Genomic DNA, 72,089 nt, shown 5'->3' on the forward strand with positions numbered 1-72,089 from the left:
TATTCTGTGTTCACGTCCATCCTCTTCCGGTTTCCTCCCGGCCTCTGTTCCAGGATCCTACTCTCGGTCAATATTTCCCTTTGGTTCGTCCGGCCTGTGCTTTGTCTGCCGCGTTCAGTCTGCTGGGCCCAGCGTCAGTGACTCAGCTGGCGCTGCGGTTTCCATAATTTCTCAGTAACACCCTGGCTCCGGTTACCGACGGGGAGAGAGAGAGTGCCGCCATCTATAATTCAACAGATCCCGCCCGGAGCCGGCCACCTCCGTCGTTCCCACGTCCTGCCCCCCCAGCCCCCACCCGGACAAGCACAGGATGCTGCGCCGGCGAAGCTGATGGAAAACAGTGCAGCCATGGAGCAGAAGGCTGGGGCCCCGAGCGTCGAGGCCCCGGGCCCCGTGCAATCACCCGCGGGCCCCGCAACTGCCCCTCACCAGCCCCGTGTCTGCCCCCGCCTCGTCTTCCACCCAGCTGGCCCATGGCAGCCCCACCTGCAAAATCAAGGGCTTCACCAACGGGCGGGGAGAAGAGGTGGGCTCTGTATGACCCACCGTTTATTGCCACTGTCCATTGCCCCATGGGACAACCCCTCTACTGCCTGTCCGCAACGCAGCACCTACCTCTCGCCGCACACCCACCTCCTACCTCGGTGGACACTCGCACCAGCACAGCCTTCTGACCCCACTGCTGCCACGTCCCAATCCCTTCCCCTCTCAGCCACAACACAGCCCCATCTCACACCTGACTTCATCTCACACCTGCCACCAAACTCTTCTTCACCGACCTCTCTGTCCTGTCGCTACTTATGCTGCCATGCCCTCCAACCCTCATACCTTCCTCGTTTATCAGCCCAGGTCATACCTTCTCTCTTACAGCTCGCGCTTACATCATTACCCACGCTGCCTCACCCACCTACCTGCCATGCATACAGCCATGATCCACCACCTTGCCTTGCGCCCCTGTTTGCTTCGCTACCCTCTGCTCCTGTCTGCCCACCCTTCTCTCCCACACCACCATTTCTCCAGACACCTCGCCTTACACATCTGCTTCATGCAAGTTGTTTCCTTCCTAATCTTTCTCAATACCGGCCCTTCATGTAATGTCTTCATCTTTGGTACTTGGTTCTACCATAATATGCTTATTATATATGGGTATTTACGGCAGCCGCCACTCCTCCCTTTCCAAGTTCGCCTTTGCTCTCCTATAACATTCTCCAATATCTCCTCTTCGTCATCTGTCCAGTTCTGCTGCCTCTTAGCTTCACTCGCTTTCTCCGGTTTCCTTATGCTGTCCACACATGTGTCCTCGTTTCTCCTCTTCCTTGCCCTCATTTCTCCTCTTCCTTTTCCCTCCTCTTTCCATCTTCCTTTTCCCTTCTCTTTCCATCTTCCTTTTTCCATTGCCTTTTCTTCACGCCTCTAGAGGCTCATATGTGCGATCCGGACATGTGGTCCAGGAGGTGGCAGGTCACGTTCACTGCAACCAGTGGCAAGACGTGACCTTTGGGCACAGCGCTCATGCACCGCAGTCTATGACCTGCCACCCAGGTGAGGGTTAAAGCTCGGCAAGTAGGATAGACCTGTTAGGTAGTTTTACCGGGTGACCTCTTTGTTTGTAAAGAATGAGCTATAGATGTTTAGGAGATGTAGTATACAGGATGTTAAGCGATTATGATTGCATTTATATAGCGCCTACTACCCTGATGAGGCGTTGATTTGCGTTGCTGTTGTGCCTGCATATGGGGTTGTACAAAAGGGGGTGATGATGGACGGAGCATCTGAACCAATCAAACACTCACACCCAGTCAAAAGATCTGGGTTTAATCTTAATCCATCACCGTTCTTTAGCCCACTCTGCCACCTCAGTTCAGACATGGCAATATGCAAAATCAGTCTGACCCTGTGCCTCATGGGAACAGTCCAGCCCGAACTGCCAAGCCATACCTCTGTTCCCTGCTTCTGGTCGTTTTTTTTCTTGCCTCTGTTCCCTGGGGCGTTACTGGGCAGAGATGGGCATGTGGCTGCCCTCGATTGAGGGATGTCTGTGTGTGTGTTGGGCTCTGTGTGTGTGTGTTGGGCTCTGTGTGTGTGTGTTGGGCTGTGTGTGTGTGTGTTGGGCTCTGTGTGTGTGTGTGTGTGTGTTGGGATCGGTGTGTGTGTGTGTTGGGTTTCTGTGTGTGTGTGTTGGGCTCTGTGTGTGTGTGTTGGGCTCTGTGTGTGTGTGTGTGTTGGGCTCTGTGTGTGTGTGTGTGTGTGTTGGGCTCTGTGTGTATGTAGGTTGCTCTGTGTGGGTGGCTCTGTGTGGGTGGCTGGGTGGCTCTGTGTGGGTGGCTGGGTGGATCTGTGTGGGTGGCTCTGTGTGGGTGTGTGGGTGGCTTTGTGTGGGTGGCTTGGTGTGTGGGTGCAAATGTAATAGGTCTCGCATTTGCGAGAAATTAAGCTATTGGCATTGTAAATGACAATGCAATTTATTTATATGTTTTAAAAACAATAACATAAATAAAAATAATGTCATGAGCAATGCCAATAGCTCTAACTTTAACAATGCCGAGACCATTGCATTGTAAATGCTTGTTTTCCTACCCCACACAACTCTGCTTTGCAGGCACACACACTTGAAAGGAAAGTTACACAATTAAGATAACAGCTGACCAAAAAAAACGGACTTGCAGAAAGTGCAGAAGGTGTTTATACTGTCTGCACTGGTTGAAAATGTCGCTGCAGAAATGGGCGGCTTGTTCAAACGATCTTCCCGATGACATTCAGTTTTATTCTAAAATGTAATTTACCCCTATGCTTAATTAGCATTTCCTCCTGTAGCCCCTGATTATTTATTTTTAGTGACTGCGCAGAGTATTTGGGTTTGGAATACCTTACTAGCAAGCCCTGCTTTAAAATTCTAAAATAAATATATTTAATTTGACCCCATGCCCTTTTTTCTCAGCCCCCTTATGAAGCAATCAGTGCATTGCTAACCCTGCTTTGTGTGTAGTGTGTTTTGTTTATTGCTGCTCTGAGTGAACTACAGAGGAAGCGCTGTTTGCTTTTCTTTTCCCTTGATGGTTAATTCAATAAACCACATTTGCAGCTTCTCTTAAATGTGTATTTGCATCTAGGGTGGCTACTGCTGGGAGTTTAAATTGAAGAGAAACCTGCGTGTCACTGTTCAAGCAGAAATGAATGGACCTTCGAAGAGGTTTTTCTTTGTAGTTCTTAAAATGCCCCATGGATGATAAGGCCGTACAAGTCAATGAGTTTCAATAAAAATGCATCTGTTTCACCATGCTTTTGAAACGTCTATACTAAAGTACTGGAAAGGCGGGCAGGGATGTTAAGCATCGTGGTCGTGCAGGCTTGGGGGAAGAGGGGGCAGGGGCTGTAACCCACCTTTGTCCAAACTGCGAATGCAAACACAGAAAGCAAGGGGGCTAGCTGCGTCCTTGCTAATACCAGTGAGGTGCGGGGTGAGGAAACTTGGCGACTCCCCCTCCAGATGCGCCGACCTGAAACACACAGTAAGTGAAGTGGAGACAGCAGGCTGTAAGGGTGCGCAGGTCTCCCAGCCAGTGATAGAGGGGCCGGGCAGAGTGAGTACACAGCAGCAGCTCCTCTCCTGAAAGCAGTGCGCAGTCACCAACATCACCACCGTATTTTTTTAGTAAAACACACCCCACTTGTGAGCGCAGAGATTGGTACACCTAACAGGAAAATGTACAGAGGTGGTTACATTGTTCAAGAGGGCATTGTCAGGGATAGGCCCACCCACGAACCATCTCGTACACCAGGCGGCAGTACTAAGAACTAGAAAAAAATGAAAGGTGTGTGCGTTAATGTGACTGAAATCCCAGCAGCCATAGGCTGACATCCCGTAATGTGTGTGATACTTCGCAAACAGGGAGTCAAGCAAACAAATGCACTGAGGGCGTGCCGAAAGCATCCTGATTTATAAATGTGATACAAATGTGTAAACATCTAGTTTAGACACTTGGTGAAAGCATATACAATGAAACATTGTAAATGTGCACAAACTGAACACTTCCATTTGTAAGTTGTAAAAGAGTGACTACACCTCAATGAACGGTGGGACAGGAACACGTTGAAAACAAGCATTGGCCGCGCTGCCCTAAAAGCAACGGGCCGCGAAAGCGAAAGTAAAGAGGAAGAGAGTTGTCTGCGCGCGCGCGTGCGTGCCCTAAACTGAAATAAAAACAACACGCGAGTGGTGACGCGATCTGTGGTGGGGGAGGGATGAGCCTTGACAGAAACCCACATGGCGGCTGCTCGCGTGCACACACCCGTGCACGCAAGCTTGAGGTCTGGAAAAGCCTCTGGAAGCACTTTCAAAAACCACTCACTAAATTTCCTTGCAGAGCAGCGCAAGGCGCTGGCTCAGCAAGACCTAAAAATAGCCCACTGTGCTCCAAGGTAAGAAAGGAGGAGATTATGGAGCACATAAAAGGGACATACAGGTTTAATTGTCTTTCATGAATACTCTGTGCACACTGTGCATCCCTGAAATTGATCACTTCAAGCAGTGGCATTACACATAATAATGTTGCCATGTGTAGAATGTGTAGAGGGGCCCCTGAGTCTCCCACAGATATCCATTGGCTTTTGTCTCAATGAGGGTTCCTGGAAGGGCTGCGGACCTCCCTGTGCCACAGGGGCTGCAGGGCCCTTCGTTATGCCTTTTGCTTGAAGCACACCATGCTGCGGAGACGGCTCTGACTACTCCTCCATGAATCTGTACTCCTGATGCACTCCCTGGTGGTGAGACATCACAAACAAAAAGATGTGACTCAAGTTGTGTTCCAAGGAAACTGGCACTATTGCCAGGAAATATAAATAATAATGCTGCATGCATGATAGGGCTACTTCAATACCTAGCTCTTCACTGGTTGAAGAGACAACTGTTTAATGCCAAATAAGGGTACTAATGCTGGTTGGCAACCCTCTAAGTCAATTTGTAAAGTTTGTGGAAGCAAAAAAGACAGTGGTTGTGGCTGAAGAACGATGACCCAAATCCCTCTTGTAAAGATTCTTTGTTGTGTGCTATGTTGCAGGAGATGTTGTTTTGTGTGGAATGTGTAATGGTGAATGAGATCTTTCCAAGGAGCTAAAGCTGTTTGCAGGCCAAATAACGGGGAAACCAGCTATATAGATTGTCAGAGACTTACATTCTTACAGTGTTGCTCCAGAGCTGACCCCCCCCCCCAGCTCGCTGTGCACATTATCATTATTAGTAGTAATAGTAGTAGCAGGAGTAATAGTATTAGTAGTACTGTAGTAGTATTAGTAGTACTGTAGTAGTAGTAGTATATTTATTAAGCACACATTCACTGAAGTGTTTTGATGTGATGAACAGCCCAGAAGAAGAGAAATCGTAGGCCAAAAATATATTCTCCTCGAACTCATCAATAAAAATCCAAAACTCAATAAAAGTAGTAAAAGAGGACCACACAACCCTAGCTCTGTCATAGAGAAATACACTTAAGGCTGTGCAAAGATATACACATGTGCTGCTGCCTTCTTACATCTGTTAAGATGCTAAATTGCTTGCATGTTTAAAGCAAGTTCATTCCAGATTCTGGACTCCACTTCTTAAAACGACCAGCCCACTGCTCATTCTGTGTTACTCAGGGGTACATTCATCAGTAGAGCACTAATTGATTGAAGGGTCCTCACAGTTAAGTAAGAAGTTATCAATTCTGATAGAAAGAGAGGCCGGGTTTATGATAGGTTCTGTGGACAAGACAGGCTGTCTTTAGTATAATACCTTTTCCTTTGGACAGCGACTGGAGTATTTCTCTGGCTAGTGAGATATGCTCAAATTTCTTCAACCCCCTATAGTATTTACTGCCAAATTTTGGAGGTGCTATGGATTTTCTAAGGCAGTGCTCGGCAGGCCCATGAAAATGGAATTAATGGAGCCAACACGATAAAGAACATGCACCTACCTGTTGGTCTTCACCAGTGTTGAAAAGAAGAATCCGTACTGAATGTGGTCTCAGGTATTTACTTACTGTCTCCTCTCTCCGCCGTTTCATAGCTCTCTGTCGCACGCATGACAGAATGGAATCCCAGCAACCACAACATTCTAAGGCAGGCGTACTGCCTAACTGAAAGGATGCACCAACTGGGGAAGAAGGCAGGGGTAGCAGAGATGGGTCATACCATTAATATATACACAAATACGTAGATAATTAAGGGTTGACATTATACTACAATAGTTGTAATAATAAAAGGTGAGATTATAACACTAACACTTGCCTGCCTTAACTTCGCCACAGGAAGGAATCGTACATCCAAATCTTATTTTTGTGGTTCATATTTCAATCTTTTATTTTCTAATTTAGTTTTCTGTCCTCAACCATCCTCCTTTTGATGGCTGCTTCGGCAAGTAAGTTATCTGCTTAAGTTAATATTCATTAAAAGAAAAAGTTAATTACCCTTGGTAACATTGTTTCTGATGGATATAACGCTACAGGTTACTTATGCCCTCTAATCCGCTCTAATTTTTTTTATATTTATTATGTGCTAGATAGACTTTTGTCCTTAAGTTTCGAGGCCGTGGAAATCGGGCATAACTGACATCACAAGTGCACAAGGCACCTTATATAGCTGTGTTCCACTGGAGCTACTCGATGTCATGGTCGACCCTGTTCTTTCTCACCTGTAAAAGTCAAGGTGAGTGGTTTTAAAAAAATGTACAGACCGAGTCATCTGCCTTGTTTCAAGTAAGAAATCTGTGAAAACCATCATGCCAATCAGAAAGAATGTTACTGAAAGAAAGTGACCTGCAGATATGGGGATTACCAAAATAGTATGTCAAAAATATTGTGATACACAAATATTGTATCAAAAATATTGACAGCTCAAAAATATTGATGGGCCGAATACAGTAGTTTTTTTGGGTATATAATATATGTTTTTAAATATTGTTGTATATAATAAAGTTTTATTAGTATAATTCGATGAAGTATATTTAAATTATTTTCACAATCATGACTTATTGAATAAGGTATTAGTAGTATAATAATATTTGAATTTACTTTTTTAATGTCAGTAGCAAATTTGAAAGAAAGTTTTGTGTTTTTGTAAATGTAATTTGATTTTTTTAAACTTAGTTTTGTAGGAGATTCGGGTTAAAAGTTATTCAAAATGTAAATTATGATTTTAAATGTATGGTTAATTTTTTATGAAATTGAATTTTAATTGGCAATTAACTATGTAAAATAATTAACTAATTACTCGCTATTTTAATTATTTGTTGTTTTATAATTAATTGTTAATTAGTTGATACATGTATTTAGTTAATGCAAATGTATTTTATATTTATTAATTGACTTGATTTTAATAGTTTTATTTACTACATAATATTATTTGATATTGTTTCATTTTTGTAATATTTGTGATTAATTTTAATAATTTATGTTTGGTTTTTTTTTTGGCAGCAGGGAGGGATGAGAATTCATTTTAAATATTTATTTTTTATTCTAATATGTTTTAATGTATTTGTGATATAAAAAATGTGCTTTAGAATTTAATTTAATTTGATTCATATCTAATGAATATATATATTTTTATTTCAAATATACTTACTTTGTTTTTATTTTGGTCTATATTTAAATGTTCCTTTAAATTTGGCAGTTGAAATAATTAATCTTACGCCTCCAAAGTCTGAATATATATTTTTTATTTCAAATATGCTTACTTTGTTTTTATTTTGGTCTATATTTAAATGTTCCTTTAAATTTGGGAGTTGAAATAATTAATCTTACGCCTCCAAAGTCTGAATATATATTTTTTATTTCAAATATGCTTACTTTGTTTTTATTTTGGTCTATATTTAAATGTTCCTTTAAATTTGGGAGTTGAAATAATTAATCTTACGCCTCCAAAGTTCACCACTTTCCCTATCATTTGCTTGCATGGGACAGGGAGTAGTAAATTTGACTCCTCCAGAGCTTAATACTTTCCCTACGTTGTTTTATCTTGATTTGGAATATTAAATCTGACCCGTCCAAAGTCCAACACTTTCTCTACTGTTGCTAACGTTTGAGTGGGAATAGTAAATCTAATTTATTTTAGTTTGGTATTTTTATTATTATTAAATAATAAGTTTAATATCATATTTTTAGTTGTTTACATATAATTTTTTATGATATATGTATATATTATTTAAAATAAATTACATATGATAGATAGATGGACAGATGGCTAGATGGATCTATAAATAGATAGATAGATGGATAGGTAGATAGATATTGGGAGAGCTGTAAACTGCCTTGGCCCATTTAATATAGCCGCACCTCGTCTTTGGATGAGTTGAAGGGAGCGGTACATCCATGCCCTGGAGTAAGTTGGATGGTGTAGGAAATTAGCAATGGCTCCTAATTAGCGATGCAGGGGAGAAAGTAGTAACTCCACACCCATGGGGGCGTAAGGGGAGAAAAGTACCCCACCACACTTGGTTACATTTAGAAAAAATAGTAAGAACTCACCCACCATACAACAAGGCTGGTGGATATGTGCAATTCCCTCCCTGCACTTAAAACAATATGTGGGGCAGTTGCAGACCATTCAGCAGGAATGTGCCCCAGTGCAAGTACAATTTTGTCCTCTTTTTTTCAGCAAGGTGGCAGGCTCTAGTTCTCATTAGTACCCAGTTTTCTGAGGGTGAAGGATGGTCGCAACCGCTCACAGCAAGTCAGAGAGGTGAGTAGACCAAAATTACCTCACGCCCTTGGTCAAGGTGGGGGCTTAAAGGTGCTATTACACACCCACTTGCCATTGAGAGTGGCACAATGTGATAGTCGTAATTCCATGCCCCCACATTTTTTAATGTTAAACTAATGATTGAGAATATTACAGGAAATATTTAAAACAAAACATTAACACTTAGGCATGACAGGGAGTAAGGAAAGTTTCCCCTCACACTTGGACATTTGTGGGAAGAGTGTAAACAACTACTCCACCCGATGGCACAGAAGTATTTCTTCCATACTTGAGCAATGCAATCAGAGGGTAGTAATAACCTTCCAGCCTTTGGGTAGGGAAAAAAGGACTTGCAATTAACCCCTCTCACACTTCAGACCATGACGGCTCCTCACCTGTGGACAAGTTGGGGAGCATTGTAGCTTACCCTCAGCACTCTGTGATGAGGGGGAAGAGGACTAAAAAGCACCATAAGCCCATTAGCAAAGCAGAGCATTATTCCCTTCAATGTTGTATTCCCTGCTCTTCATCAAGATATGATAAAAGAAATGCTCTTCTGCACTTGGGCAACGAGGGCGAGGCAACTAACAAACACCACACTTTCACACCCACTGCTACAAGCCTATTTACCCTCCAGCAGATGCCCTTCATACATCTTCAACTTCAAATCAAACTCCAGCACACACCTACCATGAGATGTCAACACATCATTATCAGACAGAAATAACCAGCTATCAGATGCTGACACACCAACCATAAGGTGTTCACACACCCATCATCAAATGCCCACACACATGCATCATCAGATGCCCACTCACACTATTGGAAATCCACACATAGACACCATCAGATAACTACCTTTGACTAAGCACTCCTTCTCCCCTTGCTGGTGAAATATCCATGTTTTATACTCTGGAGTCTCAGCGAACCCGCTGAGAGAGTCCACTGCACCAAGGGAGCCACTCACAGCTGAGGTATGGTATGGCACTCCTTGCCAAAGCACTCCCTCTCCCCTTTTTGGGAGTATGTAGTCCTTGGACCCCTCTGAGAGAGCCACTGCATAAAGGGAGCCTCTCGAAACAGAGATAGGTAAGTGATACCACTTCCCCTGGGATCACAGCTTACTGGACTTTGGACGTTGCTTTGACTCGTCTACCGGTTTGTGTCCCCGTCACCCTTCCCCGCCTCTTTCCATGCAGTGTCTCTCACTCTCCCCTCCTCTTTCCCGCCTTCATTATCTGTCTACTTCCCCTGCTCCTACCCCCTCCCCTGAATCACTCCCCTTGCCTGCCTTTCCCCTTACGTATTTGTGCTTTTTGTTTATCTCGATGTTACAAGTAACTATGTTGCCATGCTTTAATAACTGTGTAATCTTTGTATTGATGTAACCTGTAACTATGATCGGATACTCATGTAAAGCGCTCTGATTCCTCCGGGTCTAGCCAGCGCAATATAAAACCTTTAAAATAAAAAGAAATAAATAAACAATGATACATATGCCATCATACACCCAAACATGTGAACAAACACACATGCCATCATATCCCTCTATAAAATCAGACACCCTTAAACACCGTGATACACCGCACCTTTACTCTCTCATGCATTTATCATCAAATGCCCACATGCCCAATATCTTACACCCATATACATACTAGGGGCTGTATTACATACAGGGCCCTGGGCAGACAACAGGCATGTTTGCCTGTTTTCTGAGCCCAGACGCCCTGTAGTATTACTGAAGGTGCTACATACGCTTGTGCAGCCCCTTCTGTAGTCCAGATAGTGTTGGTGTACCTCTAGAACTGGCAGTACCTAAACGCAGCAATCCCTCAATAGCATGGGGCGTGTCCCCAAGCTAATGAGGGAGATACTTTGGACTTGGATGCAGAGGAAAAGAGACCGTCAAGAGGTACTCTCACTCTGTGAAACATAAGGGTGGCTCCCAATCAATGCATCTCTGAGGGAGAGGGGAATAGAGGTTTCATGGATGGTCTCAACATCCCAATGCAGACAGGTGCAGTAACTCACTGCCCCCTCCTGCAAGGTGATCTCTGTCCTATTTGAAAGTGCAGGCTGTGTCCCCTGCACTGTGAATGGTGTACTGGCTGCTTCAATCAGCCAATCCTATTTCACTAATGCTCTGGCCTGGGGACAGAACAAGTTGCTGGCTGCCCTAGGTGCAATGCATTATCACTAATAGGGTGCACTGTCCCTGTATGTGCCAGGTCCACCCACTTAAATTTGTGCTGTGTCACAAACAGGGACAGTGTGCTTTTACTGTTGCATGGATTTTATAGACAGAAAGAATTGCAAGGGGCAAACAAATATATATTTTAATCAAATTATTGACCAAGCACAAATGGACCAACATGTGTTTCACAATGAAAATTGTTTCCTCAGGTCCTATTTAACGTTTCCAGTAGTCCAGTAAATCACTCAGCTTGGGATTTCAAAGATTTCCCTTATAGCAGTGATGTACTCAATTTTTAAATTAAAAGCAGTTCTAGTATAACAAGAAGAGTAACCGACATAGTGCTGTTCCACATCAGGCTGTTGCAATGATCGTGGAACAACACTATGCCAGTTAATGTTCCTGTTGTACTAGAACTGTCTTTAATTTGATACTTTTGTATATTTCGTGCTATTAGGGGAAACATCTTTGAAAATACAAATTGAGTGATTTACTAGACTCTGAAACTGTTGAATAGGACCTGAGTACGCAATTTTTATTGGGAATTATGAATTGTCCAATTTGTGCTTGGACAATGAATGTATTAAGAATATATTTTATTTTTTACCCCTCGCAATTCTTTCGGTGTATAACATTTTGATACTGTGTTCCTGTGGCAGCAGGCAGGCACATCCTGAGGGACATTTGTTGATGGTCTACTGGAATCTACTGCAGTATGACCCCTGATGTCCATATATGTATCATTTGGTACACCATTCCCACCAAATGCTCACACAATTACCATCAGAAGAACATGCATAATAGCATGTGCACAAACACCATCAAACACACCTATCTTTAAAGATCCACAGACCCATACAATCAGTCATCTAAATACATCAAGTGCTATGTTCTGGTGACCTGTTTGAAATTGCTGCCAATCTGCCTGTCCACACAGCGATTTTAACTGTTTTAATTAGCGGCGTGTTTTTAATGAAATACTGTTGCACTTTCACTTTACCTTGTACTGTATTCCTCCCTGCCTGTGCTCCGTTCCACCACGGGTTTTCCCGCTTGTATGGAGGGCACGTCGGCAGACATTGGGTCCCCGCTCCCATTGGCTGCTGTCAGTCAGGTGGGACGCGAGACACGTGACCCAACTCACATAACCAGGATGACTTTATTCGCACACAGCGAATGCGCACAGCGAATATGCGCCAACGTTAAGCCCGTCTGCGCCCGTCCGCGCTGAGGACGGGCTGCAGGACGGGCTGCACAGGGAAGAAACCACGACATCGCTGGGCATCCAGATAATGTGGTCCTATGCTCATAGGGATATGGTCACACTCAAACCCTCCTTCCTACCCTGCCACCATAGTCTCAACCCGGAAGCTTTCCTTCGTTCACCTACATGTCGTTGCAACTCTAGCCATACTGAGCCCTCTTTCCCTTACTCCCACAAACGACGCACTCTGGCTAAAATACCTCCCACGCTTACCACTCATACGGAAAGAGGCTTTCTCATCAATGCCAGGTCATTGATTAAAAATAATATCGCGTTCCACGACTTTGTGACAGCCAGGAACCCTACATGGGTTTTCATCACTGAAACCTGGGCATCTGAATCTTCTGGTCTGAACCTCCTGCACGCTATTCCTGAGGGCTATGCGTTAAACAGATTGGACAGAGTAGGACGCAGGGGCGGAGGGCTGGCGATTCTTTATAAAGTCTCATCTGTCTGCCGCATTAAAACTCTCTCCTCTCCATCAGATCTTTTTCAGGCTATTCACTATTCGATATCCTCCTCTCCCTCAGCATCATTTTCCGGTCTCCTTATCTACAGAACCCCCGGCCCCAGATCCAGTTTTAGCCACAAACGTTTTAAAATTTTAGAACCATACTTTGGCAAACCCCACCTTACGGTTATGGGGGACGTAAATTTTCATTTAGATGATCTCTGCTCGAAGGATACCCTTTCCTTGGTGGACCCATGACCGCATGTGGCCTTCACCAGCTGGTAAACAGCTCCACCCACCTGGCTGGCCATATTTTAGATGTGGTGTTCTCAAATGACCCCAGACTCTCTACGGGCCCACCCATCCCCCTGGCGTGGTCAGATCATCTGGCGGTTCCTCTGGAATTTAAGCCCTTCCCCTCCCCCTCCCTGTGCCATGGGTTCACGAACAAAGAACTTAAACGGAACTATAGGGGTATCACGAACGACTCTCTCACCCCCCTCATAGCACAGACCATTACCTCATCCACAAAGGATGCCAGTGATGCTGCGCTGGAGCTTGCAGATTCTGTCTCCAGAGCAGTAGATCTTCTGGCCCCTGCCTCATATTGCTATTCAGCTAGGCAGAAACCATCAGCCCCCTGGTTTACTGAGCCTCTCAGGCTCTTAAGGCAGAGCTGTAGGAGGCAGGAGAGACTATGGCGGAAAACCTGGGACCCTAAAGATCGAGAAAGACATAAGCTTCTGCTTGTAGACTACAAGGCTAGGGTCATTAAAGAAAAACAGGACTATTTTTCTAAGCTCACAACGTCCCTTACTTCCTCTAGGGACCTATTTAAGATTGTGACTCTCTGTGCTCTCTACAAACTCCCGATCCCATCATAGTTTCCCAAGAGCTGTGCGACAGGATCGCGCAGTTCTTTCACACTAAAATTGCGGACATCCATCTCTCGCTCGAAGCACAGAGAGTCTTAATGAGTCCCCCTCCCTTCCCGACTCAACCTACCTTAGAATGCTGGGGCAAAGCTCCCTCTAAGAGCCTGACCTACTTCCCTTCCATTACCCTTGAGCAATTAGACTCTCTCCTAAATAGAACCAAGTCAGGCTCGCCACTGGATCCCTGCCCTCTGAAGATCCTGAAAGAATGTAGGGAAACCCTGTTGCCCCCTATTTTGGAGGTAATGAATCGTGCCATGACTCAGGGCATTTTTCCAACTGCCTGGAAAAAGGCCATAGTCAAGCCACTACTTAAAAAACCGACTCTGGATCCCGAAACCCTCAAAAACTTTCGACCAATATCGCTGCTGCCTGCCCCAGCTAAAATGCTTGAATCCCACCTTTATCAGCATTTGACTTCCTTTCTTGAGGCCTCTGGGTTTTTGGATCATTCTCAGCATGGTTTCCGAAAGTTCCACAGCACCGAGTCGGCTCTCACGGTAGTGGTAGACAACATTCGATCAAAGGTTGACCGAGGCCAGACCATGCTGCTGGTCTTACTCGACCTGACCGCAGCCTTTGACACCCTGTCTCCCTTGACTTTAACAGCCCGGCTAAAGGAGATAGGGGTGGAGGGACCAGCACTGAGCCTCCTGACCTCTTTTCTCAGCCACAGAGAGCAGAGGGTCAAGCTAGGAGAGTTCCTCTCCCCTGCCAAGCCTGTGCAATGTGGGGTCCCGCAGGGGTCGGCCTTGAGTCCGACCCTCTTTAACATCTATGTGGCCCCACTTGCCAGGTTAGTAAGATCGCACGGGATGGAGGTGGTGTCTTACGCCGATGACACCCAGATCATGGTGTACCTCTCCCACTCGGTGAGTACCTCCGCGTTCTACTTCAGGAACTGCATGCAGGCCGTCTCCGAATGGATGATCTTAAACTCACTGAAGCTGAACGGAGAGAAAACCGAGGTCCTGATCTTTGGCAAAGATCAAGACATATGGTCTAATGATTGGTGGCCCTCCTCTCTGGGAGCCTGTCCTGTGCCTGTAAAATCAGCCCGCAATCTGGGCGTGATTATCGATACGTCACTGGCCATGACACAGCAGGTCAACAGAACCGTGTCCACCTATTGGGGAGTCATTAAGATTCTTAGGAAAATCGCCCATTATCTCTCCCCCCAAGCCCGCAAACAGACCGTGGTTGCCTTAGTCACATCACGGCTGGATTACTGCAACGCACTGTATGCAGAGATAAATAGGAGCCTTATTCTACGCCTCCAGACTATCCAGAACGCGGCTGCCAGATTTGTCCTGGACGTCCCTAACACCTCCTCAGCCACTTTCGCCAGGAAGAGTCTGCACTGGCTGCCGATCCATTTTAGGATCACTTTTAAAGTTCTATGCCTGGTTTTCAGTGCTCTATCTGGCGGAGGCTCAGAGGCTATTGGCTCCCTCCTGATCCCCTACACTCCTAGCAGAAGCCTTTGTTCTGCCTCTAAGAACCTCCTATCGGTCCCTCGAACAAACAGAGTCAGATGGGGTGGAAGGGCCTTCTCCTCGATGGCCCCCAAACTGTGGAATGCCCTCCCCTCTGAGTTAAAAGCTCAACCCTCTATTGCCCTTTTTAAGAAAGCCTTAAAAACGCGGTTTTTCACCGAGGCCTATCAGTAAGCATGCCCTCTGACCCTGGACAATGTCTGGTTAGGCACCTTGACGCCCGTAGGGCAAAGTTGCGCGGTATAAGTTGAGTTTCATTTAATTTCAATTCATTTCATCCACAGATGGTCACATGCTCACAATCATATGCCTTTGCACACCATCTAACATCAACACACCAGGACCCACTCAAGCATAACATCTGATGTGCACACGTACTTCATGCACCTGAATCAGACATCCTAACAGCACCACACACCAACTAAGGCTCCCACACAGCTTGAGAAGGCCCAGAAACCAATTATCATACACCCACACTCACACCAGTTCCCCACTGATCCATTATCACATGCTAGCACACCTTCCATTAGGCACCTACACACACCATGAGATGCCCAAACACAAATGGCCACCCATGCATATTAGATCACTCGCACATTCAACATCAAATGTCAACACACCCATGGACTGATTACGATGTCATGCGGAAACTTTTCGCCTGACTTCTTGTCGGAATCAGTTCCGACTGACTCACGATCGGTTGTTCCGCATGACCGATTATGATGCTTGTGAACACGGTTCGGAAGGACTCCCATTGACTTCAGTGGTTGCCGGTATTCCGACTGATAATACAGGCTCCTATGGGGAAAAGGGGTGGTTGCGGAAAACCTTGCACCCTGTCTCGGGCACCCCATGGTGCCTGCCACACTGTGCATGGTTTTACAGGGAGGTCCCACAGGTACCCCTACGCCCCCAACCAGAGGCCTCAGGAGGAAGTAGGGCTGCTAGGGGCCCCCAAAGACAGTTTCTGACAGACTTTCCGTGTCGGACAAACCGAGTTGGAAAGACTGTCAGTATCCCACATTGTAATCGGTCGGTCGGTAATGCTGTCCCTAGAGCTGTACGAATTGGCTCCGACTGACTCGTCTTCTCCCAATGCCAGTCGGAACCGATTCGTATTGATCGAACGGTTTTCTTTCCAACCACAAACATCGTAATCGGTCAGCCAAAATTGTGTGCGACCGATTCGGGAGGATAGGTTCCGACACAGTCTAGGGGATTCTGACTGCCGCTAGGACGCTTTCTGCATGACAGCATAATCGGCCCCCCAGTCAAAGGCATCCAAACGTCAAACCACTTCCCTGGTATCTGCTCAAATGGACACAGACCCTGCTTCAGAGCAGCAATTGCTAGCAGGGCTGTTCAGAGAGGCAGCAGAGCACAGTAAAAGGCACCATGAAGCCAGGCTTCATGTCAAAGATGGTACCCATACATTGGAGTGAATCAGTGAACAGCAGGAAACGCCCAAAGGCGATAGCCACGCCCACTCCGAGGCCACGCCCACCCCAGAGACTACAAATGTGCCGGCCTTACCAGCGCAGCGGACGAGCGCAGCGGGAGCGCCTAAGGCAAGCCCGTCTGCGCCCGTCCGCGCCCGACCGGGCCCAGGGCCAGACGCTATGCCCGTCCCTGTCGGCACAAAGGTAAGCTACTCACGTAGAGAGCTCCTTAGCCTAAGGCCTAGTAAAAATAACACATGTCATGGCATGCAGGACCCTAATGTTTCCTATTCTAGCTGTAACAACTGCAAACCGGGCAAGTTACTTCTACCAAAACCCCCGGTTCCACCCCCTGTCCTCAAAATTGCGACACTCAACTGCAGATCGCTCCCCAAGCATGCCCTACTTATTAATCATCTCATTGTCGATCTCAACCTGGACATACTTTTCCTGACAGAAACGTGGATCACTGAGCACTCAAACTCGGACATAGTACTGGCTCTGCCCCCGGGCTTCCTTATCCTGTCTCAACCACGCCCCTCAGGTAGAGGAGGTGGATTAGCTATCCTCCACAGGGACCACCTCGTCTGTCGAATCAATGAGATTGCTAATCGGGAATCAGAGAGCTGCCTCTTCACGATCCAGCTAACTCCGACCAGCTCCCTGTCAGGCCTTTTGGTCTACCAGCCTCCCGGTCACTCTGCCCCCTTTGCAGCGACTCTTTTGGACACTGTTTCTTCCTTGGCCCATCTAACATCGAACTTCCTAATAACAGGAGACCTAAATATCCATTTCAACGATCCCCTGGATATAGGAGCAGCTGACCTAATACGTGATCTGGCGGCTCATGGCCTCCTTCTTGTCAATACCGGCCCAACACATATAAAAGGGCACCTACTCGACCCGGTGTTTTCTAACATCCCCTTCCTCCAATACATTAATTCTCTACCGCTGCCTTGGACGGACCACTTTCTGGTCACATTCCACCTCCCTGGGGCATACAAGAAACCTCACAAACCCCCTATCTTAACCAGAGATAGATCGTGGGCCAGACTCTCATCGGAGGAGTGGGCCAAAGCACTGGACTCCTCCACCCCGAGCCTCGTGGAGGACCCGTCCGAGGCTGACACCCAATTCAGACATTGGATATCCTCTTCCCTTGACAGTATTATTCCTCTAAAAAATCGTGAGATCAAAAATAGGATAAAGGGCCATGCCCTATGGTACACCTCGGAACTCCGAGATCTCCGCAAAGAGTGTAAAAAGGCTGAGAGACAGTGGAGGAAAGACTGGCTCCATAGTAATAAGGATACCTACAATAGCTCGGTAAAACGATACAAATCAGCTATAAAACTAGCTAAGGCCACATTCTATGATAATAGAATAAAAAATGCGACCAATTCTGCTAAAGAATCCTACCTGATAGTCAAGGAACTACTTAACATCCCTACAACATCGGCTGTTCTTTCCCCTCCCCCGGATAGAAGTAAGGACCTAGCTACTTACTTTGATTCCAAAATCTCGCGGATTCTGGATTCCCTCCCCTCAATCAACCCGCCCAATCAGGCTGATACAGCCACTTGCACTAACAGCCCACGGTTGACCTCCTTCAGAGCAGTCTCCCTCACTGAGGTCACCACCACGATGGCCAAAATGAAAAGCGGTTCCACCCTTGACCCGGCCCCTGTTAGACTCTTAAAAACTGTGTCGCCTAGCATAAACCCCACCATCATGGAGCTAATTAACACCTCTTTTCACCAAGGCTCAGTCCCTCCAATCTGGAAGAGCGCTGTCGTCAAGGCCCTGTTGAAAAAACCCCAATTGGACCCGGACGACATGGCCAATTACAGACCCATCTCGCTCCTTCCCTGTATCAGCAAGATGGCTGAGAAATTGGCTAACGTGCAACTTTCCCAATTCCTTGAGACTAACAAAATTCTGCGTCAGTCGCAAACAGGCTTCCGGCCGGGCCAGGGCACGGACACTGCCCTCCTCTCCGTCATCGAGGAGGCCAGATGTATCCTGGATTCAGGAGGATCAGTGGCAGTGATCCTCCTGGATCTCAGTGCCGCCTTCGATACGGTGGATCACCGTGTCCTCCTCCATCGCCTGGCCAGGGCAGGAATTGGGGGAACTGCATATGCATGGATCGACTCCTTCCTATCCGGTCGTTCATTTCAGGTGTGGGACGGCAATTCTCGTTCAGACCCCTTCCCTCTCACATGTGGAGTGCCCCAGGGGTCTTCGCTTAGTCCCACCCTGTTCAATGTTTACATGGCCCCCTTGGAAGATGTTGTGTCCCCTTACGGGATAAAAATAGTAAACTATGCTGACGACACGCAACTTGTCGTTTCTCTTTCGCACCTTGACAAGCACCCAGATAATCTACTGAACTGTTTGCAGGATATCCACACCTGGATGTGCGAATCCTCCTTGAAGCTGAACGGTGCAAACACCGAAATCATGCTCCTAGGCAACAAATGGTCTTCCATCCCTCCATCAGTGTGGCCGGACGCCTTCGGGAACATCCCCACGCCTAAGAAAGAAATCAAAACACTAGGATTCTGGCTGGAGCAGGACCTCTCCATGAGGACCCAGGCAGCCAAGACCGCTGGAACATGCTTTGGCCTCATGCGGTCAATCCGTAAGATCCTCCCGCTCCTTCCTCCCCTATCCAGGAAACTATTGGTTCAAGGGCTTATATTAGCCCGGCTTGACTATGGGAACGCCGCGTACCTCGGAGCCCCTGACTTCACCCTGGCCAAGCTCCAACGTGCACAAAACGCTGCGGCGAGGCTCATTTTGAACCTCCCGCCCAGAGCCTCGACCAAACCGGCCCTCAAAGCTCTGCACTGGCTTCCTGTGCGCCAGCGTGTAGAGTTCAAGGCCCTGTGCACCACGCATAAACTCATTAACGGGGCTGGCCCTGCCGCTCTTAAAGACATGGTCATCCCCTACAAAGCCCCCAGAAACCTTCGCTCTGACAGCGAACATCTGGCCATTGTTCCTAAATTCAAGAAGTCGCGCACCGGTGGCCGCCGCTTCTCGGTCAATGCCTCCTTAAAATGGAACGCTCTTCCTCGCAATTTGCGTCTGGAACCCTGTCTCCCCCTCTTCCGTAAAAAACTTAAAACCTTCCTTTTTCCCATATAGTTCCCCCGGTCTCCCTCTCCAGGATCTCACAACTCGATAGCGCGGGGATGCCTTCGGGTCACCAGGCGCTCTATAAAACATAAAATAAATAAATAAATAAGGAGCCAGGGAAGAAATACAGTAGTTGGATCTAGCCACTGAAGGGCAGCTCCAGAAAGGTTGCTCAGTGGGGTTCATGACAACGAAAGGTCGGATTTCAGAAGACTTCACCAGTGCAAACTGGTAGAGTATATAAAGTTCAGTTAACCTTGCACTAGCATAGAAAAAAACAATTTAAAAGAAAGTATCAATGTTTAAGCCAATCAGACACCTAAACCCTTTGCACCTTGATGCAAGCTGTTAGGACTTAAGCTCTTTCAAGCCGCTGCCATTAAGTTAGGGCCAAACTTGATATTGTGCTATCTCTCGACACTGTCCATTACTATTGGATGCTCGGCCTGTTCTCTGCCACGAGTTTCTGGTGCATGCATTGTACAATATATTGCACCACACTGAAACTGTAGGATAATAGATAATATTAAAGATAAAACGTCTAAATGGTCTTCATTGCATCTTTTGTGGTGGGGTAGATTAGAATCTATTAAAATGAATATTGCTCCTAAAATATTTTACACCCTTGCTATTGTCCCAACCCAATTTCCACTAAAGTTTTATAAAGATATTGATAAACTTCTTTCCAAATTTCTTTGGAATAACAAAGCTCATCATATTACTTATAAAAAATTAAAAATGTCTATCTAAAGGTAATGCTGGTTTTGGTATCCCAGATTTTCTGCTTTATAACAAAGCGTTTATTTTAAAACAAAGTGCCATATGGTTTAATCAATCTTTTTTACATAATCCACCTACATGGCTTCACATTGAAAAATCCATTGTGAAACCCTTTCCATTACCCACTCTGTTAACAATGTCTAACAAATCTTCATTTTTTCATAAATCTATTATCCTTAAATCTACTAAAATAATTTTCAATGAATTAGATTAAATTTTCCAATATCCCATGTGTAGTACGGATGAATTATCTTTATGGTATAGTAATGTTATTAAATTAAATAGGAATGTTAGTTTTTGGTCTTCATGGATGAAAGCTGGAATTTTTTATCTTAAGGATGTTTTTTCTAGCAACACTTTTATTCCATTTACGACTTTACAAACTAAGGGGTCAATTAGGATGGCGGACGGATCGCCACCGCCATGCAGGCGGTGGCGATCCGTCCGCCATCCTTGCCCGTCCGCCACCTATTTCTTCCCCGCCATATTACAATGGCGGGGGGGGACCGTGGCGGACGGGAAGACTGTCCGCCGCTTTTCCGCCGCGGTCACTTTGCGACCGCGGCGCAAAAGCTCTAATATGGTGGCGGTGTCTACAGACACCGCCAGCCATATTAGGATGTGCTGGGGGCTATGCCTCTCCGTGGCGGCAATGCCGCCATGAAAAGGCATACGGTCCTTGCATTGGGGCCAGTTGCGGGCCCCCAGTGTGAAGGGGGTGGTGGGGGGTGCACATGGGGGGTACCTATGGTACCCTCCTGCAGTTGCATGCACAATGCGGCAGGCAGCGCGCGGTGCCTGCCGCTTTGTGCATGCAAATGCACAGCATGCATTTTTAACTTTGCGGCGGGTGCTGCTTAAAGCAGCACCCGCCGCAATGTTAAATATACGGGATGTGACCGCCAGGGTGGCGGTCACATCCTAATTCCAACGGAGGGAACGCCGCTGCCCCTGCGGACGGTCCCTCCACCTCGGGGGTGGCAGACGGACGCAGGTCCGTCCGCCATCATAATCGACCCCCTAGTTTGGTTTAGCTAATTCTGACTTTATAAAATATGAATATTTATGTAACTCGATTTTTGACTCCTTTATGCACATTATTACATCTGTTGCTCAAGCTGATTTATCCATTTATTTATTTTATTTATTTTTATTTTTATTTTATATTCTTATATAGCGCCTGAATAGACCCCCGAAGGGGTATCTCCGCGCTTTTGCCAGTAAGAATATAACTCCAGATAGTCGTGTTCAGAAGGTGGTAGTACATATTACAAAGGAAGCGTTAATTACTAGTGAATAGGTGTGTTTTTAAGGTCTTCCGAAAGGCCAGATGGCTAGTGAGTGATCTCAACTCAAGAGGTAAACTATAGCAACACATTGTCATGGTGTTTCTCTTTTATATTAAAAACTGTCCAATATTCTAGGACGTAACATAAATATGATTGCTTCATTCTGGAATAATGAGCTATCGCTTTCCTTGTCTGATGATACATGGGGAAATATATGGCTTAGTAATATGTCTGGATGGTTACCTGCTTCGAATTTCCAAACTAATTCTTATATTTTACTTAATTGCTTAAGGACTCCATTTCGTTTATTTCAAGCTAAACTTCTTCCATCTGACATTTGTTGGCATTGTAATTTACACTTTGGCTCGTTATTACATATGCTCTTTACCTGTCCGTTAATATCCAAATTTTAGACAGAAGTTTGGGCTATCATTAAAAAGATCTTAAATATTCATGAAGACGTATCATATAAAATGTTAATCTGTAAATCTATTATATTATCACAAGATTTAAGTGTTCTTGAAGGTAAACTATTTAATTTTTTAATATCAGCTGCGCTAAAATCAATTACATTCTGTTGGAAAGATGTTTCAAAGTTATCAGTTCATGCTTGGTGGTCATAGGTTGTTTTTACAAGAAGAGGTACTCAGTTATCTATGTCTGGGGTTTGTCATAACCATATTGCTTTTCAGTCATTCTGGATTTCTGTTGATATTTACTTATCAAATTATTAGTATATGTATTGCTTATTCCTCTATTATTGTTCTTTAACGTTTCAATTGTTATGGTTTAGTAACTCTAAACATTAACGCTAATTTGATATTTCATGTTGCCCCTTCCCTCCTCTCCCTTTTTAGTTTTGCTATGATTACGTTTATCATTCTATCTATTGAAATGAATGAGCAAATATTATATGTTATATAATGTAACAGATAGTTTCGAATTATTATTCTTTTTTTGCTTGTTGTTTATTATGAAATACTTTCAATAAAATATTCTTGAACATAGTAGGATAGTTAGTAGCACTTTACAATAAACACCAATTAAAATAAATTAACAAATTATTAGCTTACATTAAAAAAAAAAATCAGAAATAAAAATAAGGAGTTAAGGTTGATTGTTACTTTGGCAGTGGCTATAGGACAAAAACTAACAAGAAAATAAAAATGTGATGGGTGAAATGCTTAAATTAATCCCAGCCACTCTCAACTGTTGGCATGCTAATAAATTTGCTTCTATTTGATGTATCTGTACTAAATAAACACTTATGGACCTAATTGACAAATTTAAACGTACACTTTTGCAGAAGTTTGCTATTTTTTTTAATTCACAAAGCAATTTTACCAATAGTATGGTTACGACTGTGAAGCCTCTGTACTCGTGGCAGGAACTCCACACAAGAAAGATAGGTAGTTGTAAAGATACTACTCATAAAACTCCTTTGTGAATTGCAAAAAATCGTAAACTTCCACAAAAGTGTACTTTTATCTTAGTGAATCAGGCCCTTAATTACCTGTTGGTTGCTCTTTCAAATTTCTGTGCATACTAGTAAAGTCAGGGCCGTTAATGGGGTTTCCCAAAATGTGATTTCTCCATTTTAGAGAAGTGAATGTTCAGGCCAGCTGCAGATAAAACAGCTGGCAGAATGAAACCAAAACTTCTGGCAGAATGACACCAACATTTGTAGGCTTGCCTAGACCAGCATAAATAAGTTATGATAACACTTCTATCTTGAAAAAAGAAACATCCTCAAATCTTCAAGGCATCCACCTCAGATCCAATAAATCGGTTTTAGTTGCATTGAGGGTCCATCGAGTCTTCTTTTAAATGCAAAATAATGTCCAGTTCAAAATGGCTCACTGTTCCTTCAGGAAGGACCTTTTGTTCCTCCACAAGAGGGAAGTTGTAGTGGGGTAAGCAGGATACATTTTTACTTCGAACAGGTTCACTAGAATTCTTCAAGGCAGATGGCAGCATCCTCTGCCTCAGCACCTTATGCACCCTTCATCCTCAGAACCAGGGCCGGATTTTTCACTGGTGGCCAATCTTGTTTTACGCCCTCCCAAGGACCTCCTTCTCCTTGAATTCCCTCACTACCACCCTCCAACATTGCCCCTCATCTCACAAAAGCTGCTCTCTCACATTCATTTCATTTCTTTTATGGCGTTACTCCTAGGGTGTCCGAGTACTTTACATCACATACACATTATACAGAGACAATTAATCCTACGCATGTATATCAGTCAATAGGAAATAAACAAAACAATGAGGATTACCGGGTGTAGGAATCACATGTAATCCATACTAATAGGCAGTATAATTTAACAGCATTTGGTCTGGAGAAGAACAAACTCAGGATTTAAAACGTACCACAGTGGTTGGGATTGGTTTTACTAATAAGAATGTATTTAAAACCAAATGAAACCCCTTTTTAGCAACATTAGGGTAATCAAAAACTAGGAGGAAAAATTCTACCATATGCCATGCAGTTTGCTTGCGGCTTTTTAATGACAGTTCAAAGGTTACTGTTCAGCAAGCAACAAAAGGATCCCTGTGACAAAAGCAGTATCCCACTGAGCTACCCACATAAAATACTCTTCTGTGATCTGCATGGTACATATTCTTTGAAACAGGCATTTTAACCCTCCAGGCTACTTTATGATGAATGAGAACTGCCACCAGACAAAACTTGTATCTCTCTCCAGCAGGAACATTAATCATCAGAGTTATCTTTACATTGTTATTGTTGCTTGAAAACTGCTGGGCACGCAAGAAACTCTACAGCAGGTGTTTTTAAACCCAAAAGTTATTTCTAAACACAGCGACTCCTGAGCTCAGCACCAAGTGTGGCTGCACCGGTCGCACCACCCTGTTCAGAACAGTAATTTCACAGGGACAAACAGGTTCCCTTGGTAGAACTTTGAACCTACATTTTACATCTAGGATTGACTACGGGAATGTGGTTTATTTGGGCTCTAATAAAGCTACTATTGGTAAATTACAGGTGATTCAGAATTCTACAGTTAGATTACTTTGCAGAATCCCTAGAACTACTTCCACTTTTCAATACCTTCGCGACCTCCATTGGCTTAAAGTTGAAAACTGGATTAAATTTAAAGCACTCTGTTTTATGCATAAAATTAATGCCGGCAAGGCCCCGAAATACCTTCAGTTACTTGTTCACCCGTACTGTCCATCTCGTTCCCTCCGTTCATCTTTGGCAAAGAAGTTAGTCATTCCTAAAATTAAGCTTTCTCGTATGGGCGGAAAATCATTCTCCTATTTAGGACCTCATTTATGGAACTCTCTGCCCTTTTCATTACGTAATGAGATTGACTACATCCGCTTTCGTAAAGCCTTAAAAACTTGGTTGTTTAACATCTAGACACTATTGATATCTTATCTTACTGGCACATATCCTCTATTCGCGCCGGGAAACCCTTTGTGGGTAGCTGCTGCGCGTTACAAATGCAATAATAATAATAATAATAAAAAACCCAGTGTCATGTGGCTCAACGGAGGCTATAAGAACCAGTTCTGGTGCAAAATTGTGAAATAGAAGTTCAAGGCAAAACTGTGAAATAGAAGTTCAAGGCATTGGTATATGTGTCATTTTTATCTACGAAGACAGATAGTAAATCAGTGCAGCAGCAGGCAGTGGGGTTTCTTCACTCATCTGTTGTAAGCCGAATCACTCAGAGTGGGCAAAACGCTTTAGAACAAGTTCACTACCAATGTCAAAGCCTACCAAATCCTGATACTATTACGAGGCATTAATACCAAAGATGGTACAGAGGCCTTTTCAAACGCAGATTGGTAGCACCCTGGGCTTTTCTTCATCCAAATGTTTAATTCATTTTACATAGTAGAAATATTTCCATTGCAGTTTGCTAGGAAAACACATCTTCTTTTAAATATCTTTTTTATTATTTCGTTCAAAATAAAAAACAGTCATGATCATTGTAGTGACACAACTTACACAGCTAGTTCAAGACCCGAGTCAGGCCCCACCTCACTGTTGATTGAATACAGTCAGTGCCATATATCTGTCTCTGCTCACTAGGTATGCGATTCATAACAACCTCCTCCCTCACAGAATTATTACATGTGCCTTTACGGTCTTCTTATATTGGAATCATCCTGGACCCCTGTCACTGCCCGATCCCCAGCTTCCCCATATTTTGACAAATTTCTGCGGGCAACCCTAACCTTTGTATACCTCCCTCTCCATGAGCCTGCAGCTTTCCAGGCCTGTCTCCCAATCCTGAAGTCGGGGGGCAATCCCAATTCCCCATTTCTGGGCTATATCCCATTTTGTCATCATGTGACCAATATTCACCAAGATTTTCATATATCATGACTCCTCTGAGGAATCCCATCTTCCAGGTAACGCAAGCTTGGGTTACAGTGGTATTCGCTCCCCAATCGCGTCCTCCAACAATCTTGTGACTGCCTCCTAAAGAAGGTGCAACTTCGGGCAAAGCCACGGTGTGTAAATGAGTGAACCCTCCAATCTGCATCTCCAAAGGCTGTTTAGGTTTCGCCAGGCGTTTACTGCGCAAGCAGTATCACGCAGGCGAAAACTTTTGTAAACAGTATGGAGCTTTCTCCCGCCTCTGTCTTCCATTGGCTAGCTCCATAAATGGAGGCTAGCCATTGGAAGACAGATCTGCCTGTGATTGCCGGAGCAGATTCGTGGGCGTTCCCGCGATTTTTACTCATCCCACCCCTTTCCCTACGTCATGCGGCGGTGGGCGGTGTTTTTTTTTTCTTTTTCAAGGCATGTTTTTGTCATTTGGTTGCCTGTGGTCTCCGTGAGCTGCTCGGCTCCGCTGGCCTCCCCCCCTTCTCTCTGCAACACCCGGAGAAGCTGAACCGGCCCCCAACAACAACAGTTTCTTTGTAAACATTGGTCCGCATCGAGACATATTTAGTGTAGTGGCTGAGTTCGGAATATCAGCGTTCCTCGGTGACTCGAAATGTTATCGGTTTGAGCTGAATCGGCCCCCAACAACAACAGTTTCTTTGTAAACATTGGTTAGCATCGAGACATATTTAGTGTAGTGGCTGAGTTCGGAATATCAGTGTTCCTCGGTGACTCGAAATGTTATCGGTTTTCAGGGACTGCTTTACCCCTCCCGCCTTCTGGAACGTAAAAAGCGTGCGCCGTCTAATGACGTCATTACAAGCGAGCCGCAGTTCACCCATGTGACCCAGGCTGTCATGGACTCTACCTGGTTTGTTGATTCCGGTGGCTGGAGGCAGCCTGTTAAAGAAGGATAGCGCGGCAGTTGCTGGTTGTGCCGCGTGCCCCTTGTTTGCGAGTGGAGATGTTCCGTAGGTCCAGGCTCAGTGTCAAACCCAACGTTAAACCTCCTGCAGGATGTAGAGGTGGCCCCGCGCCTCCCATCCCTGTTGCTCCTCAACTACCACTCGTCCAGAGCACCACCCCTGATCTACCACCGGCACGTGAGAATGAGAGTCCGCCCTGTGACAGCCTGCAACATCCCATCGAAGAGGCCAACAACAGCCCCAGTACCCAAAGGTGAGTAGAGCTGCTGAAGACGAGTAAAGAGGCGAGCCTGAATTTCAGGCGTAGTGGGCATACTACAATAGGACTTTGTATACACACCCAGAGCATTGTAATATTGCACTTTCCCATTCCCCGAACCAGGTACACTGCAGCATCTTTGCACAGACAGGGCTTAGAGAACAACAAGGAACACAATTGCAACCACACTGCAAACAGACTGGATCCACTTACAATAAATCTGTAAAAAATGCAGGGCCCCTGTGAACACGATAAGTGCCTAGTACAGGGAAAATAACAATTGGGAAAATAAAGCCTAAGCGAGGCGATTGAAACGTAGTGCTAGAAAGGCAAAAGTCAAGTTACACACATGCACAAGTACTGTCAGATTTTTATGTAATTTATTATATAGAAAAATATATTTTATGCTTTTCGTTATCTTTTGTTAAAAAATGCATAAAGTTACCATAAAGTGACAATTGTTCATGTAGGATTATAGATACTTTACAAATCAAGATTAATATTGCTGATACTTCAATGAGGCCGGATACAACTTTACAATGTGGTAACGAGGGGCGGTCAGCGTCACTCCACTGACCTTCATTAGCTCGGTGGGTTACTGGAGGGGCGCGCTGTGCGGGGTAAGGGGGTGCATGACAAGCTGCCGCCTGCTGTCTGACATATGGTTAAGAGCCGCGCATGTGCGTACTGCTCCAGAGTGTGTGCGTGTGTGACTGCTCCAGTGTGTGCATGCATGTGACTGCTCCAGAGTGTGTGTGTGTGACTGCTCCTGGGTGTGTGTGTGTGTGACTGTTCCAGGGTGTGTGTGTATGTGACTGCTCCAGAGTGTGTGTGTGTGTATGTGACTGCTCCAGAGTGTGTGTGTGTGTGTATGTGACAGCTCCAGAGTGTGTGTGTGTGTGTATGTGACTGCTCCAGTGTGTGTGTGTATGTGACTGCTCCAGTGTGTGTGTGTGTGTGACTGCTCCAGTGTGTGTGTGTGTGTGACCGCTCCAGTGGGTGTGTGTATGTGACTGCTCTGGTTGTGTGTGTGTGTGGGGCTCTGGGTGTGTGTGTGTGGATCTGGTTGTGGCTGGCACTGGGTGTGTGTGGCTGGCTCTGGGTGTGTGGGGCTGGCTCTGGGTGTGTGTGTGTGGCTCTGGGTGTGTGTGTGTGTGTGGTAGTAATTGCTGTCTGCTGAGCTCGTTCGTAGGGTACAATAGTTATCACATTTGCGAGAGATTAAGCTATTGGCAATGTAAATGACAATGACATTTATTTATCTGTTTTCAAAACCAACACATAAATACAAATTTTGTCATTTACAATGCCAATAGCTCTAACTTCTCCAAAGGTGAAACCGTTGCATTGTAAATGCTTGTTTTTAGTTTGTGAGAAAAATGTTGCCCTTTAGTGTCCCACCATTCATTGTTGTACTATTTTTTTAATATAACCCTTGTATCAGACATGCTTGAAAGTCTTACTTTTACCTATAGCTGACTTATAAATTAACAGAATTAGAAAATGAACACTCACAATCCCAGATCCAGATTTAAAATGAATCTGGTTGTATGAAATAAATATGTCTCCTTGACCATTTTAGGCTTTCCAGTGTAAGATCTGATTGACTGATGCAAGTTAATTTTTTGAATTGTTTGATTTTGAAAAGTATGGGGCTGATGTGTATCTTTTAATATTTGTAGATACCCCTGAAGAAGGTCTTAATTCAGACCGAAATGCATTGGGTGAAAAATATGTAGGAGGAATGGAGACAGATTACGTGCCTGTGATTAGGCTCGGATGGGCAATTCCAGTGTCATTTAAAATGCGAGAAACAGATGTTCTTCATTTCACTTCCTTGACGTGACGGATAAAGCTGTCTAAATTAACTGAATAAAATTTGGATGAACCTTGACAACATTAACGAGTACGTGTAAATATATCACAAATGTGCATATAGGCTGTGCAACTCATCTGTGACACAAAGCTCTGCGTGTCACAATTCTGCGATGTCTTGAATAAATACGCTTTTGGAGCGGAGCGTTAATGAGTGCATGCACGCCAAACGTGAACAAAAAGCGGATGAATAGCAATCAGAGGACAAAAAAGAGGTGTGCTTCAGAACCTTTCTAATGGATTATAGAATATATACCAGAAACACAGGGTAACACACATAGTTTAGCCAACAGTAATTCCCCAGCACCTCGGGCTACAAGGGCATGTAGAAAGATACCAACTAAGCGGGGCACAATTAATATAGGATTAATATAGGTAAGGGACTCAAAACCACCTCTATGCCCAGTACAGTAGAACTAGCAGGTAACAATGGCAAAGGGATCTTAAATGATATTCAACTTGATCAAATATTACGTACACTGGTTACCAAAATTGAAAGCATATTTCAACCACTCAACGAAAAAATTGATAACTTGAGCAGAGAGGTTACCAGACTGGGTGGTGAAATATCTATTCAAAATGGACTAATAAAAGCATGCCAGGAATCTAAGGGGGTTGGCTTGTGGTTCTGAAAATCTGGACCCTGTTGTTATCCCGATATCGAGGTCCAATACCCGTGTCACAAAATATCAACGTACCATGACGAATTTGGTGTCAGCGAACCGATCATGATTAGGGCATCATTCCCATACATTTGCGTCATAATCGAGGGTCGCCAACACCCCCAAATCATAGTTTCCGTCCCGACCCCTTAGACTCCATTTTGTGAACGGCATCCATCTTACGTCTTGCCCTCATGATAAGTCAATTAAAGGTCGAGCTTGATCCAAAAAGGACACGTCCTCCTTCCCTGACTTCCCCCTGACCTGTCCCAACTGACTCCATTGCCTTTAGCCAAACCTGTTTGGGCAGCCCCTCGCCCAGTGGCCAAATGCGATAGCATCAATGCATAACATTCCACAAACCATTCACTACATACAGACCATGCTTTCTGCAAACATGCCCCTGTCCACGGTTCTTGTTTATGGCCAGTTTTATGACTAGGAGGTGCCCTCCTTTATTGAGGTTTCATCGATATCTGATGGGAGTTCCGGGCCTAACTGGGTAATCTATCAACGAACTGGACATCTAAAATGTGGGCTTGCTTACATGACTTTGCTCTTTGTATTATTGTAGAAATATGTGTATAGCCATATCATAAACTCAGGAATTCTTGCTCGAAGCTATTATTTTTGTATATAAGGAGAAGGCTGGTTCTGTAAAAACGAACAGTCTCCTGAGAACACATGACCCGTGTTTGTCGTGCTTCTAGGACACCTGTTACTTGGTAGCTATCAATAAAACTCGATCTCTGACTCGACTAGAAGACTCCGTGTTTCTGTGGTCCGGAACAGGGAGAACTCAGAGGTCTTCGGGTGTTATCACCTGGCACCAAACGGGTTCCTAAAAACCCGTTACCTCAGTTGGCGCCCAACTCGGGGCGGTATCAAGCGGCGACGGTCCAAGCCAGATGTTCGTGAGGAGCTTCGTGTGAAAATTCCGGAGGACGGCCAGCCACTTCAGCGACCCCTGTATGTCGACGTGGTTCCGAAGGTCTTTGCTGCGAGGTTCCCCGCGTCCCGACGGCTACGAAGGACTGCTGCCCTGACTATCGCCTTGTTTTGGACCCAGTCATCCTTGGTAGAGCGAAACGATAGACGAGTCTTCTAGCGACGTCACCGATCTTCTAATACTTCAGTTAAGTATAAGTGGAGCGTCTCCCAGTCCTTAGTTTGTCCTTAGTTTTTGGTATCCTTGAGATACGCCTTGATTTGGTACTTGCAAGCCCCAAAGCCGAAGGACTTGTGTATTCACGAGAAATATCGTAACAGATAATCCTTTGAAGTTTGAAGCTAGACTAGTGAGCAAAGATGCCTGGTTTTAGCAGACTTGGAAACTTGTTTTGTCTTGGTTATAGTAAGGACTCCCGATTAGAGGATTCCTGTCCGGTTCCTCCGATTGGAACTCCAACATATGAGCTCTACGTAAAGCACGGCGTAGGCCCTATCACATATAATGAAGTGTGGATAAAATACACCCGCAAGGATGGTGTTTTAAAATGGCCCCAATGTGGTAGTTTTGACTCAGAAATATTAGACAACTTAGAGGTCAAATTATTTAAGAGAAAAGCCCGGCCGGCGATGTTTGACTCTTTTCGCTTATGGCGCAAAGAAGCCAAACAGAAAGAAATAAAGTTAGCAAAAAGGAATAAAAGAGGTATGTCAATGGTGCAAGCTGCCGTTGCATACAGGGATAACGAGGAAGAGCAAGAAAGCAAACAAATACTTAGGAGCAAGAAACTAGCAGTAGATAAATGCTACCCGATGTTACCAGATAAGGGACAAGGTCAAGAGGAAAGATCCGAGAAAGATCCATTAATGTCCCACTTATTAAGCTCACCTCCACCGTATGCGTTAAACGCTACTACAACGCCAAAGCGTTTTTCTATACCTCGCCCCGGCGCACGAAACACAGCTTTTGCACACACGCCAGCTACTGTTCAGCTGGTTCCTACTTCTCCGGCGCAGCCTTCTCAAGGTTCGCCATCTATGCTACCTACTCCATCTACTTCCACGACTTTGCCTACAGCTCCAGCTATTGTCTATGATACCGCGTCTGCTACTACTTCAATCTCCTCTACTATTGCCTCTACTTCTTCTTTGCCTCAGCCTGTTTTTTCCAATGCACTTGCTCCTCCGCAAGCTTCTCCTTCTATTAGACAAAGAGTGACAGGTACCGTCACTGGTCTGCTTTCACCTTTCTTCGGGTCGCCTAAGACGACCCCTAAAACAGAAGATAGACAGTTACGTAGTCAACTGCCTGATTACGAGGAAAGAAAAGTGCTAAATGAACTAGCCCGTAAATGGATTACGGATACTGTTAGATATGATGTTCAGTCTGTTATGGAAGTTTTCCGTCAATGGAATGCACCCACTCAGAGATACGTATTCGAAGAAATGTGTGTATATCTGGGTGAAGATTTGGAGACAAATGATCCCACATACACAATGAACGAACTATGGCGTACACGCTTTAAGTTCCACGAAGGCATGATTACAGGCAGGGATGTTGAGAAAGCGATAGAGTTATTGCTCTCTTATAGGAGTAAGGGAAACGTCTCTAGATCATTGTACGAAGACGACGTATCAGATAGGAAAAGAGAGAGACAGTACCCCATGAGAGAGGTTCCTCCGGTTTGGAGGGAAGGCGATGCAAATGTAGTACCGCCAATTCTGCCTCATTTCCAGCGTGTATGGGTACATGTCCCCTGGAAACGATCCGAAGTTTTAGCGCTCAAGCAGACATTGCCTGATCCTCGTAAAAACCCGACTGGGTATTATAAGGAGTTATCACAAACTGCAAACTCATGTATAATGAATTTAGCGGATATAGACATGCTGTTTGGGAACGTTGTTCCACATCCTCTATGGAGCAAAATACGTCATACGAACCATGTCCAAGAACTAGGTGACTCATGGGCGAACATTGCCGCTATAGATGCTAGACAAATTGGTGGTTCTAAACCTGAGCCGTTAATAGCTGAACTTCCCGGTAGAATTATTGCATACATGAAAACAATAATGCCTGAAGTACGTGTGAACTGGGACAAGCTATCTGCATGCAAGCAGAAGAAAGACGAAAATGTGTCTGACTTTTTCACAAAATTCGAGGAGACTTTCACTGATCATAGTGGTCAAGATATGACTACCGAGGGTGGCCAAAGATTGTTTGTAGACAAGTTCGTACATAATTTAATGCCTGAACTATGTAATAAATTGAAAGACTCAGAGAGTGCTTGGGCTGTCTCTACGTCAGCTCAAATTTTAGCTACAGCCCAGTACTATGAAAATAGGCGCAAAGACGAGCTAGATAAAGTAGACAGAAAGACAAAAGATTTAAAAACTAAAGTTCTTCTCCAGCAAGCTTATCCGCCTCGTACGGCTAGTCAGCCCAGTTATCAACCGCAACATCAGTATTCGAGAAACGCGCAAGGAAACGAGTTTTCCCACCAGCGTATTGCTTATGGCCCGAATCAATGTGCATATTGCAAGGAAGAGGGTCACTTTAAAAGTAATTGTCCGGCTCTTGCGCGACGTTTGAGCGGAGCTTCGGGTGTAAGGGGAAGAGGTGTTCAACATGCCCCTAGAGGTAGGGGCCGTGGAAATTCCACGCAGAATACAGCTTCTTTTCCGCCTCAGAATTCAATGAACAGCTTTGACCAACAGAATAATGCGTCGACCAGGTCAGCTCAGTACTATGCTGACGACTATTACACCGAACATGAATATGAGGGTAACGATTGCTAGGACAGCCATGGACAAAGAGAGGGAGTTGTTTCAGTTCCAGTAGATCAAAATGGACCTTATGTCGAGGTGATCGCCTCAGGAGTGTCAGAGCCATTTCTGCTGGATACTTGTGCTACAAAAAGTTCTATCATGCACTCGAAACTTCCTGGCGCACCTTTGTCTGGCGAAATGAATGTCTCAGTAGGTTTCTCTGGCGCCTCTGTTAGAAACCCGATCTCCAGTCCTGTATCTCTTTCTATTGGCCCATGCAAATTAGAGGCACCCCTCATTCTTACAACAGGTTGTGGTGACAATTTGTTAGGATTGGATTTGCTAAAAAGGTTATATGCGACTTTGTACTGTTCACCATTAGGAGTACAACTCACTTTAGGGAAGAAAGTCATTTCTCCAATGTATGTGTCAAAAGAAAATATTGCAACTGAATTATCAAGTCTTCCTGATGTACTCTGGGCTAAGGGTTCTAATGATGTAGGGCGTTTGGAGATAGCACCGTATGTCATAACATTGAAAGCCAACATTAGGTTACCACGTATTCCCCAATACAAAATATCTAGCGAATGTGAAAAGGCGTTATTGACGATTGTTTATGACCTGATTGATAAAGACGTCATCGAAGAAACAACAGGAAATGTTTGTAACAGTCCAGTTTTGCCCGTCTTAAAACGTACTGATCCTTCACAACCGCCTGTGTATAGGTTCGTGATCGACCTCAGAGAAGTGAACAAGATAGTTATCCCACAGTTTCCAGTTGTCCCCGACATTACTGCTTTATTGACGATGGTTCCAGCTTCAGCAAATTGGTTCTCGGTGATTGACCTGAAGAACGCTTTCTTCAGTATCCCGATTGCTGAGGAGAGTAGAGATATTTTCGGATTTAATTTAGGAGGACGAAGTTTCCGCTTCAAGTGCGCTCCTCAAGGCTACTGCGAAAGCCCATCAATATTCAGTCAGGCCCTGAAAACACAACTAGACACGATTGTTCTACCAAATGGTTCAACTCTGATTCAGTATGTAGACGATCTACTGATCGCCGCAGACACTGAAGAGATTTGCAAGAAAGCTACGTTATCATTATTGCATCACTTATGTGACATGAAGCACAAAGTGTCTCTTTCCAAACTACAATTTTGCCGACAAGAAGTAACCTACTTAGGTCACATCTTGTCGAAGGAGGGAAGGAGACTGACACCAGAAAGAATACAGGCAATCGCAGAACTAAGTGCCCCAAGGACACAGAGAGAGGTTCTAGCTTTCTTGGGCATTACATCGTACTGTAGACAATGGATACCGAATTTCTCACTACTAGCTAAACCCTTGCTGGCACTACTCTGTAAAGACACGCCAAATCCTATGCCTTGGTCTGAAGATTGCCAGACGAGTTTTCACAAGTTGCGTGATGCATTGTGTTCGGCTCCTGTGTTGGGAAACCCCAACTACAGTAAGCCTTTTACATTATATGTCCACGAGAAGGAAGGTTGTGCATTATCAGTTTTAACACAACATTTTGGGGACAGACAGCGCCCATGCGCGTATTTTTCGGCAACTCTAGACCCTGTGGCTAAAGCCCTACCAAGTTGTCTGAGGGCTACCGCCGCAGCAGCTGTCTGCATCCGACAGTCCGCTGGATTAGTCATGAATAATACTCTGATCGTTATGGTTCCGCATGCAGTGGACATTTTACTAAACAGGACGAAGACACAACACCTTACTAGCGCTCGACTATCCAGTTACGAACTTACATTGCTAGCAAGTCACATCCACATAAAGAGGTGCGATACACTGAATCCCGCAACGTTATTACCCATTCCGACAGGAACAGACGAAATTGATAAACATGACTGCTGCTTTAGGACAGAAGAAGAGACAAAAGGGAGAGTAGACCTACAGGACACTCCCCTTCCTGAATGCAATGATACTTTATGGGTCGATGGTTCATGTTTCAAGCTGCCGAATGGTGATACGACTGCAGCATATGCCGTAACGACATTACACACCATTATAGAAACTGCGCGCATTTCCCATAATTCTGCACAAGCTGCAGAGCTAATTGCGCTTACCAGAGCATGTGTGTTAGCGAAAGGAAAACGAGTGAATGTGTACACTGACAGCCAATACGCCTTTGGTGTGGCTCACAGTTTTGGGAGATTGTGGCGTGAACGTGGGTTTCTTACGTCACATGGTGCAAAGATACAACATGGTCAGCTAGTTAATGAGCTCCTCCAGTCACTAACCTTGCCACTACAAGTTGCCATTATAAAATGTAGTGCACACAAAAAGATTCAGGATGATGTTGGCCGCGGGAATGCATTTACAGACGAGGTTGCGAAAGAGACTGCAAGGAACACAATGAGTCGGATGTATGTTGTAGGTCCCGCTAGATGGATTACTGATGTAGGAATGTGTGAGGACACCATTGAAAGCGTGAAATCTATACAAGCCGAGGCAACTGAGAAAGAGGTGAATGAATGGAGAGAAAGTAAGGGTAGATTAGATACGAATGGTTGTTGGGTCGAATTGTCAGAACACCAGCGATGGTTATTGCCTAACGCCTATGTACTTGCAGTAGTAACAATGGCTCACGGATTTGCACACATCAGTTCGAGAGGAATCTGTAAAGTATTGGCCCCAGTATGGCAAAATAGCAACATCCCGAAATATGCAGAGAATGTGGTCAGAAACTGTATGGTGTGTTTGAAGTACAATCCCGGTAGGGGAACCCCAACTCCAGCTGGTCATTTTGCTCCTCCAACGTATCCGTTCGAGGTTTTGCAGCTCGATTTCATTCACATGGAGAGATGCAACAATCTGAAGTATGTGCTCGTGGTTGTTTGTGCTTTCTCCAGGTGGGTGGAAGCGTACCCCCATAAAGACAATACTGCCTTGTCAACCGCCAAAGCCCTTGTCAAAGAGTTCTTCCCGAGGTTTGGCATGCCTAGAATTGTCTGGAGTGATAATGGAAGTGAATTCGTAGGACGCGTGATGAAGAGAGTGTGTGAATGTTTAGGCATACAGCAAAAATTCCACTCTGCGAATCACCGCCAATCAGCTGGATTGGTAGAGTGCTACAACGGCACTTTAAAGCTCAAATTAGCCAAGATCCAAGCCAGTACAGGTCTCCAATGGCCCGACGCCTTGCCCCTAGCACTCTTGTCAACTAGGATGACGGCCCATTCCAGATTAGGACTTAGCCCGCATGAGATAGTGTTCGGCCGCCCAGCCAACGTCTGGGGCGTGCCAAGACCAAAGAAACTTAGCGAAATAGAGCACCCCGTACTGCTTGACTATTTGTGCGAATTGACAACTAAATTGCGTGTTTTACACCAACAGGTTCACAGTTCCTCTCCACCAGCCTCTGACGATCCAGGTCACTCCATCACACCCGGCGCGTGGGTCTTGGTGCGGAACTTCCAGCGCACCAACAACGGACAGCCGAGGTGGACCGGACCTTACCTGGTACTTCTTTCCACGAGGTCAGCGGTTCGGGTGGACGGCAAAAAGAACTGGGTGCACGGGACCCATTGTAAACGGGTCCCTCTGCCCCTTCCATACGACCGGTGGGTCAACGAAGGAATTGCCGACTCCGAGACAGAATCCATACCTCGCTTCATCCCTTTCAGCGATGCACGTTTAAAAGAAACTGGTACCGAAAAGGAGAGTGATCGTATTTTACAAGGACTTGTGCCACTGTCTATGCAGTTGGACACTACCGAACCTGAGACATTGTTTGAAGACCACACCATACCTGGCAAACGACGATACAACCTTAGGTCTAGACAAAGAGACTAATAAAACTAATGTGAATTTCTTTCCCCCCTAAGAACTATTTTTGATTTTTCAGCTCTCTCGTCCCAGGAAACTTGCTCATTTTTGATTTTCGAACCGCCATCCGGTTCTGCTGCTAGGGTCGCGGTTGAAGTCTGGGGAGTGCAACTGGGAAGTTTTAGGTCCACGGTTCTGGTTGGTCCACGGGAGTTACCCCGGACTGAGCAGAGCGCGCTCCCTGGCAGAATCAATCTACCGCCGCGGGCAGCAACTAGAGGATGGAGTTTCCAAGGGTAGAGAGACCTATCAGACTCACGAACTTTGAAAAACGGTTATGCACGATACTGTCCAAAAGAAGATTCCTGATAATATGTGTTTTAATGTTATGTAGCATAATTGTGTTTTTTACTGGTTATACTCTATTCGTGTTTAAAGTTACCTTTCCGAATGACACCCAGCCACAGCCTCCTCCTACTATCTCTCCACACTACTTTCACCCTCTACCTGAACACGAATCTGCCAGAAGACTCGAATTTGTAAATAACTAATTTATTCAACTCCTACACCAGCACCAGTCCATCATGAACACATCGAACTGTTGGATATGTGGACTCATGCCACACACGACGGATAAGGGTATCCCATACTTCATCCTGCCTTTCAGTTATTATGGTTCTCTGTGGGCTTTCCAGACTATGTTCCTATTTGCCCTAGAACCGTACCCGACACGTTCTACTGAAAGTGATTCCAGTAATAAAGGTCTAATTGCAGGGATAAGAAATATGAGTAGAGAGTTCGACACCTATCTTACGATTCCCAAAGATGAACTCACTCCGTACACTCGTTGGAACGTAACCAAATATAGGGTTTACCTGAGTAAGAGCCAGACAGCAAAGAAATCCCGCCCAGTTTGGATAGTACCCAACCGAGGTCACTTATGTTTACAGGGTATCGGCAGGGATCCCAAAGCTCAATTAGGAAAGAGTATTTGCACAGAAACATATGTGTTCGCTTCCCGAACTTCCCCTATATTATTAGCAGCCAAAGGCACGTACTTCGTCTGCCATGACCAAGCTTACACGTGGTTGCCCCCTGACTTCTCAGGTACCTGCTTTATCGCATTTCTGCTGCCTCCCACTTACACGGCCCGAGCAGATTACCATCGGACAAGGACAGCTAGAGGTGTCGTGAGTAAAGACGACACCGCGGGTCAGGAATTCGCTGACTTCGCAAAGGGTTTTCTGCCATTTTGGGGGCCTATGGTAAACAGCAGGAATATTCGCCAGTTATCGAGGATAGTTGAATCCGCCGTGACTACAACGGCCGGAGCCCTTGGAAATTTGACGTCCGAACTTCAGTCGGATCGACTTATGACCCTTCAAAACCGAGTTGCCCTAGATATCATACTCGCCGATCGTGGTGGTGTGTGTAGAGTCATCCAATCCAGTTGTTGCATTTTCATCCCTGATAACGCACCGACAGTGTACCAAGCCATCTCTAAACTACACGAAAGATCTGATTCCCTCCACGTGGAAAAAGGAGATTGGTCCTTTATAGGGTGGTTCTGGGAACTGATCACTGCATGGAGATGGAAAACACTGATCTTCATTGGGATGATCTTAGCGCTTCTGTTTATGTTCTGCCTGTGTATACAGTGCGCTCCTGCACTATGTGGCCTCTGTGCTACGTCATGTGTACGGAAGCCTGTGTCACGAGACGAACTGAGCAACAGAATGATGTTACAGCAGCATCTCCACGAATTCCTTCATACGGATTTGGACTCCGATTAATATGAATTATTGCCTTACATAAGGGCAAAAGGAGGGTCTGTGGTTCTGAAAATCTGGACCCTGTTGTTATCCCGATATCGAGGTCCAATACCCGTGTCACAAAATATCAACGTACCATGATTTGGTGTCAGCGAACCGATCATGATTAGGGCATCATTCCCATACATTTGCGTCATAATCGAGGGTCGCCAACACCCCCAAATCATAGTTTCCGTCCCGACCCCTTAGACTCCATTTTGTGAACGGCATCCATCTTACGTCTTGCCCTCATGATAAGTCAATTAAAGGTCGAGCTTGATCCAAAAAGGACACGTCCTCCTTCCCTGACTTCCCCCTGACCTGTCCCAACTGACTCCATTGCCTTTAGCCAAACCTGTTTGGGCAGCCCCTCGCCCAGTGGCCAAATGCGATAGCATCAATGCATAACATTCCACAAACCATTCACTACATACAGACCATGCTTTCTGCAAACATGCCCCTGTCCACGTTCCTTGTTTATGGCCAGTTTTATGACTAGGAGGTGCCCTCCTTTATTGAGGTTTCATCGATATCTGATGGGAGTTCCGGGCCTAACTGGGTAATCTATCAACGAACTGGACATCTAAAATGTGGGCTTGCTTACATGACTTTGCTCTTTGTATTATTGTAGAAATATGTGTATAGCCATATCATAAACTCAGGAATTCTTGCTCGAAGCTATTATTTTTGTATATAAGGAGAAGGCTGGTTCTGTAAAAACGAACAGTCTCCTGAGAACACATGACCCGTGTTTGTCGTGCTTCTAGGACACCTGTTACTTGGTAGCTATCAATAAAACTCGATCTCTGACTCGACTAGAAGACTCTGTGTTTCTGTGGTCCGGAACAGGGAGAACTCAGAGGTCTTCGGGTGTTATCCCCTGGCAACAAACGGGTTCCTAAAAACCCGTTACCTGAGGCTTTAACATAGCAAGTAATGAAAATACGGAAATACCTTCGCCAGTGGCTGTAGGACAAAGGCAGGGGGGTAATGTAACCCTAGCGGCTCAAAGTAAGCAACCAGTCAGTAGCAATAAGAAATCTAGGAGTACAGAATCTGGGAGGGAAACGATCAACCTCGAACCAAAACGTAGTCGCACCATCAACTTACCGCCTGACTGTGCGCCTTATGTGGTAGTCTTAACTAATGTACCCCTGCTTAACCAAACCCAGGTTGAATCCCATGATTCTCTTAAAAATAAATCAGTATACTGGTTGAATCGCCATTGTGGGTTCCCTATGAACTATTCAGACCAGATCCTCACAATGAGAAGGGTTAACTGGATAGGAAACTCAAATAAAAATATCAGGGGTGATTGTATTATCATCAATCTTAAAAAACCCCACCTCACTACTACCTCTATAATGAGAGCGACATCATTACCTTATACCCAGCAAAGTATCAACTTACGCCCACTTGGTTACTTCTATAGCCACTTAACAGCCGATATAACAAACAGAGATACATTCATAAATAGTAGGCCCCAGAAAATTTTCCCTGTTCCTGGAGTACCTGTTTCAAACCAGTTTGATGTATTGAGTGGCCTGGATACCAATGATTGACAGGATATTGGCCGCCGTGTAACTCAAGTGGCGGTCTCTCCCAGGCCTGAAACTAGTGCCATAGGGGGGGATATCATTTGACCAAGGATTTATAGAGGCAGATAACCCAAGTGTCGAGAGACACTGATGAAAGTGGGGGGATATTTCAAGACGTCATCTTATTCAAGATCAGGCTGTTATTGGTAATACCAAAGGGATATCAATTGTCAGCTGGAACATAGCTGAGTTGGCTTCTAAAGGGGGAACGTTGGGGTGGTTGGATTTTATTAGATCACATGATATCTTGTGTTTCCAAGAAACCTGATGTACAATAAAAACTAGCTATGATGGGTTTGCCTCTTATAACTTAGAAGCGCAGAGTTCGTCGCATGGTAGAGCAAAGGGTGGCTTGCTGATTTTAGTCTTTTTAAATTTAACACTGACTGTGGTTAGACATCTGATGTTGGGACTTATTCACAGATTCTTTGGTTACATTAGAAAGAAGGCCATGATGCCCTTTTAATTAACTATTATAATAACATATTCGATAACACGCGGCATAAAGTTATTGATGAACTAGAAAATGTTATTGAGAAGCTTCTAGCAGAGGAGAACGTTATTTTTGATTTTATATGGGTGGGTGATTTTAATATCCCTATCTGTTCTATGTCAACATCCCGGGTGTGTGGGGTTCAAAGTAACTCGGGTGACGATGCCCCTCACTTCCCGCACAGTATATATGGTGAGTCGATAAATAAAATCATGTCAACTTATGACCTAGAGCTTATGCAGTCTGCCAAAGATGACTGTGGCCAAATGATTCCCACCTATACTGGTAGGAATACCAAATCCTCTATAGATCATGTCATGGTCTCTTCAAATATTGTGCCACTCTGTATGACACGAGGATTGAAGAGTCTACATTAAGTGACCATATTTGTATCATATTAAGTACTGTCATCTGAGAATGTAGGGCTATGCGGATCTCAAGAACTATAGATAACATCGAGCCACATAGACCGAGTGGTATTAGACTGAGATGGAAAGGGGAGAAATCTGAGACAGTTATGAGAACAATTATATCAGAATCCATGGAGGAAATAAATGACATCCTGACCATAGAAAGCGACTCAGAATCTATTTTAGGGAATTCTATTAGTATTAATAAATCCATAGATACGATTTTCACTGGGTCTGGTAAAGGGAAAACCACCCCTAAAAAGGGATGATTTGATCATGCCTGCACAACCTTACTATCCCAATTAAAGCAGGTATTAGTCTCAAGACCCAGGGATCAGAAGAAGGTTATACAACTGAGACATGAATATAAATTAGCCCTCATTAAAAGGAAAGGGGAGCTGCAACAAGAAGCATGGGACAATTTAGCACAGGCAGCTGAGACTTCTAACTGCTGCCTGTTTTGGGCAACAGTTAATTCTCCCTTCCTTAGGGACGATAAGACCCCACAACTTACATCCCATGTCACCAGTGAGGCTTGGGTAACTCACTTTTCGGCTATCTTTAGAGCAACTGGCTCATATAATGCAAACTCTAGGCCATGGCCTATTGTCCCACTTAATTTCACATTAGCCGAGGTAGAACAGGGAATCAGGGCCAGTAAGGGGGGAAAAGCTCAGGGGCCCAATGGGGTCCCTATTGATGTTTATAAGGCTCTCCCGCTGTTATGGGGTCCCGTACTTACTATTGTATTTAATGCTGCAGTAAATAATATGATCCCATCATCATGGAGGGAATCCATTATTATTTCGATCCATAAAAAGGGGGACAAGTCAGACGCAAAGAATTATCGCCTTATCAGCCTACTTGACTCTTCGGTGAAAATCATGAGCAGAGTATTGTTGGTCAGGTTGGAAGAATGGGCTGAAGACAAGGGGATCCTGGCTAGTTCCCAGTTCGGCTTTAGGAAAGGGCGTGGTACACTAGACCAATGTTTAAATCTGGATCTGTTAATCGGCAAATATACCCAGGCCAAACATGGCTTCCTCTATCTCTGCTTCGCAGATTTATGCAGTGCTTTCGATCTGGTGGACCATCCCACCCTATGGACAACATTATTAGAACTTGGGGCACAAGAGGAAATAATTTTCTTTTTAGCTCGAACTATATGAAAAATTACAAACTTGTGTCCGCTATGGGGTGAGCGGGGAGTGTACTCCTAATTTTAATGTAAAGTGTGGAATAAGACAAGGTTGCGTCCACGCCCCCCTGCTTTTTACTCTTTTTATTAACGCAGTGGATGCAATTTTAAAAACAGTCAGAGCGGATGCGCCCCAGGTTAAAGGGTTAGATGTCCCGGTACTGCTTTATGCAGATGATGCCGTGTTATTGTCCAGGACTCCTATCGGCCTCCAGCGTCTGATGGATCAGTTTTCTGTTTTTATTAAGGATAAGAAATTATTGATTAATAAGAACAAAACCCATACGATGATCTGTTGGGTAAGGTCGGAAAAAAAACATGTATTTTTTATAGATGGAGTGAAAGTGTAACAAGTGAAAAAATGCTGTTATTTAGGTGTCACCTTTTCGAGGGATAGAAGCTGGTCACAGGAATTTATAAATGTACGGGCGAGGATGGCCAAAAGCGCTTATGGTGTATTCAGATTTGCCTCAAAAATCGGTGATAGACGAATTGGTGATTTGATGCAGATATATCGGGCAAGGTGTGTCTCGATTGCATTATATGGGGCAGGGGTCTGGGGATACCTCAAAGCAGGCTGTTTACAAACGGAGGAAAATACTTTCCTCAAAAAGCTCCTCTGCCTACCTACCTCTGTCCCAACCGATTTATTCCACAGAGAAGTTGGGGCAGATCATATATCAGATCTAATATCTTTGCGGCCCTTAATGATCTGGCGTTCCATCTGGCTAAAGGAGGAGACAGCTCTTAACCAACTTGTAATTAATGACTGTCTTGACCTTGAAAATTATTCAAGGATTCCTTGGTTAAAGTATATTGTAGATAGAGTCTAGGTAATCTGTGGTCTTAACATAATAGCCGATCCCTGTGCTGCAGGGGATATCTCAAAGATCGAGATGAAAAGTAAATTTCTGTTGTATAGATCACAAAGGCATTCAATTACCAATGGTCATTTGTTCACACTCAAGTTCAATAATAAATATATAGACTGTGAAGGCTTCCAGCCATACTTGAGTCAGGTGACTAGACCAACCCATAGATTTGTCCTCACTAGACTTAGGCTTGGACTGGTCCATCACCTAGTGGCTTTTCCGCATCTCAAAAAGCACCCGGTTGGTCCTTGCCCGTGTGATGGACAATCCAAACAAGGCACACTGCCCTTTTTGCTTATCTGCACCCTCTATATGAATTTTCGGGTGGCCTATTTAAAACCAATGTTTAAAAAATATGGTATCTATGATGTTAACGAAGCTATGAAGCTGATTTTTAGTATGAATACCCCTGATAACTGCTTTTTTTTATTGCCACTTTTTTATGTAAATCTATTTATGCTAGGAAAAGCATGATGTTTTAATTACTTGTATTTCTAGTTCAACTCTGCATTTTGTTGTCCAAATATGTATGTTTTGTGTGCTTTTATGGTCATTTGTATTATATGTACCGAATAAAGCCTCATGAAATGAAATGAAATGAATCACACCTTGAACATTGGCCCAATGGGTGCTACTTATGGCTGAATTTTGTATGAAGTATGTGCTGGGGGGTGGTGGCTAGGGCAGAGTGTCCTCCATCCTGGGCCCAATACAAATGCTTAAATGACAAGTGTAGTAGGGGGTTCGGAGCAGGTGGGATGAGCTCTCGGTGTGGTCAAAGGCCACATTGCATGCTTTGAGATCAATGTTTAAGGCAAAGGATTCCGGACAGAGACATAGGGCTAAAGAAAGGGGGTGCTAGACGCAGCATGTGGCCAAAGTCCATACCTTCCACACGATGCCCACGGTGTATAACAGCCATCTGCAATGGACTCTTGTGGCAGATTTGTTGGGTATGGGACACTGGAAAAAGTCACATCTTATGCCCTGAGGCCCACTGTATAAGCCCTGTGGACAGTGAGGTGCCTGGGTGTACCACACTAAATGTCAATTGTGTTTGGGCCAGTACTTGGAGATGGAGGTAACTTTGTGGCTCAAACTGAGCGCCAATTAATGGCATTAAAAATATCTGAGGAAATAGGTACAGGTATCTGGCTAAATCATCTGTAGTCCCACAGCACAATTTCGTATTGTAATTATGCAACTGACAAAAAAGCGATAGATAGTGCCAATTGCAAACGTAATTTAACTACTGGAAAAGTAGGCATGGACCATTCTTTTTATAAGCTTGAATATTAAGATGGCCTCAAATCAAAGGTAGCTGCAGAAATCATATAGCCGGGCTTCATTCAATAGTGAAATAGGCCAAAAGGATGTGAGTAAAATGATAAGCTTCCCCTGTCTTAAGGAAAAAACCCTTTTAACTAAGTTGAATGGAGCAGAAGTATCTTCTTCATGTCACATGTCTCCGATTTGCAGGTGACTGAAAGACTTGTGCGTGAGCACTGTGTGCCCTAGCAGCTTGAACCGTAGGTGGTTTAGCTAAAGCCTCTTTAACTTCTGCCAATGTCACAGGTCCAATCAGCTGGGCCTCTTCACTGCCTGTAATTCAAGAGAGTTTGACCTATTTTAGGATCTGTTCGTTTTATGGGAAAAGTCTAGATTATTAGAGTTGGAGTATAGTTTAAGAAACTCTCCTATGTCTTAGAAGTCTTATTGTCCAAAGTCCGTGAGTAATCTATTGTCTCAATTATTTGAGTTGAGCTTTTTTCTCTGTTGGATGAAACGAACATTGGGGTCAATTAGGATGGCGGACGGATCGCCACCGCCATGCAGGCGGTGGCGATCCATCCGCCATCCTTGCCCGTCCGCCACCTATTTCACCCCGCCATATTACAATGGTGGGGGGACCATGGCGGATGGGAAGACCGTCCGCCGCTTTTCCGCCGCGGTCTATGTGGTATCTTTATAGAAAGATCCTTACAGAAAGGCAGAAGTGTAATGCACTGGGTCCAAGACAAAGACTCATTTAACATATGAACGGAGGAGTAGCTTGATTCCAAGTGAAAAAGTGGACGTTTACTGCATCATGATGTAGTGCTCTCTAGATATCTGTATCTTCAACTCTTTCATAAACTGGTACACAGGTGGCACAGTCCTGATGGATAGAGGCATGTTGTTTCAGTTCTTGGGTGCATAGTTGGAGACGGCATGTTGCTTTGTTTTTTTATTTTTTTTTATTTCTTCAGCTCCTATCTGATGGTGTCCTGGCTGCAGGTATCTTAAGCCACCAGAGATGGTGAGCTTGTGAGCCAGATAGACAGGAGTGCCAGGCATGACTGATTTGTAGAATACTCCTAAGGTGGGATAGGGTGTGGGGGGCAGTGTGGAGTCTCAAAAGCCTTGGAGCAGGGAATTGCCACCATCCAGATGCAAGGGTATGAGAGCTTCAATAGCAGATCTGTAGTCACTTTCTTAGAGTAATGGTTTCACTTTCTTAAGTAAAACGAGCAGTGGCAGCTTGCATAGGGCATGCTGTGGGGCGGGTCAGGGGATGGGCAGGGTGGGGGGTAGTAAACTCGGACATACGACGGAACAGAGGATAGTAATCATTACTCATACCATACATTTCTCTTCTCAGTGTGCCTGTTCAGGATGAGATCAATATCAGGGGTGAATCTGAGAGACTTGGCATTGTGTGAAAGTCGGGGTTTGAATTTATCGAGGTTGATGTTGTTGTGCAACAAGCTTTTAATTGTTGTTTTTGGTGAAAAACAGGAATTATATGGTGGTGGGGTGAAGCTTAAAATCAGTACTGGACATCCGTGCCTGGAAGAAGTGCAAACTGTGTTTGATGTGTTGCATGTGTGGGACTGAGGAGACCTTCACATACAGTTGTGTGCCATCAGCGTATTGGTGAGTTTTGATGTCATTATCTGTGAAGAGATCCTCAAGGGGCTTACTGTGGGTGAAAATAATAGGGCTCGAGTGGAAACTCCGCAGGAGGCCAAGCTTTCTGGGACCTGGAGGTGCCCATGTGAATGTACTGGTTTCAGTTGGATAATAGGAGGAGAGCCTGTGAAGGTCATTTCCTGTGAGTTCCACACTACCGGATGTGCATGTAGGTGGGGGGGGTCAACAGTGTTGAAAGCTGCTGAGAGGTCCAGTAATATTGGGTGGTAGGGGTCATCTTTATCCGTGATGAGAAGGGCAGCATCTATGATTTGGGAGGTAGCTCTTTCCATGCAGTGTCTCCATGTTTTAGAAACTCATCCCATAATAAGTACTGTAAGTACCAGTGGATCCTCATTGGTAGCTTGCTTCGGAATGTAATCTTCCCTCACAAATTATTAGAATCCTCGAGAGAGTGGCCGTTGATACCTCTGCATCTGGCTTTAAATGTCTAAGAGAAGCAGAAGGCGTAATTACTGTATTTCAGCTCAGCAGGGTCTCTTGGCACCCTGTAGGCATGCTATAAAAGCAATTATTAATAGCTCCTAAAGGAGCAGGCAAGCTCCTTCGTTGCAAATTAAGCAGAATTATAAAAACTATTTTCTGTAGACACTCGTGAGCATAGGTTTGCTTTTTCTGGCTTATAACCTGTAACTAATTTAATGTGGCATGCTGTATTCATCAGACTTACAGCACTTAAAGCAACAGACAATGTACATTTTAGGAAGTTGTCAACATTGTCAGTGTTTCTGACATGTTTAATACAAATGCAGAAGAAAGAAATGCTATTTACTTGCATTAGAGACTGCCAATTTATACACCTACACAAATGTGGCCCAATCTGAAAACACATTAAGAACATCAGCGAGCTGAATCCTTCCTATTCGCTCCATACAGTTCTCCGCTGCCTTTATGTCACCCTCCTATCATCAAAGACAATTACTCTGCTTATATGGCCAAAGACAAGTCAATAAATCTGGACTTGGGACTTGAAACTGTGCCACACTGTGGCAACCCCTCAATGAGAACTTGTTAACTCAGGAGTTGGTTGGTGCCAGAGCACGGTGAGTTGGGCGCACACTATGGCTCGTTGTGCGGTTTCATGGAATCCATGTGTTCTGGTTTTTAAAGGACTTTGGGAATCCCTTGAATCTGCCAGCCATTTTGTGCAAGGTTCTTATTTAACTAGCACCCACCTGTAGAGGCCTAGCCAGTTCTTGAGTGCCCAGGGAGAAGACATGTCTTGTCTCCCACCTGCTTGCAGAAGATTACTCATCTTTGTTCAGGTGGTCGCAAAGCAGCCCACACGCCCAAGGTGAACTCATCTTCATGGAGAATCACTGGTAACCTTTAAAGTATAAGCAAGATTCAACACCCAGAGTTAACACTTTGCATAATACTCCAAAGATATCTGTTACATCCTTGGTTTTGTGCTGCAGTCTGGCTCAATGTTCGTCATGAACATTCCAGTGTCTCTGACGAGTGTGAGGGCGGGGATCAGTTTCAGATTACCAAATAGGCAAAGTAGGCACCGGCCTATGGGCCCCACTCCTTTTAGTGACAACAGACCAAAATAATCTTGATTTGAGCTTGAAAGAAAATTACAATCAAGCTTGCGAGGGGGGCCCTGAAAATGTTGTCCGTCTAGGGGGCCTCCACATGGTTTAATCCTACACTGGCGGGGATTCAGCCATGGTCGAGCGAAGTTCTGCCAGAGAGCCACTGAGCTCAGAGGTAGTAAGCGGGACTGCTAGTGTTATTGAACCACTTTAGAGGATTCATAAAGAGGAGATGCTACAAAAACTAAGAAATTGAATACTCATTATGAACTCTAGCTGATAAGGAGTGAACACACTAAAACAAGTTTGGTTGTGGTTATTTAGACTCAGAGAGTTCAGCTACAAAAGGCCAATATGAAATTTAACCCTACTGGATAGAAAGATATAAAAGTGTGGTCAATCTTGGACACAAAGTGGTTCAAGAAGAAGTGAAACTCTAGGCAGTGATGTCTTCATCTTGGTAACCTTATTTTACAGTCCTGAAGAAGACTAGAATAGATCAACACCAAATTATATCATGAACAGCCTGCAGCTAGCTGAAGGACAGGAGGTGCCACAGGGCAACGTCATAACTGAGAATCTTTTATTTCAAACTCCTATTTTGCCTCGCTTTAGTGTCTGAGGCTCTGTGTTGTATTTCAGAGATTCCATTGTAGAACGGGGGCATTCTGGAATAGAAAATAAAGGAAAAACTATTAAATCACTCATCTCTTTTTTTCATTACATTAGCCAGTTTCCATTATTTCCCGAATGATTAACTCTCCTTTCCTCATTCTGCAACAACCAGAAAACCTGCAAGCTATCCAACAATACATTTAATGTGCCAATGTGCAATACACAGCAACATCTGAAATTTAAGTGATGATGTTACAAATAATAAGTGGCACATCGCACCCATCAATAATAAACTAGATCCCGTACCAGCCAATGCTACCAAGCTCGAGAAGATGTGGATGATCCATTACATTATATTTGCTTCCAGATTCTCAAGACATTTTAAACGCCTTCTGGATAATTTGCTAACAACGATTTCTACACAAAAAATGACTGCATTTCCATTCTCAAATTGTTTCCTGAAGGTTAGTGGGATTCTCGCACTTTGAAGAGAGGAGTAGTGAAAATTGGTGAAAGAAAGAAAAAGACTATTTCTGAAGCTATTTGTAGAGAACCAATGAGAGCTTGAGGCACAAACTAAAATGTTAACGATTTAATTTTGTAATTTAGAGTGGAAACACCTATTTCCATTAATGTTGAATGTGCAATTAAGACAAATCAATTGTTGGTCCAGTGAAAGTGTTCATGTATGAAGGTTAAAGAAACAAGATCAAAGGTTCTCCAATGAAAATCAATTGTAACTAGCTTCGAAATTGCACCAAAAATAATTTTATTTACACCATGACATACCTCTCAAACTAAACATGCTATTCTTAATATGTTGAATCTTGTCAATGATGTGGAGTTTGTGCCAAAACTGTACTGGGTTGAAGTGACCAGCTACCTGACCTCGCAGGACTCCAGCTGATATTATTATAGTGCACATCAAATTAGTTGTGGTGTATTTAAATAGCAAATCAAGAGCCTCTGCGTTAAAATCTACTCTGTGATTTCCTGTAGCTCAAAGCAGAGTCTGAGGGCTCTAGAAAACATTTGCATCTGTGTTATATAATGCCAAGGGCTCTGACCTTGCAACATCTCAGCCAAAAGATAATTTAGCATTACTCGAAAGGGACAAATAGGATGTTTCATTTCCTCAGTGCTTACAAGGGGCTACATTTGGGCTCCAGAGGACATTCTGCCAATCCACCAGGGGTGCAGCTATTGACCTCCACCACCATGGCGCTGTGGCGGGTAGAGCTGGTCTGTACTTTTATTCCACCGGTCATTTCCAGCTGGGCAAGACCCCGTAGAGGCCAGTTTTGAAAGCTTCAGGCCTCTTTTTTTTTTTTTAAATGTTTCAGTGTCTTATATATAGGGCAAACTAGACCCGAGACATTGGGTTTCAGAGCACTTTACAAGAGCACCAGTTTAGTTAAATGAGCACATATTCATATTTGTAAGGCACGGAAAGATTAAGTGATTTACCCAGGATTACAGGATGTTAAGCGTCGTTGCCGAGACTCTGTCACTGTCAATAAAAACTTTATTTGGTTTGTTACAACCATAAAAGTGTACACTTTACATTTTATAAACCTTTTTAAAAGCACATGACATAATACATTATTAAAAACAAAAGCAGCTCATGGACATTGCACAAAGATAACCCAACTCCTTTAGGTACCAAACAGATTTCTTCCTAAATATTGTTAAAATCACAATGGTTTCAGCATATATTTACAATCTTTCCAAAATACATACATTACTATTCACGCTTACAAGAACACTATCATTTTATACTAAGTGAACTGCTGCACCTGTTACTCTATTGACTGGAGAAACACCCTAATCTTGCTCATAAATTTCCCCAAAGCACAGGCTACATCTAACTTTGTCATTTCCACTAGCAAATTAGCAGCTTGCATCCTATTTCTAATTCTATATTTTTGAATATCGGACATAGAATCTCTTTCCGTATATCTAAAACCGACCTACAATCTAATAAAATATGTACGATATCGCAGGGGGTACCTAACATACAAGTACATTTACCCTCGCTATTTATCATGAAATTTTTAACCCTATTATTTACATAGCAGGGGTTTATTCCCATTCTCACTTTTAATACCTCACGTCTTAGATGGTAGTTTGGTAACCTGTCTAAATAGGGATACTGTTGTACTTCTGATTCCCACCTCTGGGTCATATGGGCCACCGATGTTTTCCTCGAGAGTTACTCTCGGTCACCTATACGGGACATGTCGGCTCCCTGAGACCGTAGTTCTTTTTTACCTATTATTGTATGTCCTAGCTGTGGGCATAACTTTAAACCCAGCATTCCATACACTTCTCTTAAAGAGGCTCTTGATTTTTTTGCCCAGGACAGCTCACTAATGGCAATTTCACCTCTACACCAGTGGGAGATTTTTTTAATCTCCCCTGACCCTAGGCGCTGCCAAAAACGAATTAGGACCATACTGGCGGTAACTGCCCAAGAGGTGAATTCCAGCTCTATTCTAGCTGCTTGTACCATTGATGATTTTGGCAACGAGAACAAGTTTTTCAGTATATTTCCCTCCCCTGTATTCCAACATTTTTCCCCACTTAGAATAAGAACCTCTGCCCCATACAGAAATTGTGCAGGAACCATTGCTAAGTAGACCTTTATTAACGGCCCATCTGACATTTAGCCATAAACGCTGTTGAATCTTTTTCGACCCTTCACAGTAGCCGTTGCCCTCATTTTTAAAGCTTCCAGGTGGGTAGACCATTTCAGATTGCTCGTAAACCATAAACCATATTCCCAGGTATCTATATTCTGTTACCCTCTCTAATAGGACTGTACCTAGACACCAAGGGAACCTAGTCTTGCTTCTACCAAAACATAATATTTTGGTCTTCTCCATGTTCACTACTAGTTTTTTTATTTAAGCACTATTTATTTTCCTCTGGAGACCTATCTCTGTTTGGTCCATAATTACCAGGTCATCCGCATATAGCAGGCAAGATATGTGGTTACCTCCTAATTTTGGGCTAGCCCCTCTGACCTCTCCTAGTTTCAGTGGTAGGTCGGCTATAAACAGAGAGAAAAGCAAGGGGGCTAGTACACACCCCTGCCTCAGGCCCTTTCCAATCTGGATCCTCCCAGAGATTCCTCCCTCCTCATCCAGGATTACCTGGGCCCAATTATCTGAATGTAAGGCCTGTATAAGGGCTAGCAAATCATCATGTATTTTGTAACCTGCCAAGGTTGACCACAGCTGCTCCCTACCCACAAGGTCAAATGCCGTGCTGAAGTCCACAAAGCAGCAAAATAGATTACCCCTCTGCTCTATCGACTTCCGTGCGACCGCCCAGAGGGCGAAACAGTGGTCCACCGTTGAGTGCCCTTCTTTAAATCCCCCATGTTCCCGGGGTACTATCAAATTATCTTCTACCCAATCTTTCAGTAGCTCTAGGATTACTTTGGAGAATACTTTTTCCCCAATATCCAGGAGATTTATTAGGCGATAATTTTTAGGGGAGTGTACATTGCCTTTTTTATGTATCTGTCTTATAATAGCCCCTTTCCAACTATCTGGCATAATTCCTGTATCTAAAATTCTCAAAAACATCTTTGAGAGGAATTTTGCCCACCACTCTGGATTAGTTTTTATAATGACTGCAGTTAGACTATCTGGGCCAGCCGCACGTGTTAAATTTAATCCTGCTAATATGGTCTTAAAAGGCCTAGGGAGTACTGCCCTCTTACTTCTTCCCTGACTCTTGGCCAGCTGGTTGATGGTATTTCCCCCCTCCTTGGCCATTTGCCATAAATTTCCTCCAGGTAGCTTACCCACTTATCCTCTGGAACTGAGCATTGCATAGTCCCTGCCCCTTTCCCTGTACATTCCTATATCATTTTCCAAAAGCCTTTTGACACTTTTTTCTTCTATTGCCTCAAGTAAATTCATCCAGCATTTTTCTTTAAAGGATCTTTTTTTTCTCTAATAGTTGCCTTATAATTTATCCTCAGCTTCTTAAGATCTAGTGATGCTGCATCGTTGTATCTACGCCTAAGGCATCTTTCGAGTTGCCTAATAGCGGCCTTTACTTTCCGGCACTCCTCGTCAAACCATGGTTTATTATTCTTATTTAATTTAGTTTTACTTGCTGAACCCTGGTTTCCCCGTTTGATTTTTATCCTCAGGCATTCTACAAGTTGCCTTATTATATCCTCATACCAGGATATATCCTCTCCTGATGGTAGATTTTCTAAATCAACTATTATCTGGAATGCACTCAATTTCTTTATATATTCTTCGCTAATCCGGGTTGTGAGACTCTTTGGGTATTCAATATCTACTTGAAACACTTTCTGTCTCGGCAGGACTCTGTTTACCTGCAATTCCATCCGTAGTGGGAAGTGATTACTGCCCTCTACCATTAGTATTTCAAAGTGTTGTATTAAGTGGGAGCACCATGCCTGCGTAAAAATATAGTCTATAGGGCACATTTGCCGAGACTCGAACCCGGTTCCCCAGCTTCGACTGCTCTAGCCGTAAGGATACATCCTCTCTCCTTTAGGTGTCTCAGTCACTTTCACCAGCTCCTCGAGGATAATTGCAGCAGGCATGGGAAGTTCAAGAAAGAGTGAAAGAGAGGTAGGGAGTGGAAAGGTATAGAGAAAGTGATAACAAAGGGAGAAGAGAGAGAAGGAGAGAGAGCATGGATGGATAGAAATGGAGAAATATTGCAAGGAGACCGGTGGAGAAGGATGGTCCTGGTGCTCATTAAAAGTAGTGGGGTATGAATACCTGGCCCGAATTAGCCTAAGCTATTCCATCTGAAGAGGCCGAGTGGATGAGTTCTCTCCCAAGAAGATTTTCCAATGAGTGCATTTTACTGCATAATATTCACATACATTTGCTAAAAAGCCATAGCCTCTGAGATGGCACTCGTTTTAAGATTCAGTAGTGTATATGGTGGTAAGCAAGCCAATGACCACCCCACCCCCTACAACCTCCAAAGGTTTTTAGAGTTGTCATGCCCCAAAAATAGATTGAAAAAAGTGGTTGCAAGATGATAGATTTATCAGCACAATTTTTTTTAAAAGTTCAAAAACTATTAGAGATACATACGGTTCACAAATGTAGTTCTACATTCATTGTCATTTTTATGGCACTTATCAACACTTCTCTTTCTTTTATTTTTCCATCCACCCCTTCAAAATAGATTTTCATAACAAGTTATGGCTAATAAACTCCTTGGAAGGGGCAGGATGAACAAAATAAAAAACAAGCATTTACAATGCAACGGTTTCGCATTTGACAAAGTTAGAGCTATTGACATTGTAAATGACAAAGCCATTTATTTATCTGTTTTCAAAACCAACACATAAATAAACAATTTGTCATTTACAATGCCAATAGCTCTAACTTTGTCAAAGGCGAAACCGTTGCATTGTAAATGCTTGTTTTTATTGTACCCAGCAACTGCCTTTGACTTCTCTAAAACATCATTGATTTGGTTTTTTAACAAAATTCACAATTTTTGCACTGTACAAGCACTTACATTTCTTAGTCTCATTGCAGGGAGTCACCACAGGGTTTATGTTAAGCTGGCACCTTAGTCGTATGGCCGGTATTAACTCTAGTCATGCCATGTGCACCGGAATCAATTTTTCCGGTGGCCAATGCATTTATGCAGCTATCATGAAACTGTTCACATGCCTAAACAAGATATTTTAGGATTGTCGATGTATATAAATGTATTGATTTTATATAGAGAAATATGCACACATACATATATATTTTTATACATTTAACTATATTTACGAATGGGTGCAAAAATATTTTTATATTTATATACGTTCATTTAACTTTCACATGGATTTTTAACATTGTTCATTTGGAAATTGCATGTATTTCAATCTAGAATGTTTACCAGCCACAATGAGATCACCATTCGAACCTGCTCACAATACCCCGATGCTAAATGTTGGTTTATTTACTTTGCATACTCACCTGCTGAGAGAACAGAGACCTTTCTTAATTCTATGTTTAACACTATTCACAATCACGTGCTTATGGTGCAGCTCTTTAAATGGTCCGCTATAGTTTCGAACGTTGTCATGTGATCAAGCCACCACCTTGGTGGTGAAACGCGTTATGGCCGACTAACAATAAACGCTGAAGATTTGCACTAAACCTGGATTCGTGTCTGCTTGCCTGCTGCACGCTGTTACATCGAGCAAGAAAAGGCTTTCCCGAGCAGTGTTTGGGATATACAACTGGCGAGGCTTCGACCAGTATCACACGAACCCCCAAGCTGATTGAGGTGACTGGTAACGGAAGCCTGTCTTCGAGCCATGGCACGGAGCTTTTTTGAATCCGGGAGGATTACACCAGTCTACCCCCCACGAAGAAATAAAGGCACCTGGAACGCTCGCTTTGCCTCGGGGCACCGGAGGGTGTACGAGATTCTCAGCAGGACGGGAAAGGTAGGACCTGTAATCGATTGTGGGGAGTTTGGAGTGCAGAGGGAGCCCGACGACGGAGAGGGATCTATACCTTTCAGTTCGGGTGGTGCCTTCACTTATTGCAAGCGGTACAAAGGAAATGTCGGCAGACACGTTAAAGGACCGAGAGGCGGCAGCTGTGGGACTGTTTGTTAACATAGCCCAGGTTCGAGACCGCACTGAGCCACAAGGGCAAACAAACTTGAAACCTGACAATAGTTTAAGAAATAAAATGAGGACATTAGAAAAGTTGATGCGCGGAGAGCAAGTCAAATGGTGGGAGCACCGGTCTCTTCAAAGCTATTTGGATGCGGGGAGAGTCCCGAGGAGGCTACGCATACTACTGGCTCCCAGTTACGAACAACCTAACCCAGATCTAATGAGAGAGTGGGCTCAGAAAAATCTTGACTCATCGAGAGAACTGGTCATACTACTGGTGAAATACGCTGAAATAGATCGCATAGAATTGCAGAAAAAGGTGGTGGCATTAAGTGATGAGATTGCGCAAATGGGAACACCAGAGAAAACTATACGCTGAAATGACCACCCGCCTGAGAAAAGAAGAAGAAAAAATCAAAGTACGGAAGGCTTTTAAGTTTCAGCGCGACCTCGCAGATTATGAGTGCGGGCGCATTTTCACTTTTGCACGCAAGTTCGATAACATCAAATCGGGCAAAGCCACAAGCGGAAATAGAAACAAATCTAAAGCTGCCACCGCAAACACATCTAACCAAGAGGAATCTACATACTCTGATATCAGCTCGGCCATGGAGAGTGAAAACGAAGGCAATGAAGCGACATCTTCATCCATCGACCCTAAAGCTGTACCTTCCCCAGGCGACGAGATTGTTTTTTAGCCAAGGAACGGATAGCGACCCTAAGACCAAGAAACCGACAAATCGCCAACGGAGAAACTACAAACGCGGCCAGAGGCGCAAAGCAAGGAAACGCGCCCTCAAACTTAAGCAACAACAAGAAAGGACGGGGACAGGGCCGATGGAATCACCGTTAACATCAGAAATTACCAGACCTGAATCCTTGTGCAGTAAAGACAATGCAAATGAAAAAGAAAGACAAACAAGTCAGGTCCCGGGCCGGCCAGCCAATCACAGCGCGGCCCAGGGAATGACGTCACGGGGGTGTCCCGGGCCGGCAGCCAATGACAGCGCGGCCCGGGACAAAGGGGCGGGACTTAAAAAAAGTCCCAGAAACGCCCCCGAATCGCGTTTTCACCAGAAAGCGTGATTGACAGCCTCTGTCTCCCAATGGCTAGCCTCCATTTATGGAGCTAGCCAATGGGAGACAGAGGCGGAACCAAAGTCGATATGTAGGATCATGAGGTTTCGCCGTGGGCGGAGCAACTGCTACGCAGTTGCAACGCCCAGGGCGAAACCTAAAAATGACACATCTCACACAGTGCACAGCAGTGAACAGAGTTTTCAGGGTCATGTGGCAGTCATATGGCTCAGGTTATGAAGACCTTGCAGTTTTGGAAAGCGGAGAGGGTACACCAATGTTACAGATCAGGGTCTCAAACAACAGTAGAAATTATGAGTGAACTATTACATTTAAATATAAACTTGGAAATGCAGTTATTTGTCCCATTCAGTGACCTATGTGTTTATGAAAATTCCCACATATTTCAAATCAATATGAGGTTTCACATTTTGGAAAAATAACTTATTTCTTTCCAAAACAATGTAGTGTTTTAATGAAAAAGAAATCCTGAAATGCATTTTTCACCACAAATACATAAAGAAAGTAGTGCTTTAATGAACAAAATGGCCTGAAATACATTTTTTTTCACCAAAAATACATCACAGAACGCAGAGGCCACAATCATACAATCAATACGACCACATGCTTAGTGGCATATGAACGGTTGGTGATGATAGCTGAGTTTGGACACACTGTATTAGAAAGGTACTTGGGGGCCTTACCGTACTGATGTCAGATTGGAGTATTACATTTGGTTGTCAGAGAATTTGTGTTTTTACCTACACCACAAAGCCAACGTTTACAGAAGTATATATAAACATTCGGTTTAGCACCCACAAGCCACAACTTGTGGGACAAACCGTGTATACACCACAGTTCCAAAAGGAACGACAAACCGTGTCAAAAAAGTAATGTACCAAAGATACAATAGTGTAACAGCACAGTGGGAAACTGCACTTGCGACAGAGTGCCATTAGTTTAAGTGATAGTTACACACGTGCTTAGACTCCTGGGGAAAACAGTGCATAGCTAGGCTGCTACTTCACATTTATTAAGGCACTCAGGATTTTTATGTGAGGGATAGCAGAAAGAAATAATTCCTCATTCCAGTCCACTTTCCACATCAAAATCATCTATTTCAAGTTTTCTTCTTGTACTGAGAAATAAATGCAACAGATAGCGTTGTTTCCACCAGTTCTAGGGAGAACATCGCAGACATTTTCTGTTCCTCTAGGTGGTTGGGTCAGGAAGCATTACCAGGGGTGTAGCTTGGGCCGTAAAATTGGGAAGGGGCGGGGTTCAGATTTTCCAATCACTCTGGCATATCATGGTAAAATACATACACGAGAAGCAGTGCATGAGGGAGCTAAAGGGGCAGTGGAAAGGGAGAGGAGGGCGGATTGTTAGGAGTACTTAAAACACTATGGGGGAGATTTACCAAATCTCCACGCAACGCAGCGCAGCCCTCCGCGAGGCTGTGCTGCATTGTGCAACAGAGAAGGAGCAGGAGAGCCCCATATTTTCAAAGATATGGCTCTCTCCTCCCCTTGTGCCGGCGCTGATTACAGCTGCCATGCACCACGCACACAACTTAGCACCATAGCGCTAGGGTGTGTGTGTGTGTGTTTGTGAGTCTAGCATAGGTTTTGTACAGGAATGTAAATGTATGAAACTTATATAGCGCAGGACTTACCCTGGGGCATCTCCGCGCTTGCTTAGGGAACCCGTCCTGGTATTCCCCTGTGAGATAACCCTGGAAGGGTATCCACAAGGTGAAAGCCAGGCATCCCACCGCGAGGGGCCGATGTGGAGATTAAGCAAGCTATTGCCCAGAGTCGCAGAGTGTGAACCCGTGAGTCGAGAAGGCACCGGAGCGAGAATTAACGAGTCCGTGGAATTATTGAGCCCAAGACCCGCCGAGGCGGGAATTGAACCCTGGTCCAGGGCCGAACTCAAGTTCCAGGTCTGCCGCCTCTAACCCCTGAGCCACACTTCTCCACCCTTCCTTTACAAAGTACTATGCCTAGACACGAGGGAAAGCTTTTCCCCACTATGAATGCGTGCTGCACAGTGCAGCACGCATGCAAAGTCACCAAATGCGAAGCAGCGCTTGCAACGAAATTTGTTTTATTTATTTATATGTTTACTTACATCTAATCCGCCGTAATCTGTAGTTTACTACCCCCGACACTGCCCCTCCCCCGCCCCACATCAGCGCCAGCAGCACTCCCACCATGGGCCGCTACTGTTGGTCCATTACATCCGCATAGCTGTAGATATAACTTAGCTTGTGTATCTCTGTGCAACGCTGTTCTTGCTGACGTTGGGGTTGGTGGGATAGGGGGAGGGTGGTTTACAACATGCAGAAAATTGTTTGCACTTTTACTGATTCATGTAAAATGACAGAGATGTTCTCTGCCCTGCTGTGTATTATGTGTGCAACCTATCAAAATATTTTTTTTAAAAAAGCTTCTGATATTTCATAAAATACAAAGCAAAAGTCATGATGCAGATTTACTTGGTGTCCATATATTTGTTGAGGTTGGACACCTTTTATTGCACTCTATAATAATTATGAAAGCATATCACAATGCATAAGCTAATTTGCTCACCTCTTTAGTACAGTGCTATATGCAAATAGAAGCTGCTTTGCAGCTTTTAAGGATTCGACAGTCAGCATAAAGCACTGATTTCAGTTATGCTCCAGTTGCAGGTGAGAAGTGGGTGGGTTTGGGGTTGAAGACACGTGGCTGAAACCGTATTGTGTTGAATATCTGTGATGATTTATATTATGTTTTTCATCTATAATCTCAGCTGTTATTAAAATCCATCATATTTATCGGGTTTCAATCATTGCTGCCGAATTTGGTATCCACTTAAGAGGTGCTTAATGCTCATCACAAAATATATTGAACAGCTGACTCACCTGAATGAAAAGTGCAAGCTAATGATATAATGGTTGCATGACAGTGCAGCGAACAGCAGCTTGCCGACCATCTGGACACACTCACGCACTGAGCTGAATGTTTCACTCAGATGTCACTCATAAATAAATCTAGCACAGCCCTGCAGTGCTGATGTATTTTGATACCTTAACAGTAATTCTGAGAAAACTCTTCTCGCCGAACTGTAACAAAGTGGGAATCCAAACGCTGTGAGTGTAAATTACATTTTACACATGCTCTAAATCTGCATCTGAAGGCTCTTTTTAATCAGAACGGCTTTTGACAATTACACTTAAAAATGTATAGACTGCAGCTGAGAAATACCAAAAGCGTTTAATGGCAAACGTTGTTAAATATTATGTCCTATGAGTAATTGATGATGTGATTTTATATCAAATGCCATGAAAGTATTTTGTTATAAAAATATAACTACATAATATATAGATATATATTCCACTGTTTTAAGTTCTTATATCAAAATTGTGATGCATGTATTTGACTAGTAACACTTTTTATTTATTATACAGCCATTTAAAATGTTACTATTAATGACCTCCTATCAGACCAAACCCTCACACTGCCAAGTTACCTCTCACACTTATACCACTCACAACTGATTGGATTTACATGACTCCTTTATCACACTGACCTGCACACACACAGCGAACAAGTCCTTCCATAATCCATTTATTTAACAAACAAAAGTCACCATCACACTGTTATGTCACAGTCTAGCACTCTCTTGTTCCTGATACATTTCAGCACATTCAGGTCACCACCTTCTCGTCAATACGTTGATCAGCCATTGACGTGATTCATAATCGTGTGGTTCTCTCTGCCACACTCTTCGGAGTCATCAGAAAGGACCACTTTCCCACTTCCACCAACTCAGTCCCAGTAGCATAATACCTTTGTGTGGTCTTATGCAATCCTGGATCCACCTTCATCAAGGTCTTCTTGATGGTATTGGATCGCTATTTATCGCATCCGCATATCTTTTCCTACTATACCTCCTGTGAGTGGAGCCTGTGCCCACATTCCAAGTCCAAGTCCATGAGCAGAGTATTCTAGCCCTTGTCCTTCAGGATGTCCCTCAGCACATCAATTATCCTCTCAATCTACAATATAAAATATGTTCACTTTATACTGCAGTACACTGAATAGGAATGTGTGCACAGACAGGACATGTTTCCTAAGATGTTTATAAGAATAAGATTTATGACCTATCCGCGACATTGCTAAGCAAAACATTAATATATAAAATCTATCCAAGCATAATACAAACATCATAAATGTACAATGTTTTTTAGCGAAAGGAATTTCAAGATAAGCTCAATACAGTGGTACCATACTGAAAGCAGATGTCGAAAGTCAGAGGTCTCAAACCCAAGGTCTAAAGATAAATCCTGCAAAGCTCCCATGAGTGATTTTCCAGGGGAGGGATGCAATGAGGTAGCAAAAGAAAATGTCCGTGCACCATAACAGGCGTTATGCAATAAGCAATATATAATATTTGGATAGTGTTAAAAAATTTTAACAGAACAATAAGCCCCATTGAAATCGGAATTCAGAAAATATGGAAAAAGATGAAGAATAAGAGAACAGTGTAGAAGAGGTGTCTTCCCTATGAAGTTGTAACTGGCTTTATCATTTGTAGCATGAAATACAGTTGGCATCAAGAAAAGTGAGCACCAGGAGCATCACAGTCTGGTGGTTTTGTAAACTGTAGATTGTGACACGGTTCCGTAAACAGTGTAATCTGGGAGCACGGATGAAATGTGAAATAATGCAGAATGTGCTCCTGTAAGGCCCTCAAATGACTTAGACAGCAGCAAATTTGAAGAAGTGAAAGTCTCATGTACTGTATCTAGAATGCCGGGCATCTCATATCCATCATGCCATGATGACCGGTTGATAGGTGTAACTTCACTATCACTCAAAGCTGTATCGACAAAATGTTCCACCAGAAAATGTCAAGATATGAAGACGGGTATCGGCTGCAAATTGCGTGGCAAGATTGAACATATCTTCAACCAGAATCACTCCAAGTTAGCACCCATCATCAGCTGGCAGTGTCTCAATGGATGAAGAACTCATTTTTGAAGTTGGAGGTCAAGTCGCTCATCACTTCCTATGATCAAAACTGGTGTAAATTATGAAAAGGTAGGGTACCCTAAACCTTCCTTTCTGTATGAGGCAAAGATGCCCTGTGATATTTGGTGCCTCCATAAAAGTAAATAATAAATCGACTAAATGAGCAAAGAAGGCGATGGGAAGAAGATCCATCAATTCAAAAACTGTTTAGGTGCATTGTATGGAGAAACAAAATCAGCAAACAAAATGAGTACACCTCATATAAGTGACACATCAAGCATTTTTGCAAGTTTATTAATGTGCATTGATGCCAAATTCATGTGGGGCCAGTTGAAAAAAGAAAATGCATGTTATTCCCTTGGTAACAAGTGTAACTTACAATATTATTGAAAAATTGGGACAGAGATAAGGAGAAATACACAAGTACTAATGCCACAGCAACAGTTGTTGGCGTGGACCAGACATAAACCATTAGACGGATAAGCAAATCTTGTTGAATTAAGGGGTGATGCCAGATCTGCTGACGTTGCTGTGAGAATGAAAAGTGATCCCATCATATATGAATATATCACCCAGAGGATTTCCGCAAGCTGCAGCGCTAATGAATAATTTTACTACAGAATATCAAGGCTAGGAATATCGTGATACACTAATATCATAGAGAGAATATTGAGAGACAAAATATTAAAAGATAAGTGAATGTAGAGTAAGTATAGATTTATGATTCTTAACTCCACAGCGATGCACCTAGAATATATATATATTGTCAATGTATATACATGTGAAGTTAGGTGCAGGAAAGCTATACTTACTTGCCTGTTGATATATTGTCCTTTTAATATGGTGTCCACAATATTTGGTGCCATTGAGATTTCAACCTGAATACTGCAGGGGAACACACTAATGTACAGCTGTGCTACCCAGTGGTGTAATCAACGTTACATTACTGAAGTCAAAGGGATTCTTCAGAATCCAAGCATCCCACAAGATTAAGCATAGCAAATGAGGCACGCCCATTCCGAAGGAGAGTGTTAAGGGTGTTCTATATAGTCAAGGGGGCATTTTGGAGGACACTGTTGAAAATATATTACAAAAGTTTAGGGGCCCATTGGGATGTCGGGCGGATTGCCCCCGCCAGGCTGGCGGTAGCCACCGCCGGCCTGGCGGGGGCAATCCGCCCGACATCCGCAAGTGAATTCCCCCCTGCCATATTAGTATGGCAGGGGAGACCGTGGCGGACGGAAAGACCGTCTGCCGCTTTTCCACCCCGGTCGCCCTGACATGTAGTGACAACTGATTGGTAATACTTCATTAGAAGCACCATCCAGTGTAGATTTTACTTACCACTTGCACTGTTTTTTATACATATCATGGTCCTGAAGAATTGCCACGGTATATTGTTAACCATTAAGGCAAGAACCATGTTGACCCAGAGAGTAGAGCAGTCTAGCAACTGACTATCCCGCCCGAGGGAACTGCCACTCCGCTTTGTTTTTACTAAGGTGGATTACCAACCAGAATAAATATATCTACTTGGACTATCTAACCTTTTTTAATCATTCACGCACTCACTGCACCACGTGACCATCTACACTACCACGGGCCACACACCCCAACTTCATCATACAGCTAAGGAACAGAAGATCTCCGATAAAGAGCCCCTTCGCGGGTGCCCGTTGGACATTGCAGCGCCGGTCCAACGAGGAGCAGGTCCAAATGATGAAGCATGACACCTAGCTTGCTGGGTGTGTGAGGACCCTAGTTCTGCAAAAGCGGGATCCCCCGATCCCCTTCTCCTCCGCCCTACTTCTCCTTCTATTCCCCTTACAGCCCAACCACCCACCACTAATTTTGTTTGGTGGATGGCAAAATTCATAGAGGGACAGGTCCACTTTTTCTTGTTGAGCATGGGTAATGTTTTTATCATGATTGTTCTGTTTTATTTTATTACAAATATTATTAATGTGTGTATATATATTTTTTATCCATATTAGACATATATTGCACACATTAATTATTTTTGTCCTAAAATAAATTGTTATTTGCATTTTATTGTTGATATTTTTTTATTACTGATTTGTTGGTGATAGTAATTTAGAGGAGTGTTTTGGCTATTATGTTGAGATATTCAATGCCTTTTGTGCTAGGGTACAACTTGACTTGTTGTTCTAGGTATTTATGCATTTGTTTTGTTTGTTTAGATGTTTTGGGAGTTAATTCAGTAATGGACTGTTCCATTCGGAATTCTTGATAAATTTGTTCCTTTTGTAGGCATTTAATAAATATTTCTAAACTTGGTTTAGTTCTGCCTGTTAACTGAAGGAAGGCATTATGCCATCCTTCGACAGCGTTGTTTGTTTTTGATTCTCCATTTAGTGTACTTCTGTAGACGTTCCACCAGGGTATTAAGAATTTAGGATTTCTTCTGTGGCCAGATCTATGGAGTCTACCCACCCATGTATCCTCAAAATAGTCTAATAGTGGACTTAGTTTAGTTTAATTTTGTTTGTAAAAGTTGCTGTCGATTAAAATGTTGTAGTGTTCTGCAACGTCTGTTCTGGGACATATGCAAGTGCTGTTAGTTTCTTTATTTGATATGCAAAAGATGCATTTGTTGCATATTCTATGCTTAGTGTTGTCTTTTGTAAATTTCTCCATAGGCACTGGTTAAAGTGATAATAACAGCCTTGGATACAGGTATGGGTTTTTTTTTTTAGGATAGCTGAAAGCATTGATTGTTCAAAATCTAGTATTATTTTTTCAGGGGAATAGTCATTAGTTTTTCGTTTTATTGTGTGTAATAATTCCATATATATGGAATTAGATTTATTTGGTAGTAGTGCATAAAGTAGTAGTATGTTGCAGTTTTGATACAGGCCATGGATTGTGTATAATTGGAAAAAAGGTTCGGGACAGATATTAAAAGTCCCATCCATCATCCAATGTTGGCTTTCCTGTAGTTTTATGAGGTTATTAGCAGTGCCAAATATTATTAGTCTTTTGGCATTGTTTTCATTATCATAAATGACAAATGGTTGTTTGTTTAAACTTATAATTTGTTCAGGATTTAAAATTATTTCGCTATATGTTCTGGGAGGTGGAGTGGTAGTGGTAGTTGTTTTTTTGGTACGTGCAATTGTTCTTTTTAGGGAAGCTATATTTGGCATTTGTGTGGTGGCTGTTTTAGGGATATGGGGAATCTGTTCTTTTAAAATGACGCTAGTTGGTTTTTGGGAACCTGTACTTGCTTCTTTTATGTTTTCTAATGCTGTTCTTACTTCAATTTCTGTTATGTTTGGTGGGTGGTTGAGTTCCCTAGTATAAAGTACCGTTGCTTCCCTAGTTGTTGCCCTTCTGTAACATTTGTTGGAGTAATATTTACAACATTTCCAGTTCACTTTTTAACCACATTGATTTTCTTGTGTATAGGTGTAACCCATATCACAGAGTAATAGTTTTCCTTTTTGTCTGGTTACAAATTCTGCTCCTTCTGTCATTTTGCTGTATGTAAATCTATAAGAAATATATTTTATAGTTATTTAAAATCTTCTTCTATGTATTATAAATGCAATTTAAAAACATTGTTATAGTAAATACTTACATTGTTGATCTGTATTAGACTTTGATGTTCTGTACTGTTCAGTTGTGTTCTGGTTTTTCTGTATTTTCTTTTTCTGAAAAAAAAAAGTACATTTATTTGTATTAATAGTTCTGATATTTTTTGTAGGTGGCAGTTAAAGTTTTTGTTATTCGTTTTAGCTTAGAGTTATTAAATTTAATTTTTTTAATGGTTTGGAGATACTTTGTTATTTGTATCTTTCTTTTGTGTCTTCTGTTCTTTGTTGATTTTCTGTCGAATATTCTGTAGTGGTAGGAGAACATAAAAAGTAGATATTCATTAGTATTTAGATCATTTTTGTATTTTTTTCTTTTAGCTGTTAGTTTTATTTAGTTTAGTTTAGTTTATGTATGGGCCGAAAATTCGTTCCGCTCACGGAATTTGTGGATTTTCCGCAATTTCGCGATCCACGAATCTCACGAAATTGCGAAAAATCTGCGAATCCGCGAGCGGGACACATTTTTTCCAGGAAGCACTTACAGGGTTACAGCAGGTGCCCAAGTTGAAGCTAATTTCTTTGTAACCATTTACAAAATGGTTACAAAGAAATTAACTTCAACTTGGGCACCTGCTGTAACCCTGTAAGTGCTTCCTGAGTGGCGCCTCCAGAGTTTGTGCCTACTTGCAACTATTCTCTGACCCTGCTCTGACCCTCAAAGCAGGGTCAGAGAATAGTTACAAGTATGGCACAATGCTCCTGTCACAAAAGTTAAACCGCAACAGGAAGCACTTACAGATAAGGAAGCAGGTGCCGGACTTGAAGTTCAAATTCAGTAACACATTAACCAGCCCCAAATTAATTTGTCTCGGTTGAGGCTGGCTGGGCAGGTGTGCTTTCTCCCCATAATCTACAGTGGTGAACCAGAGAGTGCTGTGATGAACCAGAAGGTGCAGTGGTGAACCAGAGGGTGGCAGTGGTGAACCAGAGGGTGGTAGTGGTGAACCAGAGGGTGGCAGTGATGAACCAGAGGGTGGCTGTGGTGAACCAGAGGGTGCTGTAATGAACCAGAGGGTGGCAGTGATGAACTAGAGGGTGGCAGTGGTGAACCAGAGGGTGGCAGTGGTGAACCAGAGGGTGGCAGTGATGAACCAGAGGGTGGCAGTGGTGAACCTGAGGGTGGCAGTGATGATCCAGAGGGTGGCAGTGGTGAACCAGAGGGTGCTGTGATGAACCAGAGGGTGGCAGTGATGAGCCAGAGGGTGGCAGTGGTGAACCAGAGGGTGTTGTGATGTACCAGAGGATGGCAGTGATGAACCAGAGGGTGACAGTGATGAACCAGAGGGTGGCAGTGATGAGCCAGAGGGTGGCAGTGGTGAACCAGAGGGTGCTGTGATGAACCAGAGGGTGGCAGTGATGAACCAGAGGGTGGCAGTGGTGAACCAGAGGGTGACAGTGGTGAACCAGAGGGTGGTAGTGGTGAAACAGAGGGTGGCAGTGGTGAGCCAGAGGGTGGCTGTGATGAACCAGAGGGTGGCTGTGATGAACCAGAGGGTGGCAGTGGTGAACCAGAGGGTGGCAGTGGTGAACCAGAGGGTGGCAGTGGTGATCCAGAGGGTGGCAGTGGTGAACTAGAGGGTGCTGGGATGAACCAGAGGATGGCAGTGATGAACCAGAGGGTGACAGTGATGAACCAGAGGGTGACATTGATGAACCAGAGGGTGGCAGTGGTGGACCAGAGGGTGCTGTAAAGAACCAGAGGTGGCAGTGATGAACCAGAGGGTGACAGTGATGAACCAGAGGGTGGCAGTGGTGAAGCAGTGGTGAACCAGAGGGTGCTGTGATGAACCAGAGGGGGGCCGTGATGAACCAGAGGGGGGCCGTGATGAACCAGAGGGTGACAGTGATGAACCAGAGGGTGGCAGTGGTGAACCAGATGGTGCTGTGATGAACCAGAGGGTGGCAGTGATGAACCAGAGGGTGACAGTGATGAACCAGAGGGTGGCAGTGGTGAACCAGAGGGTGCTGTGATGAACCAGAGGGTGGCAGTGATGAACCAGAGGGTGACAGTGGTGAACCAGAGGGTGACAGTGGTGAACCAGAGGGTGGCAGTGGTGAACTAGAGGGTGGCAGTGATGAACGAGAGGGTGGCAGTGATGAACCAGAGGGTGGTGCTGCTAAACTGCCTGGGAGCCCTGTGGGTGTGAGCCCACGCACTGCTGAGCTGCCCAGGGGTTTTGAGCCCCCGGGCTACTGAACTGCCCCGGGGCCCAGTGGGTGTGAGCCCCCGTGCTGCTGAACTGCCCCGGAGCACTCTCAGTGTGAAAATCATTCGTGCTCAATTGCCTGGGAGCCCTCTGGGTGTGAGCACACATTGTGCTAAGTGCCCCCCTGCCCCCAGTACATACATACCCATACCGCACAGCACCATTATGCTCTTGCACCATGAAGTCTGGTGCCTGGATGCTCTGGATCCGTGTAGGTGTACCACTGTCTGGTGCAGTCAAAATATAAAGTCATAACTTGCTACACAGCACCAATAAACACGTGTCCCCCCGGTATGCGCATGTACCAGGCGTGCAGCACCCGCATGCCACTGCACCCTACTGCCCAGCGCCAGCATATGCCTGTACGGGGCAGTTTAGTATGAGATGGGACATTGTCCAGAAGCAGCAGCTGCATGCGTCTGAACCCACTGAACAGGATCAGAATGGCTTTGTACCAACACCCTACAGAGCTATCTTGGACATCTGAAGGATTCTGGGGTCCTGTGCCGAACGTATTTTTGCATCCATGAGTTTCCCGAGCGCCATCCCTGTGTAGCTCCTGTGACCAGGAGGCTGCTTTCTCCTCATCTGCTGCTCTGTGCGGTCTCTGACCCTTTATAAACAAGATGCATGTGAACTTGCATAGAAGCCCCGCCCGTTTGGCCCCGTCCACCACACACTAGCGGTATGAAACGTCTTCCCGCCCGTCCCCACTATAATGGCCAGCTCACTCAAGGGACTTCGGCGCCTTTTGGCGCGCTGGCAAAGTTACAGGCACACGTGGTCACATATTTGTGCAAATGGCAAAAAAATCCACGAGTTTGCGGGAAAAGTCACGAATTCGCCGATTTTTTCTGCCATTTTGCGGAATTCGCAGACCGCGAATTCGCAAATTTCACCCATACTTAGTTTAGTTACTTACTTTTAATTTATTGAATGTTAGGTTATCTGTTGATTTTCTTATAGGTGTAGTTGAGGTCATCTAGAGTTTTCTCTCCTGTTGTTTTCTTTTTTTTGTTGTGGTCTGTGTTTAGTCTTTAATTGTTTATATACTGTTTTTGAGTTAGCAATTAGTTTTCTATTGGTTCATTTGAATTTGCAGTGTTTTTATTGGTTAGTTTGTATTTTTTTAATTATCTATGGGTAGTTAGTTTCCAAATGAGGCAAATGCTAATTAATATTTTGGTATGTTTAGTTTATTTTATTTATATAGATACTTTTAGTTTAATATTATATGTTTTCAGTGTTTTGTTATTGTGAAATGTAATTATATTTATTGTATGTTATGAGTGATGTTTATTTTTGTATTAATTTAATTTATAGTGGTTTAAAACTATTATACATTTATTTAATTTTCGATTTTTTCAAATTAACGATATTAATGTTGTCGATAAATTTGCTGTCGATATATTTTACTTAGTGTGTATATTTTTCAGTTGTCGATATTTACACATTTCGATATGTATGTTGTCGATTTTAGTAATATCGATATTTATGTTCTTCGATATTGTGTATCCGATATTTTTGTATGTTTTTAGATAGGTATTGGATGTCGATATTTTTGTTATCCATATGTTTGTATCGATATATTTGTAGGACGATATTGTGTCTTTCGAAAATATGTCAGTGATTTGCGATATAACAGTTCCTGCGTAGTAAAAGATGCATAGAAATGTAAATTCACAGAAGTGGGCGTGTAGTAATGGTAGATTACCCAGAGAGAGAGAGAGAAAGAAAGGGAGAGAGAGAGAGAGTGAAAGGAAGAGAGGGCGAGAGAGAGAAAGAGAGGAAGAGAGAGTGAAATGAAGAGAGGGAGAGAGAGAGAGAAAGAGAGAGAGAAAGAGAGAGAAAGAGAGGGAGAGAGAGAGAGACAGTGAAAGGAAGAGAGGGAGAGGGAGAGAAAGTGCAGACAATGCTGACCCACGCCTCACTTCTCACCTGCTGCACCGATGGGTCTCCAACCACTTGCCGGTATACACTGCAGTCCGCTAGGTCCCTTATCTGAAACAGAGTCCAGATTTATGAATGGCAGAGTTTATATCGCTGCACACACCATCATCGCTTGCCACCCCCTGCGCACACAGGCCTCACTGCTCACCTTCCTCCACCGGCGTGTCTCTAAGAGGGCCCACTACGTGCGGGTGCAAGCTCCAAGCCAGGGGCCCATGACTTTGGCAGCCTCCACATCATGCAGCCCCGCACCATGGGGTTCACCAGGTCACACATGTGATTCTGAGTCTTGATTTCGCAATGGCAGAAATCATATCAGTGCACACAGCATCACCGCAGGCAGCACACCCGCTCAGCTCTTTAGGTGCCACTAACTCTGTGAACTGCGAGGCAACGCCATGTGGCGGTAGGCCTCCGCTACCCACTGGCTCAAGCCTACATTGCGGTCCAGCAGGGCTCACGCAAATCCTTATCAGTCCGGACCGCCTGGATGGCGCATCATCCCAGGTTGCACACCCGCTCAGCACTTAAGGTGCCCCTACCTCAGTGCAGCGAAAGTCACCGTACCGAGGCGGTAGGCCAGTGCCAGCCGCAGTGTATCCAGTGCCACCAACTCTCTGCAACGCAAGTCATGGACCCTTTTTGATTGAGTCTTGTGATATGCCAGGCGTACGCAGCCATCACACCTCCGGCAGTGGGGAAGAACTCGGACATGTAGCGTCGTCGTCCCCCCTCTTTATACGTAATCCGAGTGGGCTGGGTCGGCATACGCCAGGCCAGCGTAGGGGTGTGAATAATTATCCCTGGGCTCGGCGCATGGTTCATTTCTGGGCTGGACAGGAAAACAACTGATGCACGTGTCTCTGTCACAGTGTCGGCGCCACACGGCCCATCAACAATGTTGTAATGTTGCATGTACCCGGAGGGCGGGCACGCATGAAGGGATTGTACAAGGAGCGCAAGACCGCTTGGGCTCTTGGCTCATACATGCCAATTGTTGTGTGTGTATCGTGTGTTAAAGCTCCTTTGTCTCAATACATAAGGCGAAAGGACATCTGCACCACCGACCTTGGTCTTGCATGCAGCAGGCACCCCCTGAGAGAGATACCATAGCAGATGATGACGCTCACGGTCACACAGGCACATTGCTTTCATTCCCGAGGTGTACCTTTTTGTGCAATCAATGTCCTTACATTCATCAATACACTCATACTTGATTGATTATGGACATGACACATCTGTGTGAATTTGAATGATTTATTCACATTTGTGGAGTGTCAGAGCTGGAGCAGTACACAGCCATGCAAACCCCACATTACATTGTAGCCCAGTCGAGGACCAGCCTGAGTCATTTAGGGATTGACAAGTACATCGGAAGAGGAAGTGTGCAGTCCGCAGTCTGATTGATGTGTCATTGATAAGCAAACAAAATATGGCAGTCCATGTCGAGGTCCAAGGTGAGTGTTGCAGAGTGTTTCGGGGACAGTGGGAGGTGTTGTTACAGGGCATTATGCAGAGGGCAGAACCAAGCTGAAACAGGGCATATGGCGGAGTAGATTGCTACTGGCTCCTTCCTAATACACAGGTGGAATCACCCACATCGTTGTCCTCTATGTCATCTCTCTGACATGTGGGTGCTGATGTTTGGTCTGAAGCACTGTGTGCAACTGACACATCAGGGGCCGGAGATGTGTGTGTAGAAGTACCAGCAGCATTCATCAGCAACTGCCCTAGTGGCAGCAATGCGATGATGAGGATCTGCAGGGCAGGGAAGATACCAACAACTTTTCACTGGTTTGCACCTGTGGCAGCCATTATTTTCCATGTGCATCTGCTCCATGTTCTCCATTATCCTCAGCATCTGTGCCAACTCTCGGCTGACATCGCTGAGGCCACTCTGACTAGACAGGTGTTCTCCTCTCAGAGGCATGGCTCCAGAGATGTCGGGCATGGATTGTTGGGCATCATAGAGCGAACTGTGGGTGTCTGTTAGGGAGTGTAAGTGGTCCATGATGTGGCTTAGGCACCCACCTATGTCATCTAGTTTGGCTGCCATGTGGTCGAACCCCACCTGCACTTGTTCAGCCACCTCCTTCTGGCAGTCTAACACCTGGCCTTGGACTGCAATGTGTTCTTCGGTAAGGTGCAGGGAGCCAGCTGTGGTGATGGGTGCTTCCTGCTGTGTGGTCTGTGCGGGGGTGGGGTCACCTCGATGCAGCTGGGCTGCCCTGCTCCTGGAGGTGGGTTGCCATTACTGTCCATGAGCTGTTGTAGGGCGTTGCTGTTGAAGGTGTGGCGGTCCTCTTCATCATCACTGATGAGTTGTCTGGTCTGCTCTGCAGGAGGTGTTGATCTTCCCTCTGCAATGTTAAAGGGAAATGCATTTTAACATTGTATTGACATGTATGTTGATGCATTGTTCAAGTTTACATACAGACTGCATGACAATGTACATTGTGACTGTTTGGGAGGAGCTGACTATTTGATGCGGGACAGTGGACATTTGAACTACATCAAGGATGTGAGGTTATACACGTGCATTATCATCTCACAGTTTCCTGCTATGCCAGATGTGATTGGCCAGTTTCTACGCACAAGCGGAACCAGTTGTGTACTCTGTTCTGTAGTGAAAGTGTTGCACTTTATACCACATTGTCGTCAATGTTGATGTGCTCTTATTGCTATGTGTGTGTGCTGCATTGTGGGAGAGTCGCCACTGCAGCTGTGATTTTGCTGCCCCTTATCCCTTTGAGGCAGTGTGCCTTTGACTTCTGTGC

This window comes from Lissotriton helveticus, chromosome 10 (genome assembly GCF_964261635.1).
Source record: "Lissotriton helveticus chromosome 10, aLisHel1.1, whole genome shotgun sequence".
NCBI lineage: Eukaryota > Metazoa > Chordata > Amphibia > Caudata > Salamandridae > Lissotriton > Lissotriton helveticus.